The following is a 72,089-nucleotide window of genomic DNA, read 5'->3' as shown; positions in this document are numbered from 1 at the left end:
CAATTTTGTTGAATTGAGAATACGGCCATTTTTAATTTTCTACAGAGTTTCTTTTGAACAGGTTATTATTTGTGTGAAGAATATTGTGTACACTGTATACTGTACAGCCTGACTTGCTAGGTCTTTCAAATTGTTGGGCAGATATTTACTCAATATCATTTCCCATATTTTTGTTGAATCTGCTTCTGAAGTTTCATTAATCCATATGACTGATCTTTACTATTTGTATAATAATTTTCCAGTTGTTTCATACTTTCCCTCCTCTCTAAAGTTGTTTTGTTCTATACAGCTTATCATGAGTTTATATATTTTTGGCATATTGAAGGTGTACTGCCTTTTTATTTGTAGGTTTTTTTTGCAGTTCTTTCCCTGTTAGATAAACTGACACCAAAAAAATAATTTAGGAAGTATAATTGACTTGAGGAGGAGGACTTTCCCCTCATAACTAAGAGCCTTTAACTTCTACATCCCTGTCACTTGTTTTTTGTAAATTTACTTTTGTTCCGGCAGCCGCACAAAACAGATTTGTTACATCTAATGCTTTATTTACAAAGATTACATCTCTGGTGATGATAATTATATCATCCATTTACGAGATGCACTTTGCTTTCTTTCCTCCACTTCCGGGGATTTCTATTCCTTTGATATCCTGGTTCTTTCTAATCATGCTTGCCATGACAAACAAAATTGTAGACAGGAAACACCCCTGTCATACATCCCTATTGATTTTTATGTCCTTTATTAGGTTCCCATTTATCAGTACTTTACTCATTATATTTTGATAGCATTTTTGAATTGCTTCTATAATCTGTTTTGTTACTTGGATCTTTTTCAGGGTTCCCACAAAAAGTTATGGTTTATGGAGTCGAAACCCTTTTCCATGTCGATATTTAACAGCCTTAGTGGTATGTCTCATTCTTTTGTGTATTCCACTATGTTAATAATCAAAATCATGTTGTCATTTATGGAACGTCCGGGGACTGCACATACCTATTCTTGTATAATGTCAGCCATAACTTATCTAAAGAGGTCTGCTATGACTTATGTTAGTAGCTTGGTGTCCTGGCATAACAGGGTTATTGATCTCCAATTTGTGATATCAGATTTGTTCCCATCTTTGGGAATTAGTGTCATGACTCCTTTTTTCCATGATTTAGGATAATTTTCCCATTTTAGTATTTTTTTAAATATTTCTAACAGATCTTCTTTTATTAAATGCCAAAAAGTGACATAAAATTCCACTGTAAGGCCATCAATACCTGGTGTCTTGTTTTTCTTACAAGTCTTTAGTGCTAATTCGCCCATTTCAAAGTCCCTTAATATTCTTTTCCTTTGTTCTTTTTGTATCCTCCCCTTGATCTCTTTTAACGCTTTCTGAACATCTCTACTTTTGAAGCTATACAGATCTTTAAAGAAGGTTTCTACTATCTCTGGTTTTCTTGTTTATCCTGTTTGTAGATTTCCTTCTTTATCGTTCAGCCCCTTAATGCCACTCCTTTTGTTCCTTTGGTTTATTTTTTTGAAGAAGACGCGTGTACATTCTCATTCTCCTCCAAGTACTGTACTCTACTTTGAAATTTTAGTTTCTCTTCCCTTTTTCTATAGATGTCCATCATTTATGTTTTTATCTGTTCCACCTCTCTTCCTGTACATGTCCCTCCATTTTCCAGTTTGTAAATTTCTTCTAGTCTTTCCTGCGATGTTTCTAACTGCTCCTTTTCTCCCTTACCTTTTTCTATTCCTTCCATTTGGAAGAATTGTTTAGCCCTGAATTTAATTATCTCTCACCATTCTCATCTTGTTTTAAACCCTTCTTTTAGGGTTTCCCAATTCCTGTATTTATCTTCAAACTGATCTGATTTCTTTATCTTCTTGCAGAAGCACATTTAATTTCCAAATTCCTTATCTTTGCTTTCTCCCTCACACTAATAATGTGATCTGAGAAGCAGGTCAGTTTAATTTGAAAACTGTTAACTACGTACTTTGCACTACTTGGTATTAAGTCAATTCTTGACTTCCAGTTCCCTCCTTCCACTCTCCATGTATACCTTTCCTTTTCCTTTTCAATGTCTGTATAATTATCTTTTATTTTGTAATCTTTTATTACATTTATTAAGAACCTGGAGGTTTTATCCAATTTTCTTTTCTTCTTTACCCCAGTTTGGTAGTTGAAGTCTCCAGCTATGATAAGTTCTTTTTTCTCATGTATATCTGCCTTTAACTTTTAGAAGACTTCCACTGTATCATTTGTATGTGAGGGTGCATATATACTTAAAATATTATGCCTTCCTGCATTTAGTTGAAATGTTACAGTGGATAGTCTTTCCTGGAGAATAATTTCAAAATGTATTACTTCATTATTATTAGTTTTACTTATAAACCCCATCCTCAGATCTAAGATCTAAGCACTAGCGTGACTAATTGTTTGCATACTGAAAGTGACTTTAGCTGCAGATGGAAGTCCCATTTTACTTACGGTGCCTAGCAGAATTGTGTTGTGCTGCAGCACTCTATTAGCCAGCAAAATTGCTGTGAAGAAACTGTCAGTTGTTACAGTTCTGCCTTTTTCCAGATTAACAGCTCCATAAGCTTCATGACCACAGACTTGGAAAATTTTTGCCCTGGGTTATAACTCAAAACAAAGTTCTCAACAAAACATTGCCAGATGTCCGAGATTGCAGCAAATCTGTCATTTCCACATGTTCTGCATGGGTGTCTTTGTTGTCAAAGTGCAAATGCCACATGGTAGTCTGGAAGCGGTCATGGGACATTGTATCTTAGATTGCCAGTACAACAAATAGTTCTGAGCAGGCATCAGGCACAGCACCAACCATGGTCATTGCAGCTTTTGTGAAAAGAATGGAGATAAATGCCATCAACTTGGAGAGGGAGAGGCAAGTTCCTTGTACCAGGTGAACATCACTGAGAGAATAACACTGTATAATAAAAAAACAAGCGCTAATTTTTACAAGTAGCCAAAATTTACACCGGGTGTTACAGACTCAAGTCAAATGTATGTTTTTATTATATTGCAGAGAAAATAATAATAATAGCAGCTCACTACTCAAAAAGCAGAGCGCCCGGTCTCAAACATGGGACCTTTGGGTTATAAGGCAGCAATTCTTACCTCTGCATCATTCAAGAATACAAATAAACATCCTGTTGATTGACATTTGAGCTTGGGTTTTTAACTCTTTGAGAGCAACATGTAAATCGAATGCTTTTTTTTTTATTTGGTTATATTCTTTAATAAAAGTGCACATGTTTATTTGATATTTGGACTAACATCTTCACACATTATACATTTCACATAATTATTAGTAAAACATGGAAAACATTTCTGCTTTAGGTATTCAGCAGTTCCTTTCATCCTACACTTACCCAGATCTTTGTAGACATGAAACACACATGAAATGCATGTATTCCAAATAACGATATGCTGTATTATTTACCCTAACCAACTCCATGCACCTCTCACGCAGATAAGGAGCCTTGGCTTGAGCTGGGAGAACTTTTTGCCTGAGTTGGCCTCCATCAAGGAGTTGGGAGAGGTGAGAAGGAATTTAAGGTGGGCTGGGATTATGAGTTTTTTTGTACGCTTCAGGGATTCTAGTGTTAATACACTATTGGTCAAACGTTTTAGAACACCCCTGTTTTTTCAGTTTTTCTTCAAATATAATCAGTTGAAATGCAATGAATGGCCTAAAATGAGGAAAAATGTAAGCAGTAAACTAGTAGAGATTTAAATTTAAAGGGTTGGTTGACAAGAACTGAAAAAAAGGAAATATCAGTATATTACAAATGGGTTCTCTTCATGGAACAACTAGTTAGTTATAACCAACAGATACTCTGCAGCAATTAAAGCTAGAATTAAGTCTTCCAAGTTGAAGGAAACAATTTGCACAGGTGTCCCAACCTCTGTTGCTTACCTAGAAACACTCTGTCTGTCTTAAAGCAGAGTTGGATCAGACTATTTTACTATACCATCTAAAAGTAGTACTTGGACAATATTATCCTGTAGAAAGTTGTAAAATCCAGTGCTAATGGTAAGAAAACAGCAATTAACAAATGAAATGAGACGAAGCACTATTAGCAGGAACAGGAAGAGATCTGGAAGACCCAAAGTCACAACCAACCCAATTACAAGACAGGTTTCTGATGGTCAGCAACTTGCATAATAGGCACCTCACCGCACAACAAATTCAAACTCAGCTTAACAGTGTTCAGGAAAAGCAAGACTCAGTTTGTACTCTGAAGAGGAGACTTTGTGCTGCAGGTTAAACAGGACGAGTGGCAGTGAGGAAGCTATTCCTTAAAGGACAAAGTAGGGCCTTGAAATACTGTCAGTGGACCACTGCAGACTGGAAGAAAGTCTTACGGACCAATGAATCCAAATTTGAAATCTTCGGTTTATCATGCAGGGTTCTTATACGCCGTCCAGTTGGTGAATCAATGCTTCCTCAGTGTGTGACAACAACTGTCAAAAATGAAGGAGGAAGTGTGATGGTGTCGAGTTCATTTGCTGGAGGCAGATTTGGTGACTTGCACAGAGTGACTGGCATTCTGAATTAAAAGGATAACCACAGTTTGGCTGACCTATCAGCAAAAGGTGGCTACTTCAATGAATCAAAAATCTGAATACAATTTTGTACACTTAATGGTTCCTTGACTTTTTTTTATTTGCCATTGTTTATTTGTTATATGCCTTGATTTCATGAAACATTAAGATATTATATGGCACGTGTTTCTAGAAAAAGTGAGACGTTGTAAAAGCTTTGGCCAGTAGCTTATACTGTGGACAAGCCCAGACGTGGAATCCCAACAGATATTAAACTGAGAGGAATATGAACACAGACACAATCGTACCCAAGAAGATGGCGAGATGACATGAGGCTTAGCTACTGCAGGCGTGGCCTGGACACTTGGAGAATGTTGCTTCTTGCGCCTGGGACTTGGCTAAGTTGGAGGCTCCCTTAGTGTGAAAGTAGGACAAAGTATAGAAAGGTAGCAGAGGTGTTTGAAATTAAAAAAGAGTAAAGACATAAGAAAGACATGGATATTTAATATTCACTAAAAGCAACACCCCATCTGCACACCTCCTCTTGTCCTAGATCTAATCAAAAAGGAGTGTTTGATTGTGGGTGTTTTGCCACTCCATAGAAAGAAGCTGATGGCTGATCTGACCTGGAAGCAAAAAGAAGAAGGTGGGGGAAGTGGGAGTATTGAGCTGGCAAAGTTTAAATGGGGGACAGTAGTCATTTTAATGATTGCCAAATTAATTTGAAAGGAGAGAGAGAGGTTATTCCAGGAGTGCATTGTTTGTGTTTCTTCATTAAACACAGTGTGGAAGTTTGACGCATACAGTATCAGTAATGGAAGGAGTTATGGTGATTTCTAAGTATTTGAAAGAGTTAACAACCAGACTAAAGGAAGGAAAAGAGAGAAATCGACAGGCTTGATTTATAGGGAGCAGCACAAATTTACTTCAGTTGATTTTATCACGCGATAAGAATATGCACGAAATAACGTTAATATGTGAGGAATGTCGGAAGGGACAGCAGAATGTCGTCAGCATATATTCACACCTTGTGGACTGTGTTATGAGGCAAAATAGGTATTAAAGCATCTGATGCTCGCAGGGCAACAGATAGAGGCTCGAGCGAGATAATGAAAAACAGCGGTGATAACAGAGAGCCATGTCTGGTGCCCCTAAAAACAGGAAAGGAACATGACAGACCTGAGTTTCTTAAAACAGAAGCTGTAGGACAAGCATGTGATAATTTAATCATATTGATAAATACAGTATCAAACCCCATTTTGCTAATGACTGTTCACAAAAATTTCCAGTCCAACCTGTCAAGGTCTTTTCAGCATCAAGCGAGAAGAGCGCTGCCAGGGCTGAGAGCAAAGGTGCTCTGGTTGTCTGGTGGTCTGGTTGGAATGAATTCATTTTGAATCACGGATTTGAGCTGGAGATCCAAACCTTTGTCTAACAGCTTAGCATCTGAGTTCAACAATGGATGGTATAGCTAGAGCACAATGTGGAATCTTTGCCCTGTTTGAGGTGGAGCAATATAATGGAGGAATTTATATTGGAGTGTAGATTAGATGAGGAGAGAGATGTGTTAATCATTTGAAACAGTGAGCTTGATACTTGTGGACAAAATGCAGAATAAACTTCTGGCTGTATGCTATCAATTGAGACCTGGTCTGCCAAACAGGCCTTGTAAGTTTGTGTGAGTTTTGGAAAATAATAGATTTGAGAAAAAAAAAAAAAAACAATCCATTGCCTTTGCCGACAGGTGTTAACCGAAAGTGAAAAGTTCTGAATAAAATTTAAGGAAAGTCATAATAATTTCTGAGGACTGATTAGTGATTTTACCAGATTTCGATTTAATATGGGCAATAGAGGCTAATAAGTCACATCTCTGCACTCTGAATAACCACTTGCTCAGTTTAGCACCAGAGTGCTATGAATTTTAAAAATTCTGCGTGTCTTATAAGGTGGTCATTTAACTCGGTTCTGGTTTGTGTAATTTTTAGCTGATGTGCTGGATCAGATAGACGCAGGCAGAAATTTTCCAGAGTATTCAAATGATTCTCCAGATCATTAATACTCCTATATTCTGTATGGGCTATATTGGATGCATAAGGAATAGTCAGGTCTTTGATATGCCCTTTAATAGCCAGCCAAATGTAAGTAGGGTCCTGGACAAAGTCTTTGTCCAACTCTATAAACTCCTCATGTTTAGTGGAGCATGTTCAATAAAATCTGCATTTTAAAGTAAAGAAGCATTAAAGTGCCAATGGAATGGATTGGAGGTCAGATGGGCGAGATAAAACTGTAAATTTCCACACCAGAGGTCGGAAAAAGAAGATGAAGATAGAGATGCATTCATTGTGTGAGGAGCAAGAGATTTTGAAATTAAGATATCATCTATTCTGGAGAAACACTTGAAATGAGGGAAGAAGAAAAATAAATCTTTAACGGAGGGATTTGATAACCTAAAGGAGTCTGTAAGGTTTAGATTCCAGTTAGCAAGTACGTGTGAAGATGGGGGAATGTGCTGTTTAATCAGAGAATGCAATTTATCAAGCAGGGGGTCAAGGAATGAGTTTGCATCCATACCAATGACAAGTTGATATTCAGAAAAGGAAAGGATGCATTTAGTTATACCAAGTAAAATACATTATTATATGGAGTTGGGGCATAAACTGAAATACAGGCAATCTTCCTATCACCAATCGCCATCTATGCATAACAAAACCTGCCTACTGGATCACCTCCAGAACACAAGAACCTTTGCTTGCAAAGCTCAGTGAACCAAAACCAAAACTCTGCTCACCGCCCAGTTTAAAGAAACCGGTGTGCTATTATCTGTACATCTCAAGAGCTCCCAGTCTCTTAGTAAAACTCATGGCATACTTGGATATTTGAATTGTCTCTCAGGCACAACCTTTTTTCCTGCCTTTCCTTTTCTTGTTGCGCTTTTTAAATTTCCTTAACAACTATTTAGATCTTAAAGATTAGCTTTGTTTGGTTTCCTTGAACCAGAAAAGAAAGCCTGTAAAGAAATTATTTTGTTACTTTTTGGAGACCTGCACCAATTTTGGAAAGGCTGGATCACAACACCAATAAATAGCAAAGTCAACAAGAATCTGACAGTTCCATAATAACTTAGAAAGGCTGATGCCATGCTTTCAGGCTTGGTTTTGTGGGTGAAAAAGGCAGTTGTAATATAACAAACTGACTAAAACAATCGAGTGTATAACAACACATAACCATTGCCCATGACTGACAGTGTGGCAGACATCTTAAATTACTAAAGAGAAATCTTTGGCAGACAAAGCAAAAGGAAAAATAAAGCAAAAAAAGGGTAAAACTAGCACAAAAAAATAATTTATGTGGTTGCAAAACCTGACGCAGTCTGTATCCTCATTTTAATTAATTCAGCTTTGCTTGGAGGCAGTGTTCTCGCTGCCATTAGAGGGGCCATTCTCAAACATTTTTGAAAAATAAGTCAGCATATACAAAGGAGGGGGAACTGCCTACCATTTAGTTCAAATAAAACAATCTATCTCTCAGCATTAACAAGACTATAGAGTTTATTCAAGTGAGTATCAGTGGCTATACTGTGATATACTAAAGTTCCTCATTGTGCAAATAACTGAGGACCTCACATGGACTAATAATACCACTTTCTTAATTAAAAAGACAGAGTAGAGACTATACCTTTTGAGGCAACGAAAGTGAGCGAGCCTCCCATCTCCCATTTTCAACACGTTTTACACAGGCGCAAAACGTTCTTACCAGCTGCATTATATAGTAGTCTGGTACAGAAATTGCAGCATGTCTGACCACAAAAGATTACATAGAATAGTGAAGTCATATTATTAGGGTGCCGCTCCTTTTTCTGAAAGACACATTCTCTAAATGTTGTGTGTGCAAGGCCTGCTGTATTGTGCAGGATTGTCCCCCATGATCTTCCACCCTACCTTAACATCTTAAATTGTAATCTTTCCCTCCAGTTTATGCACAAGTCACTTTATCTACCATGTGTTTTGTCTTGGTAGAGTATTATATTGCCCCACTTTCCCCTTTTGTATTATTAATTTGTAGCCTTTACAGAATGCCTCAAATCTCAATGACTTACCACTGTTTATAAGGTATTGTACCATATAACTTCTCCCCACCTTCCCTTCTACATTTATCACCTCAGGCAATTAGGTGTAGTAAAAGACAAGCAGGAGTTAAGATACACTTTAAATAATGTATTCTTGATAATATTAATAAATAATAACAATATGCAAAGTACATTTGAATATTGGCAACCATACAACCTGATAAATGTTGATGTGTAGTTTCAGTTGGCACACAGACTTGTTAGTTACTTAAAATGTCTCTAGTTAAGGCATCATTTGTGGTCAGCTTTCTTGAGAACAGGTCACATGCCTGTCTCAATATGGCTGCAGAGCTGTGCTCTTCATTGTGTTGTCCTTTTCACTTTATGGTGTGAGATGGTCTTTCTTCAGTTTGCTAAGAGAGATAGCTGGGTAAAGCAAGCAAATTTATAGGTGTTCTGTCCAACTCCTAGAGCCAATAGGGCATCATAGTACTTAAAAGCTTTTGATACAAGACAGTTCCAAACAGCCATACTTCAGACCAATGGGGGAATAGAATAGAAACCTGCCCTCCAAACCATGTGTTAAGGTAAAGCTTGGCAGTTAGGCAGCCTGCCTTTCCTGTGGGGGTTGTCTGAGAGACTTTAGCAGAGAAATATTGGCCAAACTTGTTTGAGGCTTTCACCCAACCCTGTCGTAAAATTACAAAGGGACTCATTCCTAAAAGGGGGAAAGGGGTTCTTAAACCATCAAACCATTGTTGTTATTAGCTATAATTTAACACTAATATTACATTGCTTTGTCTAAGTTACAAATACAGACATGCAAAATATGTATCCTTGTATGCAAAATTTCACATCACAACACCATGTTAAAAAATAAGTCACCACATCAATCTGTGGAACTTCGCACATTGCCTATTTAAATAGCATGTTTCATGGTTCTGTCTGTTCATGATCTTCCACCCTACCTTAACATCTTAAATTGTGATCTTTCCCTCCAGTTTATGCACAAGTCACTTTATCTACCATGTGTTTTGTCTTGGTAGAGTATTATATTGCGCTACTTTCCCCTTTTGTATTATTAATTTGTAGCCTTTACAGAATGCCTCAAATCTCAATGACTTACCACTGTTTATAAGGTATTGTACCATGATGCTCCAACATCGATGAACTGAAAGCCATAAGTCTACGTGACCATCATCATCAAATCCTTCCGTGAGAACCCTAAATATACAAAGAGGACTGTTTCATTTATGTTAGATAGATTGCCCAGAGGGTATCCCTGCAGATTTTTTTTTTTTCTCCAGCTGTCTGGAGTTTTTTTTTTGTTTTTTCTGTCCACCCTGGCAATCGGACCTTACTTATCTATGTTAATTAATGTTGACTTATTTTGTTTTCTTACTGTGTCTTTTATTTTTCTATTCTTCATTTTGTAAAGCACTTTAAGCTACATTTTTTGTATGAAAATGTGCTATATAAATAAATGTTGTTGTTGTTGTACTTTGTGTATACTGTGAGCCCTGAGCTTCATCATTTCCTCTCTCTGTATACTTATAAATGGTTGTGATGACAATACAATTTACTTTGACTTTGAAAAAGACACATTTACATTGAAATGTGTTTAATTAATAATAATTTAAATTATATCAAAATAGTTTCACCTTCTGTCTCACTTTAAACACTATAGATTGTTTGGAAAGTTACAGCTTGGCAACAATTTCAACTTTTGCTTCCCAAAATAGAGCAGATCAGAACATAATCTCTTAAAATATTTTGAAAAACTTCAGACTGTAATCTTATCCATATGGCATTCTAACTACAATTTTGGGGAATGGACTGAAGTGAACCCCATCAGGAGTTTTAAGAAACCACAAGGCTGAACTGCCTTTGAGTCAAGAAATCAGAAGAGAGTTGAGGGAAGGTTCATTTGTCACTGGTGGGAGGAAAAGGCCATGGGAATGAAAACAGAGAAAGAAAGAAGGCACAACATGGATTATTTGGAGGTACTTTTCAGGTAAGCCACTGGATAGATTGTGCTTCTAGACTCACTTAAACATATTTATTTTTGTGTTTTTCTTCTTGCAAATCCCTCTACAGTGTATTTATATTTTTGTTTTTTATTCTACATGCCAGTTTAAATATTTTTTTATTTTTGCAACCCTAACTGACTGTTTTTTATGAAATTATAGCCCAACAAGCATACTGACAAATGAATAATTTCCTTTAATAATTTAGGTAAATATTGTAAATTTATTGAAAATAAAATAAATATAACATAACACAATATCCGCCTTAATAAAAGCATATGTGTCTGTGTATCTATGTGTCCGTAAGGTTGCATTGTCTCTCCTATATGCCATTTGGAATTGTATTCGTAAAAGCAGTGCTAATGTACTGTATGTGATGCACCCCCTGCTGAAATAGAAATTTAAATGTATTTTATTACTACATGCATTATAAAATACATTACAATAGAAGGTGTAACTGCAAGATGGACAGAAATCAGCTTATTATGTTGTAACCCATCTTAGATGGGTAGCACAGCTAGTGCGTGCATAATCCTCATATGCCAAACATATTTACAGTGGCCCCCAAGTTCAATAGTCTGATCAGATAAAACAGGGGAATGCCCTGAAGAAAACGACAACATGAGGGAACTTAAAACAATATCTGCTGAAATAAGAGATTTTCTAACAATAGATATTTCCTGAATAAAATGGCAGCTGTCTGCACTAGCTTCTAAATATTAATTTCTGGAAGTGGATGTTGGTCAGGAAAGGGAGATCTTGCTTAGTTTCTCAAGGAACAAAATTAGTATAGCCAATGAAAAGGGACAAAATATCTCCAGATGTAAAGCTTTTATGTCATTTCACCTTTTTTCATTTTTTTCTTTTGTCCTTGACTTTTGTGCTCTACAAAAAATCCCTTATTTTCAGTTTTGGCTGACATTTGCTTCCATTGGCAGCAAGAACATGCAGTGGGAGTAATGTTACTGAACCCATGACTGTTTGTTCTTCTGCAGTTGCTGTTATATACTGTACTAAATCATTCTGACATAAAAATAAAATATATTTTATAACAAGATATAGTTATAAAGAAAAGATCATAAAATTCCACTTCTTTTTTTTATTAATTTTATTGTAATCATTCCATACAAATAAATCAATTTTTACAAAAAAAAAAAAAATTGGATGAAAACAACTTAACCCCCCACCCCTGAGAGAGAGCATGGCCAATGGAGTAAAACTTAAAGCTTTTAAAAATACCTAAATTGATTAGTTTAAAAGGGCAATAGAGATGAATGGAGAAGAAAAAGAAATGCGGAAAGAATTGCTTCCTCTGTGCTTTAAGAGCTTATTCTAAAATATTATTTATTAGATCCTGCCAGGTTTTGAAAAAATTCTGTACCCATCCTCTAACTGAGAATTTGATTTTTCCAATTTTAAACAGTATAAAACAGTGGTTTCCCGCTGACTGAAAAGAGGAGGGTTAGGATTCCACTTCTGAATGGAAATCTGAATAACACTAAAAAATGGAATTTAATTAATTTACCAACACTATAAAACAGACTGACGGTGGTAAATGTAACACTTAAGCACAACCCTCCATCTTCTAACCTGCTTCTCCTGTATTGGCACATGGAGCTGATGCCCTCCCTGGCAGCCTTAACTGCAAGGTTTAAAAGCAACCCTAGATGCTTACGTTTACATTTACTCATTTGGGGTGTCACACACTTGTGCTTGGGAGTGGGCTTCTCTAGTGGTAATTCCACCCTGAGTCCTGAGCTTAATGCTTCTCTTCCTCTCTTCATTGCAGATCAGACTACCGGCAGCAACGATGACGTCACTTCTGGGTCACAGTTCTTTTGACTTACCCCTTCCGATCTGGGTTGTTCTTAAGGGGTTCCACCACCATCCTAAGCCAGTCAAACTGATAACTTTCATCTGAAAAGACATTGTCCATAACTTTGACAATGTTCTTTTGTTTTGCTAAAAGTTTACGTGGTTCACCCTCAAGATGCCCCAAACTCTTTATCTCTCTCCTCTGTTTTATCTTACAGAGGCTAATCTAATGTTATCAGTTAACATTACATGTACATCTTTACGGAATGTGAGAACAGTTGGAGGAAAGTCATATAAAGACATGAGGAGAACATATAAGTTCTGTTTTGCCCACGTTTTGAACCAAGGTCTTTGAAGCTGTAAAGCAACAGTATTACCCAATGCTCCAGCATGTTACTCCACACACAAGGAAATAGTCATTAATCATTGCTCAAAAAAAGAAATGTACTTATGTCTACTTTTTTTACTTATTATAAATTAAATTAAAGTTGGTGTGGTGGGTAGCACAGTGGTTTGTGCTGCTGCTTTGTTGATCCAATATCATGGGTTCTAATCCCAAAACTGTCTTTGCGGAGTTTGCTTATCCTTACCGTGTCTGCAAGAGGTTTTCTCCAGTTTTCCTGATTTTTTGCTTTGCGCCCTCCCACACCACAACCTATCGTCTATGGGGAAGGAGCAAAAGCTTTAGATTCATCTGGTTTTCAATGGATCTTGACATTTTAGGGTCCCGGATACCAAAAACATTGATATCTTGATGATGGGTGTGTGTCTGTCTACCTGTGTGTGACAGTTTCTTGAGGATGGTCTAAAATGGCTGAACAAAAAAATACTAAACTTGAAACTTAAGCCTGTTATGAAATGACAATAAGCTCATTCGTTTTTGAGCCAAATCTTGCAAGAGATAGAGGCACTCTAAAGGAACCCTCAAATACAATAATTCTGAAATTAATTATGCATTCTTCACATAAATTGCTATCATAATGACCTATTTTATGATCAGAAAGATAAGTATCAGAGTGGTAAATAATTACTGAAATGTTATAGAATAGTTTGGGTATCTTGGTTCCTAGGGCGCAAAGACTATTGACCGTCATGTCCAAAGTTATTTTGTTTCCTTCAGTATCCTTAAGGACATGCAGGGTAGCTTACTCTATAATTCCAAACTGGCACCAATGAGACTTTGACGGTGGAATTGTGTGGGGACCCTGCATAAGACTGGTGCCCTACCTTACATCACATGTTTTAAGGATAGGCTCTGGCTTCTTGCAACCTTGATTTGAATTTTGAGCATTTCAGAATGTTATAATTATGTTATAAATTATATTAAAAATAAAATATAATTTATTGTTAATTAGTATTTGGTTATTGATTAATTCTTACTTAGTCTATATACTTGGCAATAAGATGAATATGCTAGATATTTCCAGCAAGATATAAAACACAAAATGTCTACATGTTTTGTTATCCACTCTGTTTTGGGGAGAACATGCATACTTTACCAAGATGGCAATAGGGCTAGGACTTAAATCTAATGAGTTGTGAGACAGCAGAGATACCCGACATATGTAATTTTAATATTTTGTATTGACCTAGGTGCTTTTAAGTTACTATTTTATCATGTAGTCAATGATGTATTTTATCTAGTTAACTTAAAATATGTTTTGTAGCACCTTGCCATAAGATAGCACATCAAATATGACTGATTGATTGAACATTACCAGAGGAGAATTAAAAATGTTAATCTAATAATCCATCCATATTTCAAAGCAGCTTTATCCTGAGTAGTGTAATTGGGTTTTGTAAGAAAAATCACAATAATGGAAAATTTGGCCATTAGAAAAACACAATTACCTTTTAGAAGAAAATAATCCTCAAAGTTGGATTTACTGAGGGTATCTCACAATATTGAAACGCAAATACTTAAAATAAAATACTACTATAGCATGTACTCTAACTACTTTTGTAACTTTGTAACTGGCTGGTTAAATAATAAAGGAAGAAATCACTTATCTTTGCTTTACAATGTCTCACTCACTCCTTACAGCAGTTTTTCCTTGTGGTAATTTCGCCCTCTCCTGGTTATATGAAGAAATATGAAATTAGTAAAAGGCATTAGCTACTAATATACTACAGTATGATTGTTGGAATTTTCAGTGTTATAAAACTATAGTAAAATGTTATGTCATATAATTTTCTCACCTACTCAATCCAGACCAGTGTCACAAGGAGGGTTATAGCTCGTCCCAGCTACCACAGGGCTCAATGCAGAAAAAAACTCTGGACATGGTTAGGGTCCATTGCAGAGGGGACACAAAACCACACAACAAACACACACTAGGGCCAATTTAGCATTGCAAATCAACCTAACCTGCATGTCTTTACACAGTGGGAGGAAACCAGAACACCCAGACACAGGAAGAACATGCAGAATCCATGCAGGGAGGACCCGGAATGATAAACCCAGGTCACCTTGCTGCAAGGCAGCAGTGCTACCTCTGCGCCACAGTGCTATGCTGTTTTTATTTTAGTTTTAAATCTGAAAATAACCATACTTGCTGCTTTTGAAAACACTCATTTCTAGAAATAATACATTATTTCCCTAAAACTATAGACACAAAAAAACATACCAGAAAATATGGAAATCTCCACTGTAAAGCATGTCATTTTCCATCTTAATTGAAACGTTTCTTCAAATAGCACACATAGGCCATTAAATATACAAATACTGCTGAATACCCACTACACACTAGCCAATCAATCAATCAACATTTATTTATATAGCACATATTCATACAACAAAATGTAGCTCAAAGTGCTTTACAAAATGTAATAGAAAAATAGAAGACACAATAAAAAATAAACATAAGTCAACATTAATTAACATAGAATAAGTAAGGTCCGATGGCCAGGGTGGACAGAAAAAACAAAAAAAAACTCCAAAGCTGGAGAAAAAAAAAAAAATCTGTAGGGGTTCCAGACAATAACACTGTCCGTCTTGAGAGGCACTGCTATTTCTCTAATATTATAAATAACAATGCTAGTAATCCCAGAGTCTTATTTTCTACAATTGATCATCTGTTAAACCCAGGTAACTCAAAGGAATGCCCCCAGAATACTTCCAGTGAAACCTGTGAGAACATTGCTGTATTTTTCAATCAAAAAATGAATGATATTAGAGATAACATAGTATATATCCCCAACACTGCAGAACCTCTAAAGCCCCGGTACTCCATTATAAACAAATTAAATGCTTTTACCAGGATAGATTTACCTGAATTACATAGTATAATCTCTCAACTGAAACCCTCCACCTGCGTCCTTGACCCAATACCAACCAGGTTTTTCAAAGAAATATCAGACGTGCTAATTGACAATATTCTGGACATAGTTAATTCGTCATTAGATACGGGGGTCTTTCCAGACTGTCTTAAGACTGCTGTAGTTAAACCCCTGCTCAAGAAAAATAATCTTGACCCCTCTGCCTTTGAAAATTTTAGACCCATCTCCTACCTGCCCTTCTTAAGTAAAATTCTAGAGAAGGCAGTCATTTTGCAATTAAATGACCACCTCAATAAACATGCTATTCTTGATAAATTTCAGTCAGGGTTCAGAACAAATCACAGCACAGAAACTGCACTCGTTAAAGTAGTAAATGACTTGCGGGTAAATGCAGACAGAGGCCATTTATCTGTTCTCATCCTCTTAGATCTGAGTGCTGCATTTGACACCATTGATCACAATATTCTTAGAAATCGCCTTAGTCAATGGGTGGGCCTCTCTGGCAGTGTCTTAAATTGGTTTGAATCCTACCTGGCAGGTAGAAAATTCTTTGTGAGTTGTGGTAATCAAATCTCAAAGACACATGATATCCGATATGGTGTTCCACAAGGCTCTATCCTGGGTCCGCTGCTTTTCTCAATCTACATGCTTCCGTTAGGTCAGATTATCTCAGGTTACAACGTGAGTTACCACAGCTATGCTGATGACTCACAGCTGTACTTATCAATAGCACCTGATGACTCCGACTCTTTCGATACACTAACACAATGTCTTACTGGTATTTCTGAATGGATGAATAGTAATTTTCTCAAACTAAATAAAGAGAAAACTGAAATCTTAGTAATTGGCAATAATGGATTCAATGAGGTTATCAGAAATAAACTTAATGCACTAGGATTAAAAGTTAAGACGGAAGTAAAAAACTTAGGGGTAACCGTTGACTGTAATCTGAATTTTAAATCGCATATTCATCAGACCATTAGGACAGCATTTTTTCACTTAAGAAACATAGCAAAAGTTAGACCTCTTATATCATTGAAAGATGCTGAGAAATTAATTCACGCTTTTGTTTTCAGTAGACTAGATTACTGTAACGGATTATGTATAGCCAGGTCAATTTAAAACACTACCCTAAAAGCCATAAATGAATCAGTAAAACATTCATACATTTTGCAAGAACTCGATTCTGTAATCAGTATAAATTATTTATATTAGAAAAATTCTAAAATGTCTACTATCCATATTCTCAGTTTTATTGAACTTACCAGCTGTCAAGAAAAAATACTGAACAATAAAAACAACAAGTTAGTAAAAATCAAAGTAAAAAATCAATTCATGGATTTATTTTATGAATATGTCCATTTCAGGGTAATGGTGACCATAGATTAAGCATTCCAGCTAAAGTAGAGGATTTATACTGTATAAAGAAAGACAAGGTTATTCTGACTTTGTCAGTCCAAAGAATTTTGCCCACAATTTATACGTATATGTTTTCCTGAGTCATAAAGCATGGTAATCGCCTTATCTATTCCAGAAAGGACCCCAACATGCACATGACTCTTTCAAATCCTGGGAAATGTTTTCCTCCTGCAAGGGATTTTTTTGAATATTTTCTCTTGCTGTGCTGGTGGGATTAAGGAATATGGAATTCGGTGGTAATGGATTAGTTGTAGATCAGCACAGCAGAGTCTAATATGACATTACACTCCTGTCTGTACTAGCTACTGTATTAATTTGACCACTGCTGTAATGTACTTATACTACTGTACATCTCCTCTTAGAAAAAAACATACCAAATACCATAAATGAAAAGGGAAGATAGCACATTATATTGGTCTAGGGTGCAATGGTTGTTGAGGACCTCATGAATGCTGGTGGTCTGATAAATTGTGGCCCTGGTAGCACCTAAAAAACACCAAGGAGCTGGCATACTTATGAGCAGTCTGTCACTCATTTTCCAACTCGCTATATCCCAACAAAGGGTCACAGGTGTCTGTTGGAGCCAATCCCAGCAAGCACAGGGTGCAAGGCAGGAATAAACCCCGGGCAGGGTGCCAGCCCACCGCATACTTATGAGCACAAGGTACAAAATAAAAAGAAGGAAAACAAATCTACATCTTCTCAGGAGCTTCGTAAATAACTGTTGAACCTCCACTCTCTCCCATAGGGTGGTTTGCCTACTTAGCCATCATTGTACACACTTTTAACATCAAGATCACTGGTAATGGCTTTTACTAGTGCAGACAGAGTATGTACAGCTATCTGGCCTCAGTTTAACATGCTTTTTCCTAAGGGTTTATCAGTATAAATTAAGCCAACTTGGCATCTGCATGTAAATATGTAGGTTTGTTCTGGCAATACCCAAAAATGATTATACATATTTTCATGAAAATTGAAGGATAGTCCATCTTAGAATATAGGCTATGTAGCATCTTAATATAGGGATGGCTTGGTGAATCTGAAATCATTGGGTCCCTGAACATTACAAAGTCAGAGGCTAACTTCAAAGCTGAATGGTTGAAGGTGAATGACAGTCAAAATGGAGGCAGCGTAAGGGCAGAGCAAGAGGCCACAATCTTAATAGGTTGTAATAAAGAAGAACTTGTATTTAAAACACAGATTCCTCTCATCCCATCAAACTGCCCCGTCCATTTCAAGTGGCTGCAGTTCTCTATGAGTCTATTCTTTGCAGCTACTTTATGAGCTGCCATATTTCACTTGCTCAGACAATTGTAAAGTTTATATTAACCCTGTCAAATAAAATCTGAACTGTGCCAGAAAACATAGCTAGTATTCATATCATTTTTTTCTGTAATTTATTAACACTTAATTTTATATGTTTATATATAGTATTTGTATTCATTTGTATGGGTTTATGCTATATATTGGTTTTGTTTGTAATTATTAGTGTACTATAGTTGCATATTTTATATTGTGGGTATATCTGTATATAGTGTGAATTGTACTTTCAAACTTTTCATTATTTGATGTAACTCAGGTAGTTCAGCTTCTTTCCATCTGACTCTTAAACCAATGTAAACATATGATTTTCTTGTGTTTTTTTTTACTGTACCTCAATGTTTTGATTACCCTTTGAACATTAGTCAGTTCCATTTTCTTAAAATTCTTTGAGTATCTGACACTGAGAAATTGCATTATAAAAATAACAACATTGGATTTTTATTAATTAAACAAGGTGGCATTTTTAATGTAAAGATTTTTGCATATTCAAAGCAGCATGATTTTTTTAATGGAGTTCAATTGAACATTATAGATTATTTGTTATCCAATACTCATCCCATGATCTCAATTCTGACCACACATACTTGCCACCATTAGAATGAAAAATGCCACTCCCACACCCTTTATGTCGTGTTCTGTGGGATCCCAGTCACAGTGGACATACCGGAAAAGCAGCACTATTCTTCCCAGGGCGCCTGGACGGTCCTTGAACCCTGGAGGACAGGGCTTCCGGTACACCAGGAAGTGCTGACAGACCAGGGGTGGTGTATGCCATCGTCATCATGCACCTGGAGCACATCCAGGGCAAGATAAAAGGGGCCGCCTCACTCCAGTCAGGGAGCCGGAGTCAAGTGGAATTGGACAGAGCTTGCGAGTGAGGAGTTGAGGCGGCCAAAGGACCAAGAACTGAGAAACCACTGTAAATATTGTAAATAAACACATGTGTTGTGGACATTTTGGTGTCGTGTCTGTCTGTGGCTGGGCTATCTATTACAGCTGTAAACAAAAAGATTGAGAGAGAAAGCTGGAAAGGTTTGTAGTCCCAGATTGGTTATACTTCATTTTATGTTGTAGTGCTGTTGCAGGTGATCAGTAAAGTGCGCAAGAATATGTTTAGCAAAATAAGAACACTTTTGCACAATACTGTTATAATCATCATTTTCTGCAGAATAACAGTTATTCTTTTTCAGATTTTATCTCTATCTACATATAATTCATTCCTGATGCAAATTTCTTCTAATTGTTTCATTTTAAGGTTATTAAAATAATTTTACATCTTCCCAAGATGCTGCAAGTCAAAGAGTATTAAGGTCTGGCTCTTGGAATTCTGGATTGTCTAAGTTTGCAGATTCTCAAATGAATACCAAGTATCTTATGTGGTCAAACTTTATCAATGCTTTTATTTAGTTTCTGGTTTTCGACTTTGAGATAGAATCGCGTTTTAGCTTAGGCTCTAGGTGTTACCGATTTTCTGGTTATGACTTTTGCTTTCATTTCAACAAATGTTCAACAAATACCATATAAATGTCTCATCAACTTTTTTTTGGCCATTACAGATGTGCTCTGACTGTTGTAAATTTTCTTTTAAAGGGTTTGGAATTACATGGAGAGGTAGGCAGATCCAGTTGGAGGTCACAATCTTCTTTCAAAACTGTTTATGATCTAAACAAACATGTGAACTCTCTGAGCTCCAAAACTCTCACCTTGTATCCATTCAGTTTAGCCCTGGTGGGCTTGTTCAGGTAATCATGCCATCGACAACACTGTACATTAATACAAGATTACAGATTCTCTTCTATCTATATCTTTGCATCTTGCACGTTCAGCCATATTGTTATCCAGTTCAATAAATTACTACTAATGCCAATAGTTTCTAAATCAGGGACTAATCTAAATGAAACATTGTTTGAAAACCTAAGTAAACTGTGTTGTGTGGCTTCCTTTTGTCTAAAATCACAGACACCCATTAATTTGTATTTTAGATTTTGTGTTCTTTTAACAAAAGGAAACCTTCAAAGACCCAAAGATAGCTACTGAATCTGCAATTCATTTCCAATGCACAGTTTCCAACCACATTTGTTGGCTTTAGCTAGTACTGTAAATGACAGAAATTACATCTCTGAATAAAAACATATTATTGTGCCTGCTCTTCACTGTATTTTAGCACTATGTTGTTAACACATTATTCCATTATGCACAGAAAGCTATGAATTATACTTGTGTGGTAAAGGTTGACATTCTTGGACATGGAAACAGGAAAGAGATCAATAATATCACACAAACCAGGAGTACAGACTCATAGCCACAACAGCCAGATTTTAATGTTTTTTTAACTTTTTTAAATTTTCTAGCTGGCTCACTTTATATGTCAAAATAGAAAACCACCAGGAGTCTAACAGTGCTTTCTGTCTGTTCTATACTTTACACACTGGCATCAATCCCAGAATGATTGTGTCTGCCAAAATATGTTGTTTTTCTAGATGACAGGATGACATTGAAAGAAAATCCTCATCCGGCCTGTCACTCAGTGTTAAATGTGAATTTCTTAAGAGGAGTTTATATTTCGGCCAAGTATGATAAATTTCTGAAAACTTGTAAGAGACCTGGCTCCAAACATTTTAAAACCCACATCATTACTCTTGAGATTTTATCATGAAATAAGAATAGATTCTTTTCAAACAATGTATTGTGTAGTGGTTCTGTTTTTCCTTAGTTGTGTGGTCAATTCACTGGCTAAGCAAGGTTTCTTCAATTTTCCTAAAAATGTCTATGAAATAATTATATAAATTGAACTTTTCAACTCAAATTTATGTACACACTATAGTCCTGCATAAATGTAAAATCAAAAAAAATGTAAAAGTTTTGTGCCACATTGGCAGTCAGCAGAGTGCAAAAGTGCACATCAGTATTAAATGCTAACTGTATAGTCTGATTTTTTATTCATTTATAACATGAATACACAGAATCTGATTTCTGAGATTTGTGTGGGAATCACTCTGTAAAGGGATCTATTACTATGTTAATTTTATAACCATTGGGACATATTGCTTAATTGTAAATGGAAGGTTGAAAAAAATTAATTCATATCAAATTCTATTTGTGACATACAGATTACAGTAATCCCTCCTCGATCGCAGGGGTTGCGTTCCAGACCCCCCCGCGATAGGTGAAAATCCGCGAAGTTGAAACCATATGTTTGTATGGTTATTTTTATATATTTTAAGCCCTTATAAACTCTCCCACACTGTTTATAAATATTCCCCGCATGAGTTATACAGCATAATCCCTTTGTATTCTCTTAGATATTAGGTAAGATTCATTGAAATTATGTATATAAACACACTGTTTATATACAGTAAAACCTAAATATTATTTTAAAGATATTGAGTGTCTCCGATATCACATATGTTACAGCCATTACGATAGACAGGCCACCAGCAATAAATAAGTACAATGCAAGAAAAATAGTATACAGTAAATGTGTGTACAGTGACACTAAACGCACGTACATGTACTAAGTACTGTAAGTAGAAAATTAATTATGGTTACTCACCAACAATGACACAATGACTTGTCCGATAACAATGAGTTTAATTTTACTGCACAACAAAGGAAAGCGTTACAGCTCTTCCAAAGTAGCCACTTCAGGCGATTGTGTAGCACTGCCGTTGTTCTTCTTCTGGCAGTCTTCAATCCAAATCCCTAAAGCAGATTCCATCCAGACTACTACCTTATTACATCCACTTACAACTCGTTTTGCACCCTGAACGCCAATAGCGTTCCTTGTATGAAATCAACTGGGCAAACCAACTGAGGAAGCATGTACAGGAAGTAAAAAGACACATTGTCCGCAAAACCCGCGAAGCAGCGAAAAATCCGCGTTATATATTTAATTATGCTTTCATATAAAATCCGCGATAGAGTGAAGCCGCGAAAGTCAAAGCGTGATATAGCAGGGGTTACTGTATATATATATAATGTGTAGTAAAATGCTTATGTACAGAATCTCAAAAAAAATTACTGTATATATATTTATCAATTGATAGTTAGATTGATCGGCTGTATTATTTGTCCTGTGAGTCTGTATCTTTGTTTTATATATTTCTGATGCTGTGTGTATCTACATTTCCCCATGGGATCAATAATGTTTATCTAATATCTTATTTCTGGCTATCTTATCTATACTAATAAAAGGCAAAGCCCTCACTGACTGACTCACTGACTCATCACTAATTCTCCAAGTTTCCGTGTAGGTAGAAGGCTGAAATTTGGCAGGCTCATTCCTTACAGCTTACTTACAAAAGTTGGGCAGGTTTCATTTCGAAATTATACGTGTGATGGTCATAACTGGAAGCTATTTTTCTCCATTTACTGTAATGGAGTTGACCTCAAAAGCCGTGGGGGGCGGAGTTTTGTGTGACATCATCACGCCTCCCACGTAATCACGTGAACTGACTGTCAACGCAGTGCCTAGAAAACAAGGAAGAGCTCCAAAAAGCGCTGAAGAAAACATGCATTATATAATTGAGAAGGCAGCGAAACAATAAGAAGCGAGCGAGTGACATATAAAACCATATTCATGAGTGCTGCTACTTCGGAAAACAAAGCAAGGTGTAAACCTAAAGTTTAAATTAAGTTCATAGACAGGCTGCCGCTGGCGTTTGTCATGCCCAGGGGTAATGCGGGATACAAACTTAATGAGAGGACGCAGAATATAAACGAGAGTTTTGATCACTTTGTAACTAAGTTAAAATTGCACGTGAAGGGCTGTGCTTATGCAAATTCCGAGAGACTGTGTTTGTGGGGGATTGACAGTTAAGGTGGGTGGGGGAGTCACGTCATCATCTCCCCTCCCATTCACCTCATATCGCTCTGAGCTGAGCTCTGCAGCTAACGCACACTGAAGCAACTTTGTGACGCTGCCACCAAAAACTCACAGAAAAATCCACAAGTTAATACACACGCTGTCTCTACAGTTTCTCCACACTCTGAATCCTCTAGGCACTACTTACAAAAGGTTACATTGACAATAGCGTTATGTTATTTTTAAAATGTTTCCTTTTCTTAGCACAAGCACAGCTGAGAAGTTTCGATGCATATGCTCTATAACGCGTTAAAAAATCTGTGTTTAAAATTTAGTTTTTATTTTATTTAGTTCTGTTTTTTACATAATATTAGTACAATTTTACTTTTTTTCTGTTGCAAGGCCACAAATGTGCTGGCCTTCATATATTTTAATGTCAGATGTTTCAGTCAACAAAATACACTCACAGTTCATAATGCTGTTAAACACAGCTTTACTATCAATGATCAAACAGATTAAGTGACCTAATGACTATAGTCAACAAGATCAAATGTTTCAAACAAAGAAACCAGTCTGTGCAAGCACTTTGCTGTTAAGCTTTAAACAAGCACGCATTTCAAGAGATTTATTAAGTTGCAATGACATCCATTGTGCAGATAGCCACAGATTGAAGTATTCGCTTGACAAGTACCTGTAATGCAGGTGCACAGACAAGGTCTTTGGCCAGTGGCTCCAGCAAACTGTATGTTGACGATTTCTGCTGTCAGTACTGAAGCACTGATGTGCGGTGACATTCAGATTTACAAATATATGAACCCAAAAGAGTAGCTTATTTACTATTCAACTGGTAGCATGCACATTGACTACTGGTTATGTTTCATATCTCATCAGCATTCTTTAAACACACGTAGTAGGTAAGGTACACATTTGGCTAAGAAAGAACATTACATTTATAGAGGCGAGAGAGAGCAGAGCATTTGCTCGGCACCCTCCATGTATTCTAAATTTGCCATTGCAATTTCACAATTCAAACTCATTCGATACAAATGAAAGTTTTTCTTTAACCTTTATGTGGATGGGTCTTTTTGGAACCAAATATGGTTCCCGTATGGCATTGCTCTGAAGAACCACTCTGGCACCTTTATTTTTAAGAATGTATGATACAAATGGATGAGAGAAGAATTCCTATATTTGAGTGTTATTCCTGCTACTATGAATTACTCCTTCTGAAGCCATCGTTAAAATTGTGTATGGCTAAACTGTGAAACCCAAAAATTCAAAAGGGAGTGACTTTGGAAGGGAAATAAAATACAAATCTTTAATAATAATAAACATGCAAGACTAAATAAACCATTATTGATGTATGCTATGTATGACTAAAATATGCATTACCAGTAAATTTTAGTAGTTGTGTTGTGCATTTCATTCTTTTATTGAATGTAGAACTGGATATCTCACAACTACAAAATACAGTTCTTGGATTTAACAAAATAATAATACAAATATATTGTTTGTATTAACAATGCCCAGTAAAACTAAAGCTGAAAGGCATCTGCTGTCTCTAGTAATGGGATGGCAGCATTGAACAGATTAAAGTGCTTCAACAAGAAGGATGCAATAATCAGAAATGGACACAGTAATGTGGGATTCATCAGAGCACTATGAATAAGAATGTCACACAACTATGAACATTGAACATTTAGAAAAAGAAGAAGGAGGCAGCAAGCACACACTGTGCTGCCTGATTCTCTATTTGAAAGGAATTGCAGTTGTCCATACACTGATAATAAAAGGTAAAGTTCCAATTCTGGTTAACAGAAATAGACCAAAAGTTAATAGAAATCTACGTTTTGTACTTAATACTTGTATGCAAAATTTGGAAGCGTACTCAAGTTATCATGTTTACATACAGACACACAGGCATAATTCCAAAAATGGTATTTTCGGGGTCAAAATCTCGAAATGTAATTTTTGGACGATTCCAATACTTTCCCTATACTTCATATACGAGAAAGACAGAGAGGTCTAAAACATCTAGATTCATCAAAATCTCGACATCGGATCTTTGGACGATTACAATACTTTCCCTATACTTTGTATACGAGAAAGTAAAAAAGGAATGAGTCTCTATTGAACACAGCACATAACTTGGATTTAATTTAATAGTTTATTATTTGAACTTACAACATAATTTTATTATATTAAGTCAAAATGAAACATAGCCTGGTCAGAAGACTATTTGATTACACCATGATGAAGTATTAGAAGAAACACTGCAATGTAATATTATTCTAAATGAACCAATATTTTTACTGTACAAAAACTTAAATGCAATTAACAGCCAAATTATGCTTTTAAAAGGATAGGTACATATATATTTACATGTAAGCAGTTCTGTAGCTGCCAGTATCAATTGTTTCAATGACAAGGGTAATGAATGAAAGCAGTCCAAGTACCATGAGCTGGTGGAGCAGTGCTGAAGGTGCGGCTGGGATGCTCGTTGTGAGCCCATTGAGGTGGCGTGTTAGAGGCTTTGCTGCTGCTCATTATGCAGGGTCTACACCCTGCTTGACGTCATAGGAGCAGCGAAAATGAGAGCCTTAAAGTCCACCATAGAGGCTACAGAGAGGACCTCCAGGTGGCTTTGGATTAAAGCATGGGTTATAGCTAATGGGGCACAAGCCAGGGCCTGATCATCGCTGGTCACCTGAATGAGGGCGTCTGATACTGTAAGACCCAAAACTCCAGATGACCTCAGTAGACATCACTGATGACACATCCCAGCACATCCTAGGATGTATCTTCAACTATGCCTAATGATTATTGCCTTTAATGCACAAGGATGCTGAATTAAAACACTGAGATTAACATACTAAAAATAAAACATATTCACTGAAAAATGAACTCACAGAGTTGATTTAATGTTAGCTGCATAAAGAATTTAACTCAAAATGATCATGTATGATGGCTTTTAAGTAGATTTCTTTAATACCTTTTCTACAGAGTAATGTGCATTTAATAAGTTTGCATGCTTTGCCATATACAGTATGATGGAGTTTTACTGAAAATTATTGACATTTTCTAGGGTATTTTTCTTATCAGAGAACAAAATGGAAAATGGATGGGTGGATGGATATTTGCATTAGGGAATACAGTCTTTGGGAACAACGAAGCAAATGGTTCCTGGTAATCCCAATATAGTACCTTTATATAGTGGAAAAAATATCTAAATGTATCTTTTCTGCAACTGCTGCAGGTTATGTATGGTGGTGAAAAATAATTCATGATGGATTGTTTTCAATAAACTGACAAAACTATCTGACATACTGCTTTACAAAAACATTTCCTTCTGTTCTAGACATAAGTGCTGTAAGCATTTGAGTTATTTTACCAAGAGCAGTCTAGTTGCTGTAAATTTGTTAGAAAAAAAGCTACTATTTCAGATCCGATATGCTGCATAATTTAATTAATCATAATGCTTAGTTGTCAGAACACGGCATATATGAAAAGTCGAAAAGTTCGTATGCGGTGTTCTATAGCACTTTCTACCGTAATCCGGAAATACCCGACGTCTTCCGTAAAAGTCCGAGGTGTGGCAGCCATATTGGATTTTAGCGCATCAGGCTTGTTGATCTAGCCTCTAATATTGATATTTATGGTTATTTCCTTTCCGGCGAATGTAAGCGTGAGTAAAGAAGTACCATGGCTGCTGCTATTTCTTCAGATGCTGAAAAGACGAATCGACAAAAAGAAATAAAAGACACGGGACAAGAAAGTGGAACTAAAGTTGAAATTCCTGTTGGGGAATCAGGGGATAAACACAAGCCAGTATGTTTAATTGTTCTAGGCATGGCAGGATCTGGCAAAACTACGTTCGTACAGGTAAACTTTTTTATGTTGTCATACTGGTATTTTCTTAATTATGTTTTTTCATTCCTACATACTGCAAGTAGAAATAGAACATCGTTCTATTACATAACATAAACAAAGTTTATGTTATCCGTGTAAGGCGCTATATATAAAATTAAGATTTGCTTCATTTCTTAATAAAGGAATGAAGCAGGTTTACACACAATCGCTGCATAGTCGATAAAATAATCTTTATGATGTAGCAGCGTATACTTTATTTAAAGTGTGTAACATAAAAGTCTTTCATATATATCTGTCGTTCGACGTTATAAAATGTGCATTTGTTAAGCCATTTTTTAACTGATCATTAACTTAAAGCAATTTTAAGTCATTATGTGTAAACCAAGGAAGAGTTAAATTTAACGGCTTGCTTAGTATTTTGCTAACACCATCAGAAGAGACATTTAAAACCTAATTGAGAATGTCACCTTAAATTCCATGCCCAGTCCAGGGTTTGTTCCTGCCTTGCGCCCTATGTTAGCTGGAAAAGGCTCCGGCACAACCCTCGAGACAATGTTGAGGACTGAGCTGGTCAGAAAATGAGTGACTGACCTGGAATCTCCATGATACTATGAATACAACTTGTATGATAAATGTATGAGGCGCTGGGATGACTTACACATTTCTGATTGTTCTGTATTTTTTATTTTTAATTATCATTAAACATTTGTTTCGTCACAGAGGCTGACAGCTTACCTACATAGCAGAAAGTCTCCCCCTTACGTTATTAACTTGGATCCAGCTGTACATGAGGTTCCTTTTCCAGCAAATATTGGTAAGCTAACACTTTTGTGCATTTAGTAAAGCATACCTATTACTTTATTATTATTTTGTAGTGATTTTCCTAATGAGATTTTAACATGTTTTTCTCCCTGTCACTTTTGTTTTTATTTAGCCTTGGTGTATAACTGGTGTCTTGTTTGACAGTTTGTACAGAGGTGTTACAGATAATTTGTTTTTAATCTTTTATTATCAAGTCCAATCAGCACTGTTTTTGTAAACTTATGTACTGTATAAAGAGCTTTACAGGATTAAATAACCTACAATGAACAATGGTGTGTTGGTGAATTTAAAAACAAGTTTTCTTACAGGGTGCTAAATTAGTGGGTATGCAAAGAACAGAGTAACAAAGTAATGCTACCATTACTTTTTAGAGCAGTGGGAAGCACTGCTATTTTATATTCCAGAGTTCTGATTACAGCATGGGACTTGTTTAATTTGATCTTTCTCTAAGTATTTTTCTTTTCTCCTAACATCTGAAAAAGTGTCCTAATTTAATTGGTAACGCTGAATTGGCAAGGTTGGTGAGTGCATGAGTGGCCTGCAACAAACTGTTACTCTAGTTCCTGCCTTGCACACATCACAGTACTGAAAAAACTGAAGACAACCCATGGTTAATACAGTAGGGACCACAAGTATAAAAACACAAGAGACCTAAATTTACACACTGTTCTAATATTGTTAGGTTAGGTAGACTTGATTAACCAAGAGAAAAATGAGTTTGCAGCAGGAATGTAGAAAACGTAGGACATTTTTACAAGAAAATAAGCAATCGCACAACAACTAGTAACTAGTGTTATTACAAGTACATATGCTTAAGGTTAGTACAAAGAAGAATTATTACCTTTGACAGTGCACAAAATAATAATTCAGATTATTGTATTATTTGTTTGATGTGTATGCATTGATATATCAACCAACAGCGAAATTCAATGTGAAAACTGATGATTCGATTTGATTCGTGCATTTTACACAATTTGACTTACATGTCATAGATAGATAAATAGATTGCACTTTGTCTCCAGGGAGAACTTTGGCATTTTACAGAAGTTTAATAAATATTATTAAATTACGACTAGCAAATCTTCTCTTAAATATACACCAGAATGACTAAAAAGAAAGAAAATTTCTTATTTCCTAAAAATGAAAAGAGTAGTCACAGTCATAGTGAGGTATTCTAAAATTTCCTTAGGTATGAAGAAGCCCAGGTGGAGTTTTTGATACACTTATGCTGAATAATTTGTTGACTGAAAATACTCAGTGTTAGCGTGTCAGAGAAAGGATATGCAGCATTGTTCGTCATGGCACTCGGTCTTATGTTCATTCTGTCCATCACTATGGCCTTCAGGACATAGAAGAGTGTGCAATAATCGAGTCTGCATTTTTTTTTACTTGGCTTGTTGATTTGGTGGGCCTCTTTTAAAGTAATGTTACCAGTCCAGCACACCACAATGTAGAAAACTGCACTGGCCATCAGAGTTTTAGAACATGTAAAGGATGTCAGTACCCACATCTAAGAAAAAGGAAGTCTGCTCATCCTTTCTTATATAGTTTCTCTGTGGCACGAGACCAGTCCAGTGTGTCAATGATGTGGACCCCCATGGACTTCTAGCAGGGCACCATACAACTCTTTGAATAGTGACCAACATAGACACTCTTTGAGGCAGTGAAAGTCAATAACACCAACTCCTTGGTTTTGCTGATGATCTGTTGCCGACAGTTCTTTCTGTAGCAAGAAACAGAAGTTCTCCACCTGACTCCTGTACTGTCGCACATCCCTCTTGTCAAGTCACACCACATTAGTGCAGAATCAACAGAGAATTTCTGCAAATAACATGACCCGCTATTATACTTTTAGCCTGAGGTGTACAGAGTGAACAGAAAAGGAAACAGGACTGTCTCTTATGGTGCCCCAGTGTTGCTCACATTTGTATCAGACACATACTGTACCTTGAGTCTCACAAACTGTAGTTTGACAGGTAGATCAGCCTTTATCCAGGACATCATAGGTTTGTCCACTTGCATAACCCTGTGCTTACCCCTTAATAGAGATGGCTGAATTGTATTGAAGGCACTGGAGAAATCAAAGTACATAATCCTCACAGTGCTTCCAGCTTTTTGTGGTGAGAGTAAGCCTTGTGGAGCAGATATTGTAAATAATGCATCTTTTACCCCATTCTTTGTTGGATAGGCAAACTGCTGTGAATCTAGGACATCTTTAACTAGAGGTCTAATATAGTTAAGGACCAGCCTCTCAGAGGTCTTCATAATGTTGGACTTTATTGCCACTGGTCTTTAGTTATTACAGGGGTATCTGCTTTCATAGGAGCTGGAACAATGTAGGATTTTTCCACAGCAGCAACCTGTTTTGCAGCCACAGTGACAGACAGAACAGGTATCAGAGGTCTTAAGAACTCTGGCACTGACTTCATATGGTCCCATGGGTGTTCTTGTGTGTAGACTCATCAGCTGTCTCCATACTTAGTCATCAGTTAATGGACAGCCCATTTTCTTCTTCTTCTTTTGGCTGCTCCCATTAGGTGTTGCCACTGCGGTTCATCTTTTTCCATCTGTTCCTCTCCTAAGCATCTTGTTCTGTTACACCCATCACCTGCATGTCCTCACTCACCACATCCATAAACCTTCCATAAACTGATGATTAAAGGTGGAGTTCTCACTGGCCATACCAGTTGAAATGGTAGTAGTTGTTGATGCAGTCCAGGGACTGGTCATTGGCAAATAGGTGGTGGTGTTGCAAAGAGGGAAAATAACTAAAAAAAAATGGTTCAGTGCATTAGCCTTCTCCACATTCCCTTCTAGCACCTGAGACTTGGATTGCTTAAATTAAGTAATTAGATCCAGTCTATTTCAAACTGTCTGTGTTATTTTGAGTGAGTTTATTTTCCATTTTAGCTTTGTAAGCTTCCTTTCCTTTACTAAACTTTTTCTTCAGCACTTTTTATACAGGCATCCTTTTAGAGCCTGTTTGTCAACAAATTGGAATACTCTACTCATTCAGAAGATGTTATAGTTTCTTAGTTATCCAGGGCTTGGTGTTTAGAAAGCTGTGATGCAGTGGTTGAGTCCCTCAATTTAATCCCAATATGACTTGCACATCATTTCCCAGTTTGTCATTTGGAAGCAGTCATTCAGACCCATTTCAGCTTCCAAGCTCCATTTCCTCACAATCCTGGTGGTAACAGGTTGACATCTAATAACAGGCTTGTAGTTGGGAGTATAATGAATCAGATTGTGGTCAAATATGCCAAGAGATGCCTCAAGTTTACACTTGAAGGCATCTTTCACATCTGAATACAGCAAGCCAGCTTGTTTCCTTCAGGCAACTTGACATACACATTTGGAAGTTTATCTTTCTTCCAAAGTCACATGATTGAAATCCCTATATATTATAACGGCAGGGATTTTTCATTATAGTGTTGCTAAGGGAATTAATAATTTCTGTTACTATGTTTCCATTCTAAGTCTGGAAGAGTGAACGCTACATCCAACCTCGAGTGAATCAGTGGTATTCTATAAAAATGAGGACAGAGATCTGGTAGGGGAGGTAGACAAATCATGGCACTAACAAAATTAAATCGGATAAGGGCATGCATCTTTGTAATTAAGAGCCTGGCTTGTAAACCTGTGATGAAAGAAAGATGTGACCAGGAGGAAGTTGAATTCTTAGTATCCATAAAGAAATGGTGGAAATTTTGAGCTGTTAGGCCCTGGATGGTGGTAGAGACATCCAAACCCTGATATCTAAACAAATCTGTCACCCAGTCATTTTCTAACATGTTAATGGTCACATGGACTTGAGCCAGTAGCACTCTGCAACACTTGCATATGGTGGAAACTAACTCTGCAAAGGGTGCCAGTCCATTGTAGTGTGCAGTCCCATACTCACACTTACTAATACTGGGTAATTTTTGTAGTATTTCCTTTTAACGCAATATGTATTCCTTTAGAGTGTGAGAGAAAAAAACAGAGTACTAATGAAAAACCCACACCGACCCTGGAAGAAGTCATTATTAAAACATTCAAGGAATTATGTGTTTACATTTAAAAATATTCAAGAAAAGAAATGACACTGCAATATTATTAACATACAGTAGTTGTAAAAATTGATTCCGAAATTAAGCTTATTCTCAAAATGTATAATACAGTTATATAGAGAAAACTAGTTTTTATTCCAATAATCTTACAATAAAATGTGAGAGATCACTTTAGGATTTTTCTTTTCCAGATATACGAGACACAGTGAATTATAAAGAAGTAATGAAGCAGTATCCTTTTATTAGTAATTTTAATTTTGATTATTGTATTGATTATATTTTTATATGTTCTGCTGAAACATTTTTATCTACAATGACTGCTTTACTGATTTTAGTAACACTAATAGAGTTCATATTTTAATTATAATCTTTAGTTGTTTTAAGAGTTGTTGCCCCCTCAGATACATACCAGATACTCTGTCTCGTCCATTTATGTTGCTGTGTAATTTCTAGTAAGGAATAAATATGTTCATGTGTTTTCTTTTTCCTGCAGTGCCATATTGAATTAAAAATTGTTGATAGATATGAAGCTTAAAGTCTAGCTTTGGAGATCCCTAAAGTCTTCTTGCAACTGTTTTTGAAAAAAAAAAAACTATTTTAACAAGGAGACGACAAGGTCCCTACAGTTTAGTGACAATTTTTGTTAGATGTGTGATCAGAACATCCTAGTTTGAACATTGTGCATTCTCTTGAGCAGTCATTTTAAAGCTGTATTTTGTTCTGTTTAGTAACTTGACTCTTTAGTATAGATATGGTCTTGGACCCAACGGGGGAATTGTGACATCACTAAATCTTTTTGCAACTAGATTTGACCAGGTAGTTCTTGCTTAATGTTTACATTCTTTTTTTTTTTTTTTTAAAGGTATTCGGGTTGTGGGAATGGGGTCATTTTTAGGAGTAGAGTACTCTTTATATAAGTGTTAATTGTATCCCACTAGATATGTTTATTATGCAATTTTATTTTCCTTCAAATAAAATTTTGATCACAAAAATGTTTTTTATGAATTTCACTTTTTTTATTATTGTCTTAACTTTGTATTTTGTTGTGCAGGTGATTAAGTTTGTTGAAAAAAAACAGAATGATTGCAAGTAGGTAACTTTTTCCCCATCTGTTCTATTTTTCTGCAGAGGAGTATTATTTTGTTTTTTTCTGTGTTGTCAGGATCAGCTTTATTTCCATAGAGAAATTGGATGAAGGAGTTTTTCTGCCTGGAATATTGCACATATCTTCAATGTGTTCTATATGTTGACAATATAGCTAAGGAATGTTTAGATATGATGCAAACTGGGACAATTAACAGATGCCCTTGAGCTGTCTGATACCCTATAGAAGGATTTATTTTTCTTTATTATTAATGTCTTTACACATAGGGTCATGAGGTGACTGAAGTAGTGTTGGACACCAGTATTTTTACTTCTGTATCAATACCAGCTTTCAGACCTCAGTACTGGTACCAAAATGGTTCACTAGTGCGCTACACAATTGCTCACCTGTCTAATACACTAAAACTTTATGCCACTTCGCTCTTGAAGGCTGTAATATCTCGATCTCTTAGAAGCAGTTATTCCTGTGAAGTCAAAGCAATGGGGGGTCAACTTTGAAGTCCACATTGCATCAAAGCAAGGTGGGAGGAGTCGCCGCCAACTTTTGTTTAGTGAACTAAGAAATGAACATTTTTCCACAACCGTGATAGTGAATGTTGTTGGTTGGGATTGAGAGGAAAGCTGCTGATTACTACCATTACTGAAAAACCCAAAAAGCTGATACTGTACCCTTTTAATATTTGGGTTTTTGGTACTTTTCCAGTACCAGTATGCCATGCAGTCATTGTCTGGAGTCTGTCTTGGCAGCATTGAATGAAAGGCAGAGAACTGCTCTGGAAAGTGTGCCAGCCCATCATAAGGAAGCAAACATTGAGTATTGTTTTGCAGCATGGAAGCTTAACCTAGAAAATACATCCTACAATATAAAAAACAAAAAACAACTTGTCCAGGTTAGTTCTAATTCTTGCTGTTCTCGTTCAGATAGTATGAAAAATGATTAGAACGACTAATAATTGGTAGTTGGTCTGTAAAGCATGCTGTCTGGAATACAAGTCACTAGTGTGTGGATTCATCCTGTATATGTACTCGTTTAGTCAGATCTAATGACCTTTTTGACTCTATATTGTGGGAAGGGCAAAACAGAGCTAATAAACAGATGTTGCTAATCTACTTGACAAGCTGTAGGTTATGAGATGAATTAAAGACTAACAGAAGAACTGAATAATTTCAGCTTATCCAAGCACAGTAATGTGGTACAAAATGTAAATTTGTGGAAAAATCAAGTAAAGCAAATAAAGTTACTTTGGACATTAATACAGGTAGTCCCCAGGTTATGGACATCCGGCCTGCGACATACGAACGGGACCACAGCTGCGACGCATGTGCCTCAGTAACTGCCACTCTGTCATCTTTGGCCTGGGGACGCTGCATGCAGTGGATGGATGGAGGCTGGAGGGGGCCGATTTCGCTGCTCACGCAGTGTAGTGTCCCTCGGGCGGCTGCCGGTGGCAAGCAATTTCACTGCCCGCCCACCTCGCATGGCTGCCCTGTTCATTATCGGTGGGCAGCTGGTGATGCTGCAAGCGGTGACCCGGTTGTGGGGGGCGACTTCGCTGCTCATGTAGTGTAGTGTCCCTTGGGCGGCTCCCGGCAGCAAGCAAATTCACTGCCTGCCCACCACACACAGCTGCCTCGTTCAATCTCGGTAGGCGGCTGGTGATGCTGCAAGCGGTGACCCGGTTGTGGCTGAACGGAGGCCATTGAGGGTGAATGGGGCATCGGGGGGTAGCATTGTAGTGTGCCTCAGATGGCTGCCTGTTGAATGGGAGTGGTGGTGGGTGATTCACTACACGCCTTTCACCTCACTGTGTTCGTTCTCGGTGGGCGGGCACTTCAGGCAGCATACTGTAGTGGAGGTGACTGTGAGGTGGGCTGGTGATGAACCACCTCTCGCTGCCCCCATTCATTCTCAATAGCAAGCCTGCTTGTACTGTTATGCACATAGCAGGAAGTTGTCTCTTTTCAGTACATCAGACGTGTTGATGACGGGTGCCTTCCTGCTGTGGTAGCTTGTACAGTGCTGTGCAGAAGAGCTAATCTTAATCTTTTGTCTTCATCCTTCAATAATGTCTCAGAAACACAAATTTGATGCAAGTGCTGGTGATGCAGTAAAGAAGAGAAAAACCATCACCATTGAAAATAAAGTAGAAATAATAAAAAGGTCAGAGAGAGGTGAAACTCCATCATTCATTGGCAGAGCACTTGGTTACAATCGGTCAACAATAGCATTTATTAAATTTATGTACCTGTTCCGACTTACATACAAATTCAACTTAAGTACAAACCTACAGTCCCTATCTCGTACGTAACCCGGGGACTGCCTGTATTTATAAAGACATGATTTTTAAAGTACATTAAAAACTGTTTTAGTCAAAATTTTTCTCACATTCTTGCAAATCCTGTTTTACTCTAAATATTTTATTTTTACTCTGTTGCTAGTTCGCCCACACTGTTGTTTAGGTTTATTTTATGTATGGCTTGTTTTGTTTTATTTTATCTTTCTTTTCACAGATATGTGCTAATAGACACTCCAGGACAAATTGAAGTGTTCACGTGGTCTGCATCTGGAACAATAATCACAGATGCGCTTGTAAGTTTGCCCTTCCATTCCCCCAGTACTTTAATGTTTCTCTCTTCTTTTACTTACTTCTTTTTTTCTTTCTTTTATAAACATTTTACATTGTAATAAACTGAGCCCGGACAATGAAATAAGGTCAGTTTGTACTTCTCAACCTCCTCATAATTGAGGCAATGAAGTTATGGAAAGTCCAATATCGCTCCTCAAAGCACCCCCCCTATAAGACCCCTGTTTAAACAGAATATAAAAAAACAAATGATTTGACAAATTTGGGAGAGACAAGTGAATGTTGTAGAAGCTCAAGGAAAATGTGAATATCTTCAAAAAAAATCATCTCCCCAAATTTTGTGTATATATATATATATATATATATATATATATATATATATATATATATATATATATATATATATATATATATATATATATATAAGAACTTCTGGCTTTGATAATAACACAGTTGCAGCTCTCATTAACAGGCTTGTAGGTGGCAGTAACATTGTCCCACCTGCCCAGTTGTGCCATAGGTTTACTTGTACATTTAAAGGCAGTAACCTTTGAATATAGCAGGTTCAGCTTGTTTTCTCCACAAATGGAATATGCTAATAGACATTTGTTCATTCCGACATTCCCCTGCTTGAGTCGCCAGCATTCTAGGGTCAGAATGATTCATCAATTAGAGTGTTGGCAACAGAATGAATTGTTTCTGTTGCCGAGTTAATAAACATTAATCAGGATGATGCAACTTCATAGGCAGTAACATGCAAAATTTCTGTCAGTATTTCAATGTCTGGATAACACATTTTACTTATGTGCTCACTTTTTACTGTTACTCATTTGCATAAATCTTTAGTCCTCTCACCTTTTCAACTCCCTATGTTTTTTTTTTCATTCAAATGAAACCTATCCAACATTAGAAATGCATATGAAATAAAAAGTATAAGCTATTTCACTGAAGTACAGAAAATGCCACAGCACCTGAGCTTATGGTGACTTGCTGTGAAATATAAAAGTTCATTTAGTTTATTTTAAAGGAATCGAACAGTCCACAGTTATGTGGGCTGGCCAGTTTTGAATCCTTTCCACCTTATTTTACTTTTGCTCTGGATCTTGCCCTGTCCGTCCTCAGACATTTTTTATACTTGTATGGATGACTAAGTAGGTGTAGATTTATAAATGTATATGTGTGTGTGTGTGTATGTATATGTATAGAAAGTACATTTCGTCACTTTCCTTAGCCTTTTTCTTACTGGTTCCCTGATTTTGTGGTTCTTAATATAAAAATCCAAATATGGCGAAACAATTTAGATTTTTTTTTTTCCCACTACTACAGGCATCCACATTTCCTTGTGTAGTAATCTATGTAATGGATACCTCTCGTAGCACCAGTCCTGTCACCTTTATGTCAAACATGCTGTATGCATGCAGGTGAGTACTAAAAATTACTGCATGAAATTAAATGTTGTCGTTATAGATTTTTTGCTTTATTATCATCATGATTCTGAAGAAACAGTCAGTCACTTTTTCTCTACTTATATTTTGCATGATACCTAAAGGCATGCCCATTTTCAAGGACAATGCAGAGAGACTTAACAAATCAAGAATACCACAGGTGTTAACTGATCAAAATGAAATTCTGTAGGCTTATTGCTTAGTAAGTATAAAATACTAAGATAAATAAAATTTCCTTAAAATACATACTAATAAAATATGTACAAAAATATTTATCCATAATACATATGGCACAAAATAAAATAAACTGCTTCTCATAATTACAAGCCGTCATATTAAACGAGGTTTATTTAAAAAAAGTAGTTTTCATCATATCTCTAAAAATAAAATATAAGCCACAGTTATTGTAGTATGTTGTGTAAAGGAGCACTGCAAATAAATTACTGTAAAACCAAAGTGCCGATTGAGTCTTTTTTTTAGTACAAATCGTCCAGTTTACATCGGCGACCCTTCAATTGGAGCATCTCTAATTGTAATGTCATCGATCACGTTTCAAATTAAGTCTTCCAAATTATGCCTTGATATGTATGTGCCAGAAAAAAATCAGCTCATTATTACTGATACCACTGTATTCAGCTAGCAAGTGGTTTTCAGTGTGCATTGCTGCATAAGTCTCAGCACACCTGTTGGTCTCAATCTCAATTATATTTAACATATTGTCAGCTATGAACAGTTTTAAATACTGTAAAAATCATCTAAACCCAATGCAGCTACTTTGCCCCCTAGAGATTCAAAAGCCATTAGCAGCGTTTCTCACGACACAAATTCAGAAGTACGTCATTGACTACCTTTTCATAACTGTTGCACTGTCACTATTTTGAGGAACTGTTCCTTCAGTCACAGTATATATCACTTTGTAATCATACTATGCCATCTTAGCCTGGTTGTATATCTGGTCTGTGAGTAAATAGAAAGATAGAACTTTATTTATCCCCGAGGGTACAAATCATTCAAACAAAGTTAGTTAAGTTTAACTAGGAATATTATTATTATTATTATTATTATTATTATTATTATTTGTAGGCAAAGACTAGTAGTAGTAGTATTGTTAATAATGGTCTCCATCATCATGCTTGATTGTGAATAGCTCAAACAGTTGCATTTCACACTATTTGTAACTTGTGAATATCATTGAGGTGAATTTTGTCAAATCTGAAATGAGTACTCATATTATCAATGAGGAGTAGTTTCCTTCTTGCTGCTGTGCCATAGATTAAAATTTTTCCTAATGTCTTTCGGGTAGGACTTTAATCAAGCCAAAGCTCATAAATTTGCAGATATTAGAATTACAGAAATTCTTTAGCAATAATCCTGGTAAGAATAACTGCTGTCTATAAATGTCAGCATTTGATCAGAATAATATTAGTCATTTGTACTAATGCTGTAACTGTGCTTAAACTTAATATTAAATTGTGAACATCAGCTTCAGAAGAATAGAGCAGTGTTGTGTGATTTTTGGTGGGAAAAGAGATATTACAGTATATAAAGTGGTAGAGGGACTGGAAAATAGACAGGCAAGTATGGCAAATGCAGAGCACTCAGGGTGGCCACTGATGAGGAGCAGGGAAAAACTAGGGCCATCATTTTCACTGACAGAACAGTAGTGACAGGAATTCTCATTACCACTAAGAAAGGTTGTTGATTTACTGGTAATTATGAGTTGATGAAGAAGTGCATAACTGGATTTATGTTCAGCTATTTATAAAGGCTATCAGGAGCATGCAAAATGCTCATCCATCCATCCATTCTCTTCCGCTTATCCGAGGTCGGGTCGCGGGGCAGCAGCTTAAGCAGAGAGGCCCAGACTTCCCTCTCCCCGGCCACTTCTTCCAGCTCTTCCGGGAGAATCCCAAGGCGTTCCCAGGCCAGCCGGGAGATATAGTCCCTCCAGCGTGTCCTGGGTCTTCCCGGGGCCTCCTCCCGGTTGGACGTGCCCGGAACACCTCACCAGGGAGGCGTCCAGGAGGCATCCTGATCAGATGCCCGAGCCACCTCATCTGACTCCTCTCGATGCGGAGGAGCAGCGGCTCTACTCTGAGCCCCTCCCGGATGACTGAGCTTCTCACCCTATCTTTAAGGGAAAGCCCAGACACCCTGCGGAGGAAACTCATTTCAGCCGCTTGTATTCGCGATCTCGTTCTTTCGGTCACTACCCATAGCTCATGACCATAGGTGAGGGTAGGAAGGTAGATCGACTGGTAAATTGAGAGCTTTGCCTTACGGCTCGGCTCCTTTTCACCACGACAGGCCGATGCAGAGCCCGCATCACTGCGGATGCCGCACCGATCCGCCTGTCGATCTCACGCTCCATTCTTCCCTCACTCGTGAACAAGACCCCGAGATACTTGAACTCCTCCACTTGGGGCAGGATCTCTCCCCCAACCCTGAGAGGGCACTCCACCCTTTTCCGGCTGAGGACCATGCTCTCGGATTTGGAGGTGCTGATTCTCATCCCAGCCGCTTCACACTCAGCTGCGAACCGATCCAGAGAGAGCTGAAGATCACGGCCTGATGAAGCAAACAGGACAACATCATCTGCAAAAGCAGTGACCCAATCCTGAGTCCACCAAACCGACCCCTTCAACACCCTGGCTGCGCCTAGAAATTCTGTCCATAAAAGTTATGAACAGAATCGGTGACAAAGGGCAGCCCTGGCGGAGTCCAACTCTCACTGGAAACGGGCTCGACTTACTGCCGGCAATGCGGACCAAGCTCTGACACCGGTTGTACAGAGACCGAACAGCTCTTATCAGGGGGTCCGGTACCCCATACTCCCGAGCACCCCCACAGGATTCCCCGAGGGACACGGTCGAATGCCTTTTCCAAGTCCACAAAACACATGTAGACCGGTCGGGCAAACTCCCATGCACCCTCCAGGACTCTGCTAAGGGTGAAGAGCTGGTCCACTGTTCGCGACCAGGACTAAAACCACACTGTTCCTCCTGAATCCGAGGTTCACTATCCGACGGACCCTCCTCTCCAGAACCCCGAATAGACTTTTCCAGGGAGGCTGAGGAGTGTGATCCCTCTATAGTTGGAACACGCCCTCCGGTCCCCCTTTTTAAAGAGGGGGACCACCACCCCGGTCTGCCAATCCAGAGGCACTGTCCCGATGTCCATGCGATGTTGCAGAGGCGTGTCAACCAAGACAGTCCTACAACATCCAGAGCCTTAAGGAACTCCGGTATCTCATCCACCCCGGGCCCTGCCACCAAGGAGTTTTTTGACCACCTCGGTGACTTCAGTCCCAGAGATGGGAGAGCCCACCTCAGAGTCCCCAGGCTCTGCTTCCTCATTGGAAGGCATGTTAGTGGGATTGAGGAGGTCTTCGAAGTACTCCTCCCACCGACCCACAACGTTCCGAGTCGAGGTCAGCAGCGCACCATCCCCACTATATACGGTGTTGACACTGCACTGCTTCCCCCTCCTGAGGCCGGACGGTGGACCAGAATCTCCTCGAAGCCGTCCAAAGTCGTTCTCCATGGCCTCTCCAAACTCCTCCCATGCCCGAGTTTTGCCTCAGCAACAACCGAAGCAGCGTTCGCTTGGCCTGCGGTACCTATCAGCTGCCTCCAGAGACCCACAGGACAAAAAGTCCTATAGGACTCCTTCTTCAGCTTGACGGCATCCCTCACGCGGTGTCCACCAACGGGTTCGGGATTGCCGCCACGACAGGCACCGACCACCTTGCGGCCACAGCTCCGGTCAGCCGCCTCAACAATAGAGGCACGGAACATGGCCCATTCGACTCAATGTCCCCACCTCCCTCGGGGCGTGGTTGAAGTTCTGCGGAGGTGGGAGTTGAAGCTTCTTCTGACAGGGACTCTGCCAGCCGTTCCCAGCAGACCCTCACAACACGTTTGGGCCTACCAGGTCTGACCGGCATCTTCCCCCACCATCGAAGCCAACTCACCACCAGGTGGTGATCAGTTGACAGCTCCGCCCCTCTCTTCACCCGAGTGTCCAAGACATATGGCGCAAGTCCGGCGACCACGACCACAAAGTCGATCATCGACCTGAGGCCTAGGGTGTCCTGGTGCCAAGTGCACATATGAACACCCTTATGCTTGAACATGGTGTTCGTTATGGACAATCCGTGACGAGCACAGAAGTCCAATAACAAAACACCGCTCAGGTTCAGATCGGGGCCATTCCTCCCAATCACACCCTTCCAGGTCTCACTGTCATTGCCCACGTGAGCATTGAAGTCTCCCAGCAAAACGAGGGAATCCCCAGAAGGTATGCCCTCTAGCAACCCCTCCAGAGACTCCAAAAAGGGTGGATACTCCAAACTGCTGTTTGGCGCATACGCACAAACAACAGTCAGGACCCTTCCCCACCCGGCGGAGGGAGGCCACCCTCTCGTCCACCGGGGTAAACCCCAATGCACAGGCTCCAGTGGGGGCAATAAGTATGCCCACACCTGCTCGGCGCCTCTCACCGGGGGCAACTCCAGAGTGGTAGAGAGTCCAGCCCCTCTCAAGGAGATTGGTTCCAGAGTCCAAGCTGTGCGTCGAGGTGAGTCCGACTATATCTAGCCAGAACCTCTCGACCTCGCGCACTAGCTCAGGCTCCTTCCCCTTCAGAGAGGTGACATTCCACGTCCCAAGAGCCAGTTTCTGTAGCCGAGGATCAGACCGCCAAGGTCCCGCCTTCGGCCACCACCCAACTCACATTGCACCCAACCTCCTTGGCCCCTCCCATAGGTGGTGAGCCCATGGGGAGGCAAAATGCTCATGTAAGTGTATTGAGAACCAGCTTGTCTGTATTAAGTTTTTTTCACCATAAACAAACATTTTAACACATGCATTGCATACATTTTTGTAAGAACTTGCAAATATTCTTAAAGAGGTATATTTTGTTAAATTCTGCAGATCATTAGTACAATTGTCAAAAATGCACATTATTGCCAGAAGAAGAGTTTCAGTTTCCCCATGATCCTGTAATGCAAAAAGGTATTTTCACAAAGAAACATAATGTAATAGGATGCAAAAATGTAAAATTGAAATATTCTTTTTTTTTTATTTTAATCCAGCATCCTGTACAAGACAAAGCTTCCCTTTATTGTAGCAATGAATAAGGTAGGTATCTCATTGAATTAAAATATGCAACGTTGGAAAACATTTTGCTTCTTTTAAAAGAAATACACCAACTGAAAATATTTTTTTGATATGTTACCTACCCAATGTACTGTGTAATGATAGCTGATAAAAAAAAATAATAATTGCATGTTTTCAAGCAGAATAGGTAAAGAAAAAATCTGACATAGTAGACCTGTGCTGAAGACTGGACTCTTAAATGGGCAAATGATGGGGTGAAGTGAGTGTTTAATTCAAAACATCATTTCCAAAAGGCTTTGGTTTCCTGTTTATGATGTTCACTGGTTTATGTGATTCCATAGGTAGTGAACCAGCTGAGGGTAGGGACTTCTGCAGGGATCTGTGGTATCAGGGGTTAACTTTTCCAGGCTGGTGGTAAGGCTGTTCTCCTGGCATTGCAAGCAATCTTTGCTTCCATATGCGAGACTGGCATCATCCCAACTGACTGGAAAATGGGACTTGTCAACCCCTTCTGGAAAAGGAGAGGTGATTGCCTGGATTGCAGCATCTTCAGGGGGATATAACACTGCTCTCAGTGCCAGGTAAGGTCCTTGTTAGAGTCGTCCTCAGTAGGATCCGTGATCACTTGCTCACCTATCAGCGACTGAAGCAGTCTGGGTTTATGCCTAAGAAGTCTACCATCGATGAGGGTTCTCATGGAGTACAAACGCGAATATCAGCAGAGTTTCTTTGCAGCCTTTGTTGATTTTCATAAAGTGTTCGACTCAGTTGAATGAGCTGCCCTGTGGGACATCCTGAGACTTCACGGGATCCCCTCAAGGTTGCTGGATATCATGGCCAGCCTGTACACTGGTACTGTGAGTGCTGTGCAGAGTGGAGGCAGAACCTCTGAGTTTTTCCCAGTTGATTGTGAAATGCATCAGGAGTGTGTTCTTTCGTCTATTCTATTCAATGCTTTCATGGACTGGGTGTTGGGCAAGGTCGTTGGGGTCCAGTGGCTGTTGGGCATCTGTTGGCAAAGAAAAAATCACTGATCTTTACATTGTCGATGATGCTGTGATCTTCGTGGAGTCAATGGAGGCTCTGATTGGTGCTCTCATGAGACTGAGCGAGGAGTCTGAGTATCTGGGCTTGCAAGTGTCCTGGAGTAAAATGAAGATCCAGGCCTTTAATGACCTCTTAGGCACAGCAATCAGCATTCTGTCTGTCTGTGGAGAAAGTGGCGACCTTGTCGAGAGGCCGTGACACTCATGTCTCTGGTGAATCATCCAATGAAGTCAGTGGATGGATTGGGAGAGCATGGATGGTCATGAGGTCGCTGGAAAATGGGTGTGTGGCACTCCCAATACCTATGCAAAAGGACGAAGGTCCAAGTCTTTAGAGTCCTGGTACTTTCTGTCTTGCTATATGATTGTGAGACATGGACGCTATCAAGTGACCTGAGACAAAGACTGGACTCCTTTGGTACTGTGTCTCTTCTGATAATCCTTGGGTACCACTGGTTTGACTTTGTGTCGAATGAGTTGTTGCTCATGGACACCTGTATGAGGCACATTACCGGCATTGTGAGAGAGCATTGGTTATGGCACTACGGCCATGTGGCGTGATTCCTCGAGTGTGTTCCAGTTTGCAGGATCGTCATTTTTGAGGATCCAAGTGGCTCGACCCAGCCAAGGTGACACCCATGTAACACCTGGCTGCGGCAGATAGGGTCATTTCCGGAGGGTGGGAGTGGGCAACGAGTCTGCCTGGGGGTTGCCAACCAGGATCCCAAGCTGTTCTGTCATGTGGTAGGTGCAGCAACATGAGTAATGTTATATTTTGGTTTTGTTTTTTTTTTTCCATGAATGTTTTTGTCATTGTTTACTGTTGTACAGCATTGGTCACTATTGCCCATTCTGCATGAGAATATGCAATTAATCTTTTTTTTTCCTCAACCATCACTTGAAAATTCATGGAGTGAGTAACATATAAAAAATAACATTTTTAGGAGGAGTATTCCTTTAATCAAATATATAGCTTACAAAATATTACCAATTATTATTCTGCTTGATGCACAATAAAATATTTTATTCTAGTTGCCTTCTTGATTACAAGACCAATAAAGTCATGATGTTTTAATATTTGGAACATAAATTAGTCTTTAGCTTTTGTTCTTTTAAGATTGCACTCTGCTGTTGCTTGCTTTTCAGTATTAACCTCAGTTATTGTTACTTGTGTTTTAATGTAATCCATACATTTGTTGTTTGTTTTACCTTAAAAGCCACCTATGTTTAATACTAAGCATTGTTATTCTAAGAATTTGTTAAATTCAGCCATTTTAATGTTTATGCTTCCCTAAGTAATTAAGATATTATTTTTCTTTATTTTCTTGTGTAGCTTTTAATTTAATGTATGATATTATAGTGGATAATAATAAAAAGAAAATTGGTTGCTACCTTTTACAGTTATTATAATTGAAACCATATCAATTTTACTGTTGCTGCCATCATATGGAAATTTGAGTGAGACCAAATATACTGTACACTGCAAAAAATGCATATGCAAAAACTAGACAAAAAAACTTTAAATGAGAGTTGTTTTGCTTCTTTTTAGCAAAAAATCTGCCAATGGGGTAAGCAAAATTTACTTGACAAGATTTCTCAAAACATGCTAAATTGTAAATACAAGTTTTTTGACAAGTCAATAATTCTTACAATAAGGAAAAAAAGATTTAACGTCATGATATAAGTACTTTTCACTTGCTTAGATTTCGTTTTTTGCAGTGTATGGTTTACTATTTCCTTTGATGTATTTATTTTTGCTCTTAGTAACTGGGTCTTATGTTACTACTTATTGTTACTTTAAAATTTTATATTACTAGGTTGTTCTACCGTGTTAGCCATTATGAATATAGTGAGAAGTCAAGCAAAATGACACCTTTTATTGGCTAGCTAAAAGATTACAATATGCAAGCTTTTAAGGCAACTCAGGCCCCTTCTTCAGGCAAGATGAAATACAGAAACTGGAGTTCCCTGTGTTTATATACACATTAGGACAACTAATAACATTGGTAAATCTTTAAGTGAGGCATCTTAAATGTAAAAAATGAATAGAATTTAATAATACATTTAAAACTGAAAATTAGTAGATTAATAGAGTTGCCTCGAAAGCTTGCATATTGTAATCTTTTTAGTTAGTCAATAAAAGGTGTAATCTTCCTTGACTTCTCACTATATTTAAAATTTTGCAAATTTTTCCCCAAACCAATGAACCATAAATTTTCAAAACTTGGTTTTCACATTGTGTTTTTGGACTCCATGCTTTATTTTTAGACTGATATCATTGACCATAGCTTTGCAGTTGATTGGATGCAAGATTTTGAAGTTTTTCAAGATGCTTTGAACCAGGAAACATCATATGTCAGTAACTTGACCCGGTCAATGAGTCTTGTCTTGGATGAGTTCTACAGTAACCTCAGGGTATGTGTACTATTTTTTGGTGCTCAGTGACAAACGCTTTCATTATATACTGTAACATTTAAATTAAATTACTTGGTGCTTCTCTTGCTTTTGTTTTTATATAGTAGTAGAAAGCCTGTATTATATATAATTTGCAAAAGACAATATTATAGCTTGGTGGATTTCACCCTAGTAGCCATAATTATGATTCTTTGTTGAAAATCTTACTTTATAAACTTAGCATTTAAAGCAGAGCCCAGTAGTTTAATTTCTGAAGATGTTTATTCTCTCTGCAATATGTGTGTATTGCATTTAAATATGGATAGTTTTGTTTATTGTAAGCAACCAGATTCTAAAAATTTGCCCTTAGACAAAAAAAAGGTTATTGGCAAATAAATAAATAGAAAAGGTTGGCTTGGAGTCAGTTATGTTTCAGTCTCTTATATAATCAGTATAGTAGGCAAGTAGACTACTTACTACTTAGTTATATTCACTATTAAGATGTTATCAGCTAAATTGCAGTAATGATTTTAGAGTATCTGGAAATTAGTTTGATATTGTTATTTAATTGGGTTAGGGCATGTCTAAAGCACTACATTTGTGTAATACAGTGCATTTAATAAATAGAGCAAAATTAAATAAGGTTGGTTTTTGCCATATTTAAAAAATCTTTATGGATGCTTGGCCTCTTTTTGACTTATCAGTTTGTTTTAAACCTTAACCACACAATTGCTGCTTTGTATTCCAAAATGGGCTTCAAATAGAGATTACCACAAATAAGATCTAAAGAATTAAATGCATAACTAGTTTACACACCTAATTAACCAAGAATCAGAATTTAGGCAGACATTTTTCATTGTAGCCTTCCTACAAGTACTACTGGGGAAGGTATTTGTCAGCAAGTAGTGTTATTTGTTCAGTTTGCTTTGCTAATTCTAACATCAGTTGAACAATTTGTTCAGTTAACACCTCAGCAAGGTCTCTTAAGAATTCTGTACTCTTTATAGAATGTTTTGTATATTACTTAATTCATTGAATAAATCAACTAGTGATTTATTATTTATGTTTGCTGGATTTATTTATTAAAAAACAAATTAAAATCATTGTTTGAATTCACCATCCTTGTGGGAAAGTAATTGAAATGGAATATACCCCGCACTCAAATTTTTTTTCAACAGTTATTAGAAATGTGTATAGTATGAATAATAAAAATGTTACCACCTACTTCTATCTGTAAATGTATGGACAAAAAAACCATATTACAGAATTTTTAATTTGTAATTGTTTAAATGCTTTGGCAGACACCAGAATAATGTATTTGTATATATTTTTCAGACTAAAAATGTTTTTTTTAACAAACAACTTCAGTATTGCCTAATTGTGCTTATATGCATTCCTGTTATTAAAAGCAGTTATTTGCCTCACATTTTTGTGGTCAAATATTAATTTATGTTCAACTAGTTGTCCCCACAACTCCGCCCGCGAAGCAGTAAAAAAGGACAAACTTTATAAATCAATGACCAAACAGGTATCGCTAGCTAGTGGGGCAGAGGTACGCTTCAGCACATGGCAAGAGGTACAGCAACTTGAACGGAGGCTGGCGCATGAATGAAGTGGCCCCGCACGGCTCCCCAATCCTGACATCACACTTCCCCCTCCCCTCAGCCCACAGTCTCTTAGCGTGAATAAATCGCTGCCACAAACGAATTATGATACTTAGCGCGATGAGAGAAGTTACAAAATCAACTGGAATGTTCAAGCAAATTATAGAAAAAATCTGATCTAAATCCTTCAAGTAGTTCTATCGTGAAAAGCAGACAGACATGCAGACAGATACTGGATTTTATATATGTAGAGATAAGAAAAACAAAAGTCATATGTAAGGATCACAAACATATCAACTATACAAACAAACTACAGTAACAAACTCCCCACAGCATAGAGACTTCCCTGTCAAAGGGTGCCTTTAAGCAGTTAAGATAAACATGCCTTTGTAAACTAGACAGCAAAAGGCACAACAGCCGTAGGGAGCTGCAAGGCAGAGAAAACAAACCGAAACAAAAAGAATTAAGGATTAACACTAGTATCACAACTGGATCACAATCCCAAAACATATGAATTGCTAGAAGCATACTAGAAACACAAGTGACAGAAAACAAATTAAAATTTATGGTAATAATTTTGGTAGATGTTCACCTCTTTTGAACCAATAAAAGTGCAACTACTTATTCATACCACCTCCTCCATGCAGACACAGCACAAGACATATTGTTTTCCTTCATATTGTTTTCCTTTCTCTCTCTGTTTGTCTCAACTCACCAGTCAGGTTGGCTCACTTACTACAGACGGTGCACTTACAAGTCCATACACAAAGCATTACCTTTAAGACACTAATACAGAAAATGTGGTTTTCTGTTGGTGTTTCTTTTCTGTTTTCAAATTTTGTGAAAGAACATATTTTGTGCTTAAATGTGTTCACAATTTTCTACTAATTTTTGCTATACCAAGAAAATGTTGTTTTTCATACCGCAAAAAGAATTTAAACTGGTATACTGGATCCACCAGTTTATCACGGACTGACATTTACAGGCAAATCAAACTAAACTTAAAAAAAAAAAACATAGTTATGTAGTTTCCTCTTTCTCTCCTGTGAGTCGAAACTAGTGGAAATGACACCTCAGGTAGTTATTTACATTTTGTACTGTACTCATCAAGAAGACAAAAATCTTAAAACACTCAAATGCCAAACAGTGGCATGTTTCATTATGATTCTTGCATGCTTTTAGTCCGGTCCCATCTTTGTTTCTTCTTCATTCACTTTTAGATATTACTTTCATGCCAACTTTTATTTAAATATCTGCTTTAGTTCTGGATTGCTTTCAGCATCAATAAATTAATAAAAATGCTTGAAATATATTTTACGTGCAGTTTATTTTTTCCAGGTAGTTGGTGTCTCTTCTGTGACAGGAAATGGGTTAGATCAGCTCTTTCAGCAGGTGTCAGAAGCTGCAAAAGAATATGAAATGTAAGTGTATTAAATGTTTTCTTCAAGATGCCAGAGTATTAGGTCATTTAAAAAAAACTATATATCTTAAAACATGCTTGTCTGTTGCAAAATGCAACAATCATGTGACTGGCCTATAAGGTACAATGGGAGAACCTATAACTTGCTAACACCTGCAGTAGTTACTGTTATCAGAAAGACACTTGACAAAGTAAGAAACTATTTGGGTCAGTTTTGCGAAACAGTGAATGGTCTCTTAAGTTATGTCTCAATTGTTCATGGATATTAACTGCAAATTGTATTTGCTATTATTTTGTACATGCAGATAAAAGGACTGCTTTACCAAGTTCCTCAGCTTTTCACATTGAAACATAAGGAAACATGTAAATATATACATACATTAATTGATATTTAAAAAGTTGCATTAATGATTAACTGACTGACTTTATTCTAAAAGTGCAGGTTTAAATCACCAACTTCAACCAACAGTTGTTCCTCCATTTTCTTCTTATACAATAACTAGCAGAATACCCGCGCTTCGCAGCGGAGAAGTAGTGTGTTAAAGAAGTTATGAAAAAGAAAAGCAAACATTTTAAAAATAACGTAACATGATTGACAATGTAATTGTTTTGTAATTGTCATGAGTGTTGCTGGCATATATATATATATATATATATATATATATATATATATATACACACACACATACATATATATACATATACATATATATACACATACTGTATATATACACACACACATATATACATACTGTATATACAACATATACATATCTACATATATACTGTATATACACATATATATACAAATCTACATATATATATCTACATATATATATTAGGGTGGGACTCGATTAAAAAAATTAATCCAATTAATTAGAGGCTGTGTAAGAATTAATCTTGATTAATCGTATGTAATCGACACGAATTTGCCCCAAATCGCAAATGTTTTTTTTTTTATTTAAAACGGTTTTAGTGGGCTTACAGAATCAAATAATAGACATGGACATGAATATTGTAAACTGAAGCTGTTTTAATTTCTGAAAAAAGCTTTTAAACTGCATTTGAATTCAAAACAGAAACAAAAATATCATCCCTGGTTAAAATTGGGCAGACTTAAAAATAAAGTGGTAGTTTAAGTACTTTAAGTACATTTTCAGAATAGTATTGTCTTTAAATAATAATAACCAAAATTTCACCATAAAGTGCAGTTTTTCTTCTTAAAAAATAAGTCAGAAACATAAAAGGTAATTTGACCAGCTTACTCTTTAAACTCTGAGTAACATTAGCCAAAATTATTTTGTACATTAGGCTAAAACAGTGTGATCATTGAACATTTTGTAATTAGATGTATTTAGAATTACTAACGGTCACGGAAGTCCAATGATCCCCAGTAAGAGCCACAAAGTCCGCTTTCTGTAATGCATCTAATTTTGCTTGCTTTTCAGTGTGCACAAAACCATGCTTTTATCAAGGCTTCGCTCGGGTAGTCGAAATGATCAGTCGTAGGAACGCGCTTTATTCTGACTCTAACATTTTTGTAGCTGTGATGTGTGCATCAGTGTAATGGATGTACCAGGAAATCATGCATTGACAAAAGTTCCGTTTGCTTGGAATTGAAAGTGTGATTAAATGCGTTATTTTTAACGCGCTATGGAGTACATGCATCGAAGCTTCTCAACTGTGCTTGTGCTAAGAAAGGGAAAATTTTAAAAATAACGTAACATGATTCTGCGTTAACCTAATATTTTTTCATACGTCCCAAACCAAGGAGATGGGAAGGTAAAATGAATCAGGTAGCGCGCGTACATAGTCAATACATCCCCTCTCGGGGGGACAATTGCGCCACCGCTTGTCTATGCTAAAATATGTATTGTAGATCGGGCTATAGATATACATTTATATATATATACCCGTGTATCGCAGTGGAGAAGTAGAAGTTATGAAAAAGAAAAGGGAACATTTTAAAAATAACGTAACATGATTGTCAATATACAGTAATTGTTTTGTGAGTGTTATTGAATGTTGCTGTCATCAAGGATTTGATTATCATTATTTCTTTCAATCAGGCTCGTATTTGTAGGATGTGTTCAAGTTACATTCCGTGTTTGTCAATCGTTGTAAAGATAAGAGGTTTCATTCATCGATTAGTTCCTTACTGCATCAATAAACAGCTCGTCTTCCTTTTTATCTGTGATGTGACAAACTGCATGCACGGGTTTTTTTTTACGCTGTCTTCCTTTAGCGGGACATTGACTTTTTCCACCGTGTGCTTTGTTTCCACAGTAGCTGCATTTATGAATATGCTTATCAGACGCTTCATATTTTTTGCTGCCTTTTCAATTGTGTAATTCGGTTTTGTTCAGCTCTTTGGAACTGTTGCTTTTATCTGTGCACTGCATCAGTTCACGTGAGCCACTCGGTGTACTTGCATCGAAGGTTCCCAGCTGTGCTGGTGCCATCTCGTGCTATGTCCATAGCTTTATTTAATGTTACCTTAGTCCTGGCACTTAAAACTTTCTCTGGCAGTTTCGCTGAGTTTGTGTCAAACACCACCCTGACCATCTCATCTTTCTCTCCATAAGCACAGTCCTTCACCCGTGAATATTTACCCGTGGCAGTTTGCTATTGGATTGCCGCTGACGGATGGCCTTATATGGGCAGGCACTAAATTACAAACGCCAGCGGCAGCCAGTCTATGAACTTAATTTAAAGTGTAGGTTTACATCGTGCTTTGTTTCCGAAGTAGCAGAACTCGCTTCTTATTGTTTCGCTGCCTTCTCAATTATATAATGCATGTTTTCTTGAGCGCTTTTTTGAGGTCTTCCTGGTTTTCTATGTACTGCGTGATTACGTGGGAGGAGTGATGATGTCACACGAAACTCCGCCCCCACGGCGTTGAAGCTCATCTCCATTACAGTAAATGGAGAAAACTGCTTCCAGTTATGACCATTACGCGTAGAATTTCGATATAAAACCTGTCCAACTTTTGTAAGGAAGCTGTAAGGAATCAACCTGCCAAATTTCAGCCTTCCACCCACACGGGAAGTTGGAGAATTAGTGATGAGTCAGTGAGTGAGTGAGTCAGTGAGTGAGTGAGTGAGTGAGGGCTTTGCCTTTTATTAGTATAGATAATGAGCTGAAAAAATAAACTAACTTCAGCTGAAATAAAATAATTATGCTTAATGCATTCATATAAAGTTTGTCCTTTGATGACTAATTAGATTTTTTTTTTTCTTTTCTTTTATGCTCAGGGAATATTTACCTGAATATGAAAGACTTCAGAAGAAAATGGTAAATACTGTTTTATTGAAAAAGACTCTTTTATTCCTGTAGAAATTGTGACATTACTTTTGTAAATAGTTTTTATTGTGGCTTGCTTTGTGTGCATTTCCATCTAAAGACCAATCACTGCTGTAAAGTCATTTCTGAATCTACTCTTGTGTTAGTTTCTTCTGTCAGTTTTAGACGGTTTTCTCATTTAGGAAAGGCTGCTAACTTCTGCACATTATTACTATGATAGACTCCCAGGGACTGTAACTCATAAAAATGGGTAGTGATGTGAGTGATTGTAAAGAAAGATAGTGACTTATTTAACATATGTCCACAAATCTAGCTAAATAAGATTATTCAGTGTAATGGGATACTAAAGTATCATCATGTCATCTGATCATAGTTTATTAACTTTTCTTGTAATGAATGTCTGTATTAGACTTTTTGCTAAATTATGTTGGAATTCAGTTTAGTTATTTTTATGAGTGTATCATAGGTAGATAGAACCTATTTGTCCCCAGAGGGAAATTTGATTTTTTTTATAGAAGCTCTTTATCACTTTCGCTGGCCAAAACATTCCCCTTTCCACATCTGTCACCAATTTGGGTGTTAAAATGGACCCTCAACTCACCTTTGACACCCACATCAAACACCTCTGTAAGTATTCTTTCTACCACCTCAAAAACATCGCTAAACTCCGCCCAACTCTCACCCTGGCAAATGCAGAGAAGCTCGTCCATGCCTTTGTCTCATCCAGGCTGTGTTATTGTAATTCACTCCTCATTGGGATTCCTGGCAAGAGTATTCAGAGACTCCAGTATATTCAGAATTGCGCTGCCAGGATCCTGATGAGGGTGCGAAAGCATGACCATATCACCCCAATCCTGAAAACCCTTCACTGGCTCACTGTCCCACTCAGAATAGAGTACAAGGTCGTTCTCCTTAACCATCAGTTCATTTATGGACATGCCCCCCTTTTCTTACAGGAACTCCTTACCCCTCATACCTCCTCACACACTCTACGCTCTGTACACACTAACACTCTCCAAGTCCCTAGAACCAAGCTTCGCAGTATGAGTGATGGGCTTTTTCATCTGTGGTGCCGAGACTGTGGAATGCCCTCCCCAACTACCTGAGAGCCCCACAGTCAACTGATGTTTTTAAATGGAATCTAAAAACTAATCTTTTTAGAAAGATATTTTGTTAAAGTATAAATATATATAAATATGTTTTATTATTTTTATTTTTTACTCTGTAGCACTTTGAGATTGCTAAAATATAAAGTGCAATATAAATAAAATGTATTATTATTAAATGCATTAAAGTTAGATAAGTAAACAAACACAAACAAATAAATAAATGTGCACACACATTGCTGTGAACACACACTATAATATCTAAAGCAAGAAAATTAAAAAGAAAGAAATATTTATGACTTGACTATTACAGTCACAGTGAGGCATTATGCAGACAAAGTGCTGTTGGTGTAAATAAGACCCAGTAGCATTTTAGAAACACTTCTGCTGAATAATTTGTTGGCTGAAAGTACTCAGCTGTAGTGTGTCAGAGAGAGGATGTGCAGTATTGTTCATGATGGCACTCAGTTTTGTTTTAATTCTCGTCTTTGCTACAAAACTCAGGGGGTCCAGAGTGTGTCCTGTATCTGAGCTTGCCCTTTTAACTAGCTTGTTGATTCAGTGGGCCTCTCTTGAAGTGATGTTACCAGCGCTGCACACCACTGTGTAGAATATTGCACTGGTTCTCACAGAGTTACAGAAGATGTGAGAGATGTCATTTCCCACATTAAAGGAATATAATCTAAGGAAAAAGAGCCTGTTCTGCCCCTTTTTATATAGTTCCTCTGTGTTGTGAGACAAACCGAACTTGTCATTAATGTGTACCACCTGTACATCCACTCCTTGAATAGTATACAGACATATACTGTAACACTACGTACTATCTACAGAAGGACCTCATACATTTTTCTTCTTCCTGTTTGTCAACAGATTCAGGCTCAAATCAAAAAACAAGAAGAGCAGTTGGAAAACTTGCACAAAGATATGGGAGTTATTGGTATGGAAACAAGTGAAACAACAGGTAACAACATTTTTTTTTTTACCAGTTATTATTTTGCCTATCATTCTATATTATTTTAGTTTTTTTTAAATGTCTATCTCAATGGGGCTCAGTGGTCCTGTTTACGAAAATGTTGGGACACTGTGTAAAATGTAAATAAAAACAGAATGCAGTGATTTTAAAATCATTTAAACCCATAATTGAAAATAGAATAAATGTTGAAACTGAGAAATTTTGTTTTATGAAAAATATATGGTAATTTTGAAGTTGAAGCCAGGAACACGTTTTAAAAAGTTGTGATGAGGCAACAAGAATCTGCAAAACCAGTGTAATGCAAAACCAAAAAAAAAAACAACAAACTTGGTGGAACATCTAACAACTATCCATCCATTATCCAACCTGCTATATCCTAACTACAGGGTCACGGGGGCCTGCTGGAGCCAATGCCAGCCAACACAGGGTGCAAGGCAGAAAACATACCCCGGGAATGGCGCCAGCCCACCACAGGGCACACGCACACACCAAGGAGAATTTAGAATTGCCAATGCACCTAACCTGCATGTCTTTGGACTGTGGGAGGAAACCCACGCAGACAGATAGATACTTTATTAATCCCAAGGGGAAATTCACATACTCCAGCAGCAGCATACTCTTAAAAATAAACAATTTTAAATTAAAGAGTGATTTTAACACAGCAGCTGAACACATTGCAGATTGTTACAACAAAGCTGTCAATCGGACTGGAGGGCAGCCCGTGTTTTTACTTGGTGATTTTAACAGATGTGACATCACCACACATTTACCACACTTGGAGCAATATGTAACAACCCCCACGAGGATGCAGAATACTCTGGATTTTGTTTTGGAAACATCCCTACTGCATACATTTCAAAATCACGCCCACCTCTTGGTTTCTCAGATCATAATGTCATTCTTTTATTGCCAAAGTACAGGTCACAGCTGAAGACTGGTAAACCCATTTTAAAAACCATTAGAGTCTGGAACAACGATGCAGCTGAAACTCTAAGGGGCTGTTTTGAGCTGACGGATTGGGATCTGTTTTTTGATGACTGTGGCAATGATTTTAATACCCTGTCGGAGTTATTAACTTCCTATATTTTATTTTGTGAAGACATGGTCACTCCTACTAAACAAATAATTATTCATGCAAATAATAAAAAGTGGTTACTAAGGACATGAAAGACTGCTTGGTTCAGAAAAGGAAAGCATTCCTGATGGGTGATAAGATAAAAGTGAGGGAATTGGGAAAGGAGTTCAGAAGAAAGGATAAATTATAAAGACAAGGTGGAGCAGAAACTAACCTCGGGAAACGCAAGGGAAGCATGGCAGGGTTTAAATATTATGATGGGCAGGGCCCCCAAACCCACGAAAATTGACTGCTCAGATCCTGCTTCCTTTGTGGAAAAATTAAACAACTTTTTTTATCCGGTTCAATAGCCTAAGTACACCAATCACTTGGACTCCTGTAACTCCTGACTCCCCCCCTTGAGACCTTAAATATTGATGAGCAGCTGGTGACTGCCATCTTGCATAAACTTAACCCGAATAAAGCCTCTGGCCCTGACAGGCTTGGAGGCAGAGTGTTAAAGGATTGTGCTACTCAGCTAGGTGGGGTCATCACAAGACTGTTCCAACACCTTCTTGATTCCAGCTGTGTCCCAAGTCAGTGGAAGCAATCTACCATAATTCCGATTCCCAAGCAGGCACATGCCAAGGATCCAAAGGACTACAGGCCAGTAGCCCTAACATCTGTCTTGTGTAAATGTATGGAGAGAGTACTGTGTGATTATCTCTCCAGCATGTTGTCGGACAAACTTGACCCACTCCAGTTTGCATATAAAGCAAAGCGTGGAGTGGAGGATGCATGTCTTACACTTTTAGATACGGTTACTAGACCCATGGATTCGGTACATCCACATACAAGGATTTTATTCATGGATTTATCCTCTGCTTTTAATACTGTTCAGATAGATATTCTGCTATACCGCCTCTCTGACTTTCAGGTACATCCCATGTTGATTTTATGGGTAAAACATTTTTTAACGGAAAGACCACAGCAGGTGTTTTTAAATGGTATAAGTTCTAGCACATCCGTTTTAAACGCAGGCCTTCCTCAGGGATGTGTTCTATCCCCTTTTCTTTTCTCTGTCTACATAAACAATGTTTCCTGCAGCAGTGCAGCAATGACACTGTATAAATATGCTGATGACATGGCCCTGGTGGCCCATATGACTGATACCTGTGCCCTCTCTGCATATCAGCAGGAGGTCCAGAGTGGTTCAGTTATTGGCAGAAAATTCACTGGAGTTAAATGTTTCTAAAACTAAGGATTTGTGTTGTGGCCCCAAAGGACGGGCTCCATCACTGCTGTTCCAGCCACTTAGTATCCAGGGTCAGTTGGTGGAGCAGGTTCAGACTTTTAAATACCTCGGGACAGAGATTGACACCTGTCTGTCTTTCATGAAGCATGCAGATGCTGTATATAAGGAGGCACAGCAGCGCCTCCATCTACTAAGGCAACTTGGAGCCTTTCATGTTAGCAAGGAGGTTTTAACGCTGGTTTATAGATCACTTATTGAATCTGTTCTCACTTTTAATTACTTATCTTGGTACAACTTATTAACGTTAAACATAGAACAAAACTGTGTCGTGTAGTTAACCATGCTTCCAAAATAATTGGATTACCTCAAACTCCCCTTTCTGAACTCCACAACCGTGCACTGTTGAGGAAGGCAACCATGATTGTGAAGGATGTCTCTCACATTCTTTATGCGTTCTTTAGATTGCTGCCATTAGGTAGGAGGTATAAAACCCCATTGGAGCGGAAGAATGCATACAAGAAATCTTTTGTACCCTCAGCAGTATCTGTTCTGAATCAGATGAAGTAGGTTTTACTATGGTTTGCTTATATTTGTATTTTTTTGGTCTGTTTGTCTCATGAGCGTGTCAAAAGGGAAATTTCTGTGACCCCTTTGGGGCACAGACAATAAAGTCTTATCTATCTATCTAAAATGCAGATATAACAGACAGTAACTTTGTATAATGTTAACGTTTACCCCCCCATGGGTGGAATTGAAGAGTCGCATAGTGTGGGGGAGGAACAATCTCCTCAGTCTGTGAGTGGAGCAGGATAATGACAGCAGTCTGTCGCTGAAGCTGCTCCTCTGTCTGGAGATGATACTGTTCAGTGGATTCTCCATGATTGACAGGAGCCTGCTCAGCGTCCGCCACTCTGCCATGGATGTCAAACTGTCCAGCTCCGTGCCTACAATAGAGCCTGCCTTTCTCACTAGTTTGTCCAGGCATGAGGTGTCCTTCTTCTTTATGCTGCCTCCCCAGCACACCACCGCGTAGAAGAGGGCACTCGCCACAACCGTCTGATAGAACATTTGGAGCATCTTATTGCAGATGTTGAAGGACGCCAGTCTTCTAAGGAAGTATAGTCTGCTCTGTCCTCTCTTGCACAGAGCATCAGTATTGGCAGTCCACACGGGGAGAACATGCAAACTTCACGCAGGGAGGACCCGGAAAGTAAACCCAGGTCTCCTTACTGTGAGGCAGCAGCGCTACCCACTGCGCCACCGTGCCGCCCCATCCCACAACTAGTTATGTTAATTGGCAAAAAGTCAGTGACATGATTGGGTATAAAAAGAGCATCCCAAAGAGACAGAGTCTCTCAGAAGTAAAGATGGGCATGGATTCAACACACTCTGAAAGACTGTGTGGGCAAATAGTATAACAATTTAAGAAAAATGCTCCTTAAAGTAAAACTGCAAAGAATTTGGGTATATCATTGTCTACGCTACATAATATCACTAAAAGATTCAGAGAATCTGGAGAAATCACTGCACGCAGTAGACAAGTTTGAAAATCAGTATTCTTTGACTATGATCTACAGTAGGCAGGCAGCACTGCAGACATGATTATGTAATGGAAATCACTGCATTGGCTCAGGAACACTTCGGAAAACCATTGTCCGTAAACACTGTTCATAGCTGTATCCACAAATGCAAGTTAAAATTTTACCATGCAGAAAAGAAAAACCATATTTAAACTTGATCCAGAAACACCACCACCTTCACTGGCTCAAGCTAAATTAAAATGGACTGAAGATAAGTGGAAAACTGTCCTGTGATCTGAAAAATCTAAATTTGAAATTCTTCATGGAAATCATGGAGGCTTCATCCTCTGGGCTAAAGATTAGAGAGGCCATCTGGCTTGTTGTCAGTGCACAGTTCAGAAGCCAGAATCTGTGATGGCATTGGGGGTGCATTAGTGCACATGGCATGGGTACCTTGCACATCTGCAAAGGGACCATTAAAGCATTTATGTAAAAAAAATAAATAAATAACATTTTTCAGTTTTGTCATTTCATATGTTGACTTTTTACTATTTTCAATTCGATATGTGGTTTACATGATTTGCAAATCATCACATTCTGTTTTTATTTACATTTTAGATAGCACTCTAACATTTTTGGAGTAGGGTTGTACAATTACCACATTTTGAATTAATTCAACAAATGGCCTTTGCATCACCATTTCTGATTTTGATGGAACACAATATGTGTTGCAGATTGAATAAAAATGATAATACATGGTGTTTTCTTATGAACTGTACCGTCAAAAAGATTACTATTTTTTGCTACAGTGGTTCCCAAACCATTTTTATACCAAGGCACCAATAAAAGTAGCTTTGACAGGAAAAAAAGTTACAGTTCATAAGAAAATGGTAAACATAATCAGTTTTATGCTGTCCATGATGAAGAAAAGTGCCTATATCTCAAGAGAAAATTATTAAAAAAAAAAAAAGAAGAAGAAAATATTTAAAATTTGTAAGGTAAATGTAATTCGTATGCCAGGTTTAATCAAAATTAAAAATGGTAATGCTTCTTACTTACATATTTAGTTATCTTTTTGTAATATTGTTGTATATTATAAAATGTAACGCATTACAGTTTATTACGTTTGCATTATTTTTTCTTCTTTTATATGAAAAATTGCACCTTCTATTCACCAGCATATGCAATTGAAATCCAGATATAAATCTTCATAAAGCTGTCCAGAAAAACAGACAAAATTAATAAGTCTCTTGTGTTTTACAAATATGTTTAATCCATGTATAATGAAGTAAATAAAATCCGTCCCCTTTCCACAAGCCCCCAAAGACGGCCCTAAACTGGGCAGATCATATTTATCCCTCAGCACATCCGGATTAAATAAATACTCATAACTTTTATTCAGTTCTTTTCATTTGATTGCATATTATTCAAGTGTTCTACTATAAGCTTATGAGAGAAAGAAGAGGCTACACTAGGCTTATTTCATGTTTTCTGTCCACCTCTTATTTCCTTGTTATCAAGACAGAAAATTAGTTTTACAGTTTATTTTTGACAGTATTTATTTGATCATTAAGTGATATAAGATGCTAAAATAAGGGATGTGAATAAAAACCCTTTAAACGTTTAGCCACATGTAGGAAATGAAAAAATATTGGCACCTACACCCCTCAATGATCATTCTTTAAAAATAGAATACAATTACTGTAAAGCATCAGTATTTGACAAGAAATATATAAATCAAATTTGCATAGTTGAATCTAATCAATTATAAATATCAAAGCAACCTCAGATGGAAGCACTTTAAGTGGGTTTTGGTACCCTCCTTTGCTTAACCTTCTTGTTTTGTGCTCTCTGACTCACAGAATGAAAATTTATAAATACAAGAGTTACTCTACTGGTGCCTTTTATAGTACAGGCAAGGAAGCAAGTGAGGTTATAGTTGAGCAACAAGCAAAGAAACAAAGAAAGTGTACATCGGTGAGACTGAGATACTGAAAATGACCCGTCAAAAGTTTATTTGATTTAGGGGTCAATACAATGAGTATAATAAGTAGTGTTTATTATTATTGTATATTACAGTTGGCAATATCTGTAAGGTGGAGTTTTTTCAGCAGGGAGGTTTTTTCTACTTTCAGGTACATTGGTAGGCTGGTGATGTGCAAAAAGTTTAAGATGGTTTTTAAAATATTGCATGTAAAACAAGCATTTGTGTTCTTATAGTTTACTCTGTCTTGTTTATACCAGAGTGGCAACAGAGGCCACAGCTATTTGACTATAAATGTCTAAGTAAGTGTATTATGTTGTTTTAGTACCTTTTTCCATCTACACTTTCATATTCTAGTCACTTAAATGACTGTGGTCAAGATTCCTGCATTCTTCTCAGGATCATGATGTCACAAATAAACCTGTAGGGTGTTGCCTTTTAGAACCAATCTTGCAGAAAAGCAACAATCAGAAGAAATTGCAGTATGCAAAAGACCATAAAGCATGAAGAGACAACCAGTGGGAGAAAATCTTAGGTGTTGCTTACTCCTAATTTGAAATTTTTATAATTCTAAAACAAACAGCTTTCTATGAAGTATGATGGTAGCTGTGTCATTATTTGGCCTTCTGCCGCCCTACAAACCACTTGCTGTCAAAAATTTCATATTTCAGTACAATAACTTCTTTAATCACACTGCAAAACACAGTTAAAACCTACTTGGAGTCAAATGCTGGAGACAGAGCAGCAACTCTATTAAACTAGCCTCCACAGAACACTGACTTTGGCTTAGTTGAAGATGTGTGGGATAAATTAGGCAGGGATATGCAGATAAAGTCAAAACAAGACCTAGTAATTTACTAAAATAAACTTGAAAATAATGACGTTTTTCAAAAACACAGGACTTTATTAATTGTTATTGTATCAATGTTTGTTTTTTTCTAATTCTTTCCAAATAACCAGCTTTAAAATATTTTTTAAGTTTGCTTAAGACTTTTACAGATTATTATGCAGTATATACAGGCATCATAGTTTAGTGCAGGCATATTGTATATTTTGTATTTGGATATTCTCAGGCGCACGTGTGGTGACGTAAACAAAGCAAAGTCCTGTTCGTGTGAACTGAAATCACAAAAACACTCACTGAATTCATTGCTCAGTAATTCAAGTTGGAAAACAAATCCTCCAAAAATCTAATTTTACTTTACTAAGATTACTTCAAAGTTTATATTTTAAAATAAGCCAATATGCAAAAAGCCCCCTGACCTACACTAATTTTACTCAAAATCACAAAAATTTGTTAATAAGCAACTCACCAACTTCTCGCGTCCACTTCAGATCTTCAGCTGTAGTCTGCACTAACTGTTTGTTACAATATTAGCACAAAATTACATAAAACTAGAGCCAAAAAACATGAAAATATGCAAACTATTGCTACTCGTGATGGTCAGTTCTGCCCAGTGGCCAGTCTCAGCAGCCCACCCAGTAGTGTAGCCTACCAGGCTACTACAGCCTAGCACTTCAGTTGCAATATCGCGGCTCATTAACTTTGGTCAAGGCTCGTGAGGAAGGGGCAGTGTCATGTCTAGGGTATCAAGGGACTGACGCCGCAGCTGCAACTATACTAGCATATGATGTTTCTGGTACCGTAATGCTATGGGAAAATGTGCTTTTGTCAGAAGGTGGAAGTAAGAAAAGTCAATAAGTAACGCCGAAGATGCAGAATGATTCAATCACAAACGATAGTAATCATTTTGTACAAGTTTAGTGCTAACTAGAATCTGTATACAATAGCCAGATGAAGTATAGCAAACATAGTGTCAGTAGAAATAGTTATGTAAAAGCATCACATACAATAATGAAAAGTAAAGTTATAAAGAACCAGTTATTGCACCTCAAGCGCAGAAAACAATATCCATATGTTTAGATTTTTATTTTTCCCTGGTGTTCTTTTCAAATAAATAAGTGCTTCACTTGGTACCGCAGATACCTTTAACTTTAACTTGCAATAAGAGCCATGGGAAAGCAATACAAGCATGGGCATCTGCACAGAGTTTTATGTGTGGAGCAAAATTGCATTTTATCTTGCCGTTTCACCTTACAGTTACTCATAGCCCTTCCCATTAAGTTATTTGTAAATAAAACTGATGTGTGAAAAGATTTTTACAGAATCAAAACTCAAAGGATTTTGCATCATTTAGGACTTACTTTGGTTGCTGTTGCATTCTTACAATAACATAGCTGTTTTGGAAAAAATTATGTTATTTATTAGTGTTTTACTGAGATGAAAATTAAGTACATCATCGATGGCACATGTTTTTGTCCAATTATTAGTCATTTGAAAAACTTCTTTAATTTTGAGGTTGATTTATTTACATATTTACATTTTTACAGCCACCTGTAGATGGCGTGTTGTTGTCAAAATAGTACTGTTTTCTGTGTATTTTTATTTTATTCATTGACTTAAATACATCAGTACAATTTAAATTCTGACATTGTTTCTGCATGGTTTCAGATAGTATAGTTTTCGAATAACATAGTATTTTGAACTTCAAGTCCAAGTATGTAAATGCAGCATTGAAATTATACCTCTTTGCAGTTCAGTATACAGATGCTATGCAAGGTTTCTTCCATAACACAGAGGAAAGAGAATCACAGGTAGTGGAATTGCCTTTTCAGGGGCAAACCCCAGGGTCAAATATTAATGGAGCTGTCAGATAGGCAGATTTTTTGAGCATTAACTTAAACATGCAGTGACAAATTAATTCAACAACCTGACTGCTTGTACAGGCTAAGCTGTTAGTTACAGTTGTACAATTACAGGAGCATTTTGTCACAGCTAATAAATAAAAGTGGGGCAGCTTGAATTTGTTCTTCCACAAAATGTTCATATCACTATACCCTATGTGTCATTGTCAGATTTTGCAGGACTGAACTGTCTGTTCCTTAGAAGTTTATGTAGACTAGCTTGTTATTGTAATTCTTTTTAATGAGGTCAGAGTCAAGACAAACTTTAAAATGTTAAAGAAATAGGTAGATTATATTTGTATGCCTATATGGGTATGTATCACCCATTTTGCCTCTAAACCTAAGATAGTGGAGAGAATCCTGGAGCAGATATCATCCGCTCGACATGCCCTAATGAATGAGTTATGGACACGATCACTTTTATGGAAAGAATTTGCTGTTACATTTTAAATCATGTGGCAGGATAAAAGATATATTATAAAGGAAGGATTATGTCATCATTGTATCATTTCTACCTATGCTACAGGCTAGCAAAACTAACATTTTGGTCAGCAGGTGGAGTCATTGGATCTTAAAACTGATATGGCAGTGATATTTAAAAACAAATTATCACAATGATTAATTCAAATAACGGTGTTTGTGAACCCTAGCCACCAAAAACTCCAGGAAAGCAACAAAAACTTCTGTGACTTTGTCATGCACACCATAAGGAGGCAAATTAAAGTTTTGTTTGCTACAAAAGGTATAAACTGAATGTGACAGGGAACTGTTATACACAGTTATCCAGTAAACCACTGGTGTTTTTCTTTTTGTTTTGTTAATGCATTTTAAATTAATTAAAAATGGAATCACAAATTAGTCAGCTTAAGTCAGTTTTTGTCATATTCCAAGCAAATCTTTATATTTTTCCTTTTTGACAGAGGGTTTAAGTATAGCTATAGTGTTGAAATGAAGCATTCTGTTCATGGTTACCTTGTATGTTACACCAGGTCATCTACCCTTACACCTTACTACTAAAATGAGTTAAACCTAGCACATTTTGTTAGCATTTTGCATTGTTTTTGAAGAACGCTTCGACAGTGAAAGCATGGTGCACTCTGAACAAAGGCATGTTGCTGACTGAAAACCACAAGGGATCGTCCATCAAAGGACCTCCACCCTAATCCACTCGGCTGCCTCTACATCGTGCAATGACCTTGAGAAATGTGGTGCTTCATTTTGGCTCACTCTCTATATTGACAAGCTAATATACAAATGAAGTCAATCAATTGGTGTATCACAATTCAATTCAATTACTTTCTCTTTTTCATTTATTATAATATAATTTTTTCCATCACCTCTGAATAGTCCTTCCTAAATTTGCATACACCTTTTTGAAGATGTTGAGGTACTCATTTTTATAATATAATATAACTGATAGTTCTTAGCACATGTTGGAAATTTAGGAGACTGTAGGAGTCAAAACAGTAACGCTGCTCAAAAATGACTATTGCTATTGGCCTTATTTGGTACAATAAAACAATTAGAACATTCTTAAGCCCCAAAAATTTTCACACAAATGAGAAATTTGCTAAATATTTTTAAATAATAGTTAACAATTTCATATAACAAATTTATTTATATTGTAAAGCATGCTTGTCCTTCTCTTTCAGAATCTCCAGGACCCAGTGGACTCATCCTTACTAGAGGAAATATTGAAGAAGATGAAGTAGACAGTGACACAGATGACATAGACCACAATCGTGAGTTGTTTTAATGTGATTATTAATATTCATGATGAAAAAAGTATGAAGTATGGATGAAAATGTTATGCGTTTTTAACTTATTAGACACTACATGAAGATGTATCTACATCTACATGAAGATATTCTTAGATTGTTTTACAGTGCTAATTGTATTGGGTTTTTCTTCTAAATGATTAAGTGATTAATCATTAGTCTTGAGCATTGTGCCTTTGCAATAAAATAAAGTGATCAAAAATTGAAATTCTCCCATTTTTGTACATTGCATTTAATGAGTGATATTGGGGATCTAATAGGCACCTTGGGGGAAGAGGGGTAATTTTTAATTTGCCATGAATAGCATTAGGAAAGCCATAAAGAAGAGAAAGGAGAGACTGCAGTCAAGTTATCTTCCCCAAAGGAATTTACACTGCAGCTTTGTTTCTGATTGTAGTACTAATATATTGGTAATACTGTGCACTGCAATAAACACATGAAAAGGTTGATTTAGACTGCTCAAGACAGTAGTTAGCAAAAAATAAAGTTGTTTTCTGCTAAAATCATTAAAGAAACAATTACAAAATGTCATTTATATTTCTCTATATTTATTAAGTGTCATCTATATTTACTTAAGTGTTATTAGAAGATAATGCCTTTCATATTTTAATAATAAGGCATCTCTTGCAAGAGGATAAATTAGCAATAAATGCATCTCCCCTACAGCAAACCCTGTCAAATTATGGAAAGTGTAGCAAAAGGCTACCTGTATACAGTATGCTTGCTGCTGCCTGAAAACCAATGAGGATGTTCTTGGCTGCACGAAAAGGTTCTCTCTGCTGGTTAATGCTATAAAAATAAATAAATACAATAGTTACAGCATGCTTAGATGTCTTTGACTCTTTATAGTAGATACCTAAACTAAAGTTTGACTGTATTTTTTAAGTAAGGACGCCATTTTTCTTGGTTGCACTGATTGCCCATTTAACATATATTAACATTTATGGCATTTGTTTAGAAGGAAAAATGAAACATATTCTTACTTATTAGAAATGTCCCAGTGCTAATGTTTTTTTATTACTTTTGATAATTTTAGATTTTTAGAAACAGACTTGTCTTTCACATCTTTTATCAAATATTATAGACTTTGCAATTCTAAATCCTTTTTAATACTTGATTGCTGATAAAGTAGAAAGAATTACTTGTTCCTTCTAATTCCAGAATGTTAATGATGGTGATAGAGATTAATAACATAATTTTAATAGCTCTACATTTTTGTTTTAAAAAAAGAAATATATCTAAATTTAATGAAAACTGTGGGAGTGATGATAATTTGAAGAGACCATCTGAACCCTGGTTTGAGTCCAAAGTGGTGTAACTTAGGCTAGTTTCTGTTGATATTCAAATACCTGAAGTGGCACTTCATTCATATGCAGAATAACAAAATTTGTTGCATGTGAGCTGATTTTCAGAAAGCCCCTTCGGGTATTTCCACCAATGAATTCCTGCACACATCTTTCATATATTGTGTTTTTCCCAGTTTCAAAATTATTATCTTGCCATAGGAGTACTGGGGTAAAGGTGCCTTATTCAGTGAAGATTTCACTTAGTCACAAAACAGTTATTCATGATGGACTAAGCATAATTCAGATTGCTGATATTTTTGAAACCAAAAGCCATTGAACACTTTTAAACTGCATAAATATGAAGGCTATCCTGATGACTAGGGTTGGTTCAGAGAAGACATCATTATACGTTGATGAAATAATAAAAAGTGGTTTTCCCTAATAATGACACTCGCACAAAGTCATTCAAGGTATGTGTTAAAGTTTACCATTCAATTGAGAATGTAGCACATCAGGAAGTATTTCCTTGCTGATGACTCGGAAAGCTGAATACTTGATGAGTCATTCTAGCTTGCTTGTCTTAGTTTGAAGTTTCATTTACTGATATTTATTTTGCTCTGAAACCCTTTGTTTTGTAAATTCTTAATTTGGAAAATCTAGGGGCCTCATTTATAAAAACATGTAAGAATAATCCTGAATTTATCATACTATTATATTCTAAGAGTTTCAACAAACAAGTGATAAAATGTGTATGGCTTGGATATTACAGGTGCACATTTTAAATCATAATCTTTACTTGAATATTTGAGAATTTAAAAATGTAGGTTAAATGATATAGTTTTGAACTGAAGCCTATCTCTGCATCCTGAATATTATTATAAAATTTCTTACCTTTAACTTAATATTGTTATAGTACTGGTTGTTAATATTTTGTATTTCCTTTTAACAGTTACTGAAGAAAGCAAAGAATCCTCTTCATTCAGCACTTTCCTAAAAGAAAGGCGCTCTGTTGTTGAAGTTAGGAGCAAGAAGCTGCAGTAAGAGCAAAGATTATAAGAAGCAGTTCTGCAATTTAAAAAAAAAAAATGCATACAAAAAATTAACATGCCATTATTTTGATTTGTGTATACAGAGCAACAGAATGAAAAAAATTGTGCACGTATTATCAAATTTATATATATATTTTTTTTTTCATTTATCCTGAAAGACTATAAAATTTGTGTGCACATGCTTAGATAAACTGTTAAATGTTGTTGTGTATTAATTTGAATTTTTATTTGTGGAATTGTTTTGATTTATCATTATTAAAATGCTTTACCTCTTGTTTTAAAATTGTTGTTCTTTTAATATTTCATGTGTAATTGTTTTATAGAGCTTATTTTTCTTTTAGTAGTTACAACTTTTAGGCAAAATGTAATATTGACAATTTATTATGAAAATGCATATATTTTAGGTATGCTATTTATATAATGGGGCACAGTGGTTTGTTTTGGTAGCAGATTCATCCTAAAAAATATATATATATATATATATATATATATATATATATATATATATATATATATATATATATATAAGCAAGTTATGCTGTTAAATACTGTAGGTAATTACCCATCTCAGTCAATGTGTTGGAGATGTTTGGGAAAATTCAACAAGTAAGTGCAAACTCGATACAGGCGACAGAACTCTGGATCTGTGAGACAACAGTGCTCATCAGTGATCCACGAGTCTTGTGTCAGCTAAACCTCTAGGTAGGTTCTGTGTATTGATATGTGGGTCCAGTTTGGGTATCTTTCTAATTTATGCACAGTACAGTCAGATTTTTTCTTGTTTTTTCAGGCCTTTAATTTTATCTGCTCCCCTTAACTTCCATTTCGTATATTCAGCTTTGAAATTTTCTTCATACCAGGCTTATCTTAAGGTCTAAGTTAAATCAGAAACAAAAATATATTAATATATCATCTGTAACCGTATCAAAATATTTCTACATGCCACAGTCACTTTTTAAATCTGTTAAGTTCGGCACATGACCAGAAACCTTTATTAAATTTGCTTAAATGTCATGTTTTAAGTTTGTACCCCACAGAGCTTGTGTTAACTTCTTTGATAAGATGCCTTAATGTTGTGTTCATCTGTACAAAAGAAATCATAAGAAAAAGTAGCACTTGTATTAAACAGCTTTTAACTATGGTGTTTTTTCATATAAACTAACAGTTATGCACAGTATATGTTATTCTTTTATATCCAGTTGTTTCATAAGCCATCTAAAAATACATTTGATATAGACTAGGGGTCTGCTTTGTCAGTCCTGGAGGGGCATATTGGCTGCAGGTTTTTGTTCCAACCCGTTTCCTTAATGAGGGGTCAGTTATTGCTGTTGAAGCACTTATTGCTCAAGCAACATTTTTATGCTCAATTTTAGTTGTTTTGCTTGTTAAGATTCTCCACCCCAATTGCTTTTCTTAGTCTTAAAAAACTGATTGTTTTTAGTTTCTACTTACTAGCAGTGGGATGGCAATGACATTGGAACCAACAGTTCTCCATCTAACTTAATTCAATTTACAGATGTATGTATTCATCATCAAGTCTCTAAATTAATGAAACAGACATATATGAATTGCCGGTGTTGGTTTATAAATAAAGGCAACTTTTGGACTTTTATCTGGTGTCTGGCGACTTGGACAAGGGTTCAAGGGAGCGAAAGCGCCCCCTATCTGTCACTATATATATATATATATATATATATATATGAAAGGTGTCATTTTGCTTGGCCTTTCTCTCTTTTATTGGCTAACTAAAAAGATTACAGTATGCAAGCTTTCGAGGCAACTCAGGCCCCTTCTTCAGGCAAGATGTAATCATATATATATATACACACACGGACAAAATTGTTGGTACCCTTCAGCCAATGAAAGAAAAACTCATAATGGTCACAGAAATAACTTTAATCTGACAAAAGTAATAATAAATAAAAATTCTATGAAATTTAACCAATGAAAGTCAGACATTGATTTTCAACCATGCTTCAATAGAATTATTAAAAAAATAAACTCATGAAACAGGCCTGGACAAAAATGATGGTACCCCTAACTTAATATTTTGTTGCACAACCTTTTGAGGCAATCACTGCAATGAGAGACTTCTGCACTTCTCAGCAGGTATTTTGGCCCACTCCTCATGAGCAAACTGCTCCAGTTGTCTCAGGTTTGAAGGGTGCCTTTTCCAGACGGCATGTTTCAGCTCTTTCCAAAGATGCTCAATAGGATTGAGGTCAGGGCTCATAGAAGGCCACTTTAGAATAGTCCAATGTTTTCCTCTTAGCCATTCTTGGGTGTTTTAGCTGTGTGTTTTGGGTCATTGTCCTGTTGCAAGACCCATGACCTGCGACTGAGACCAAGCTTTCTGACACTGGCCAGCACATTTCTCTCTAGAATCCCTTGATAGTCTTGAGATTTCATTGTACCCTGCACAGATTCAAGACACCCTGTGCCAGATGCAGCAAAGCAGCCCCAGAACATAGCAGAGCCTCCTCCATGTTTCACAGAAGGGACAGTGTTCTTTTCTTGATATGCTTCATTTTTCCGTCTGTGAACATAGAGCTGATGTGCCTTGGCAAAAAGTTCAATTTTGTCTCATCTGTCCATAGGACATTCTCCCAGAATCTTTGTGGCTTGTCCACATGTAGTTTGGCAAATTCCAGTCTGGCTTTTTTAGGATTTGTTTTCAACAATGGTGTCCTCCTTGGTCGTCTCCCATGAAGTCCACTTTGGCTCAAACGACGACGGATGGTGCGATCTGACACTGATGTTCCTTGAGCTTGAAGTTCACCTTGGATCTCTTTAGAAGTTTTTCTGGGCTCTTTTGTTACCATTCGTATTATCCGTCTCTTTGATTTGTCATCAATTTTCCTCCTGCGGCCATCTCCAAGGAGGTAGGCTATAGTCCCATGGATCTTAAATTTCTGAATAATATGTGCAACTGTAGTCACAGGAACATCAAGCTGCTTCGAGATGGTCTTATAGCCTTTACCTTTGACATGCTTGTCTATAATTTTCTTTCTAATCTCCTGAGACAACTCTTTCCTTCGCTTCCTCTGGTCCATGTTGAGTGTGGTACACACCATGTCACCAAACAACACAGTGACTACCTGGAGCCCTATATATAGGTCCACTGACAGATTACAAGATTGTAGACACCTGTGATGCTAATTAGTGGACACACCTTGGATTAACATGTCCCTTTGGTCACATTATTTTCAGTCTTTTCTAGGGGTACCATCATTTTTGTCCAGGCCTGTTTCATGAGTTTTTTTTTTTTTATTAATTATGTTGAAGCATGGTTGAAAAGCATTGTCTGACTTTTATTAGTTAAATTTCATAGAATTTTTATTTATTATTTCTTTTGTCAGATTAAAGTTATTTCTGTGACCATTGTGAGTTTTTCTTTCATTGACTGAAGGGTACCAACAATTTTGTCCACGTGTGTATATATATAATATATATACACATATTAATGTATTGATTTATTGTATAACGCCTGAGAATACAGCTAAGCAAAGAGAGCTGGAAATACAAAGCAATTCAAATAGATATGCCTTAATAATTTTTAAAGGTTCATGAAAAAGTATGGAGGAAGTGTGTATGGTGCATAGAAATTATTAGTAGTGTTAGTAGTGTGGATGTAGTAGCATTCTTTATAATGCAGGCACTTTCATCCAAGATTACTTAAAATGTTTGATGCTCCACAGTTAATATTATTATTGTAGTACAAGGTTAACAATCAATGTACAACAAAAAATAAAAACAGTAATACTGCAATTATGGGAAATACATAACTTCACTTGGCACATGTGGATAAAGACAAACTATTCTGAGTAGCTGTAGAAAAAAGTATCAACATGAACTTGTCTGAGGGAAAGACATGGCAGCTGTTGGCTATAAATGTTTGAGGTCATTGCTGCTTTAATTTATCAAGTTATTCAGTATCTGAAAACGTAAACAAAACTTAACAGCTTTGTCAATAGGTAAGGTAAGTGATGAAAACACATACTGCAACTGAAGTTGAAACTTGGACAGTGAAGCTTTTGGGATCACTAAGTAACTATTCACCTCATTCTCAATCAGTGTTCCCTCTTAGGTGTGTGGAAATTTTTTCATGTAAGTAACAAGTAATCAAAACTAACAATATTTTAGTATTAGCAAACTCAAAATATTGACATATGATGTACTATATTGCATATTTGAGTTAAATATCGAAAAATTGAGTTTTTCTATTCGATTTTACTGAATATTCAAAACATTTCTCTTAAGGCCTTTTCTGTCTACCATAAATTATAAATGCTATGAACATTAACAGCTTGTCCAGAATGTAAAAAGAGTTTAATTCTCATTAAGTTTTCCAAATGCTCTGCACTTAAGTAGTTTTTGTATTTTGTTTTTGTATTGGTCATTAGACTAAATCCTCTTTCACAGTCCACACTTTGAGGCCTGTAATGTGCCACAGATGTCCAAAAGTCAAAATAGCTCCTTGAAGCAATCCTGTTTAGTAAATGTAAACATATCTGAAAATATCTTTACATTTCCGGTTCCAATTTTTCCTTAATCGGTATCTTGAACCTCATTTAGTGGTTTAAACACAGTCACATCTGCCTCTGCAGCCTTAACATGTCCTTCAAATTTTGGCTTCTTAACAGGGTGACCTGTAGAAAGTTATGTAAATATTCCTTAGCAATGTGTCAATGTCACTCATCAGGGGACTGTCTTTCCAAACATCCCAGATCCTCGCTATTTGACACACAAAGTCTCTCTGGTAAGTTTGGAATGGACTGCCTCAAAAAAACAGCTACACCTTTTTGTTTGCCCTGCATGACTGATGCACAGTCTGAGGTAAACAATGCCATTAGTTTTAAAATTAACTTGTTTTCCATATAAAAAGCTGTTGAATAGCCCAATGAGTAGATAAACTCTCACTTACTGTTAATTGTATTACACCAGCAAACAGAGCTTTATCAATGGATTAGCTCTTATTCCCACATTTAATACACAAAATTAACTTTTTTGAAACTGTTGTCAGTTGATTCATCAACCATCAAATTGTTGTAGGCTGATATTTTAAGTTTATTTAACACATCTGTTTTGAATGTATGCAACTCAATGAACTCAAAGGTGTAATTCTTACTTCACCAACTACAGTATCTGGTATTTTTATGTATTTGACAACATGGTCATAGACTGCCAGCATAAAGGAATTTATTTTCACAGCCAGCAAAACGTTCTCTATTCAACTTTTACCTCGTCAGGTGTCACTTTTTTCTGTTGCCAAAGTTCTTTTCT

The 72,089-nt window shown here is 37.0% G+C and overlaps 1 protein-coding gene across 1 annotated transcript; it reads left to right on the top strand.

Moving 5' to 3' along the window:
* Window positions 1–26,882: 26,882 nt before the first annotated feature.
* Window positions 26,883–67,061, top strand: gpn1 (GPN-loop GTPase 1). The gene is made up of 14 exons (XM_039748426.1): window positions 26,883–27,173; window positions 27,882–27,975; window positions 32,227–32,266; window positions 32,785–32,851; window positions 33,087–33,124; window positions 35,651–35,729; window positions 37,051–37,145; window positions 42,265–42,310; window positions 45,604–45,750; window positions 48,672–48,754; window positions 52,008–52,047; window positions 54,033–54,123; window positions 64,346–64,435; window positions 66,707–67,061. The coding sequence occupies exons 1-14, from the start codon at window positions 26,994–26,996 to the stop codon at window positions 66,796–66,798; spliced, it is 1,182 nt and encodes a 393-aa protein (XP_039604360.1). The 5' UTR covers window positions 26,883–26,993; the 3' UTR covers window positions 66,799–67,061.
* The last annotated feature ends 5,028 nt before the right edge of the window (window positions 67,062–72,089 follow it).

The sequence above is a fragment of the Polypterus senegalus genome, chromosome 3 (genome assembly GCF_016835505.1).
Source record: "Polypterus senegalus isolate Bchr_013 chromosome 3, ASM1683550v1, whole genome shotgun sequence".
In the NCBI taxonomy this organism is placed as follows: Eukaryota; Metazoa; Chordata; class Cladistia; order Polypteriformes; family Polypteridae; genus Polypterus; species Polypterus senegalus.
The sequence above is the reverse complement of the archived record's forward strand: the minus strand, read 5'-3'. Positions and strand labels throughout refer to the sequence as shown.

What these genes read in the sequence shown, in the direction of transcription:
- gpn1 (XM_039748426.1), top strand. Translation starts at nt 26,994, where the DNA reads ATGGCTGCTGCTATTTCTTCAGATGCTGAAAAGACGAATCGACAAAAA. An exon ending in TCCTTTTCCAGCAAATATTG is followed by an intron (nt 27,976 to 32,226) that starts GTAAGCTAACAC and finishes TTTCTTTTCCAG; the next exon opens with ATATACGAGACACAGTGAAT. An exon ending in TATAAAGAAGTAATGAAGCA is followed by an intron (nt 32,267 to 32,784) that starts GTATCCTTTTAT and finishes TCTTTAGTATAG; the next exon opens with ATATGGTCTTGGACCCAACG.